Source organism: Apteryx mantelli, unplaced genomic scaffold (genome assembly GCF_036417845.1).
Source record: "Apteryx mantelli isolate bAptMan1 unplaced genomic scaffold, bAptMan1.hap1 HAP1_SCAFFOLD_62, whole genome shotgun sequence".
Taxonomy (NCBI): domain Eukaryota; kingdom Metazoa; phylum Chordata; class Aves; order Apterygiformes; family Apterygidae; genus Apteryx; species Apteryx mantelli.
The window spans coordinates 108,035-178,843 of record NW_027118791.1 but is presented as its reverse complement, the minus strand read 5'-3'; the positions used below and the strand labels follow the sequence as shown (position 1 = coordinate 178,843).

Sequence of the window (70,809 nt, the reverse complement as noted above, 5' to 3'; positions counted from 1 at the left end):
TTTCAGGTAATCTAAACTAACATTGCAGTTTCGCTAGCTCAGTGGAATCACCTTGGGTGGGGGACATGTTCTCGTTACAGGATGTTGTAGTTTAGCCTGTACTTAGCGCCTAGTTTCATCGTACAATCACTTCCCGAGTTGATGAAACAAATTAGCACATATCACAATCCCCCCTTTCTTTTTTGGTCCCTTTTAATTTGTTCATCAAATCGGACAACAGTCTCTTGTGCTAGGGAGAGCATAGGGTTATGCTTACCCTTGTCTTCACCTAGTTGTTCATATTGGCTTCTTATCAATAGCAGGTGTGCGGCTTCAAGTCTGCCCTTTGTTAAGTTAATTATTTTATTTACTATACATGGTCCAAAGGTCAACACAAGTACTAACAAAGCCAATGGACCCGCGATTGTAGACAATAGGGTTGTTAGCCAGGGAGAATGACCGAACCATGATTCATACCACCCTTGCTGGGCTTCTCTTTCCTTTTTACGTCTTTCAAGGCCTTCTCTCAGTTTCACCATAGTATCCCTGACAACTCCTGTATGATCCACGTAAAAACAACATTCTTCTCCTAGGGCTGCACACAGTCCTCCCTGTTGCAAGAATAAGAGGTCCATCCCTCTTCTGTTCTGTAACACCACTTCTGATATCGATGTCAACGACTTTTCTAAGGCTGTAATGGATTTTTCTGTTCATTCCAAGTCCTCATCTACAGCCGCCTGTAGGGTGCTAAGGCTTTGCTGTTGCTTCACTAGGGAGGAAATTCCAGTTCCCGCTCCCACTGCCCCAAGACATAGTAAGGTGGCTATAGTAACTGCGGTAAATGGTTCTCTTTTTACTCGAACCGGGTGAGGGGTGTCCCAATGGTCATACATCACATTTTCTGGATGGTACAAGATTTTTGGAACTATTTCTACTTGTATGCAATACTCTCGGGACTCATTAAGTACCCTTAAGGAGACACAAGGAGTTAGGCCTGTTTTTGAGCATATCCATCTAGTTCCTTTGGTGGGAATAACCCATCCATTTTCAGGGGTGTGGTTTTGCAATGATATAGACCCACACAGCTTTTTCTTTGATTTTGGCACTTTGCCAATACACATTCCTATTCCTGTAACTTGTTCCATAGTCAATCCCTTCTTCTTATCTTCCCATTGGCAAGGTGAGGTGGAATCATCGCTTAAGGTATATGTCATATTTATTCCTATTGCTTCATAAAAAGGGGTCTTATGTCATAGCATAGCCAGCAATGGGCAGTTATATTAGGTTTTGTGGCATTTAGTACTTTGTAGGTTGCTTGCACAACCTTCCACAGGGGATTATCTACATTATCTGTAGTTTCACTTTCTGGGATTATAACAGTGCTATTCAGGGCAGAGTAATTCATGGGAATACTTGTTGAATTGATGATTGTGCCCGTTGGTTTGATTCTTGATTTTACTCCCTTAATAATTAGATTCAGCCCTATTGCTTGAGGAGTAGGTCGCACACTTTCTTTCTTTATGAAAATTAATCCACCTCTATCGGTCCCGGTCTCCCAGTACCGGACTCCCCAGGTCTTTCCCAAAAACCATCCCGGATCTTCCGGACGGGTGATATTTATCATTAAATGTTTACAAGTTCCCGGGGGGGTATAGTGGGGACTTCCCCGATACCCCAGCTGGAAATCCTCTTTAGGGGGGGTATACCCAGAAGGCCCCCATTTTACTGATAAAAACTTATCTGATCCTGCTCCTGGAGTCCAATCAGAGGCTATAGTTTCACATCCCCAATAAGCACAATAATAAGAGTTTGGGTAGTTACAGTATCCTTGCCCAGGATTAGAACTAGGGCAAAAGTAAAACCCTTTTCCGTGCTCCTTTTGACTCAAACATGGCTCAATGGGTACCAATTCACACAAGGTAGGTGTGAATGTAGGGCTCCCGGGTACACTTCGTACTTGGATCACTTTTTGATCTTCCCATCTTATTAATGACCATTTAAAGGGTTGGTGTACATTATGTTCCCCTTTGATTCGTCTTCCTAATAAGCCTAGCACAGTCATCTTCCAGAGGAGTAGTAGACCCATGGTTTGGTTAACGGATATTTTACGAACTCTTAATGCCTTGGAGGGGCGACCCGTGATGCCAAGTGTCTCTGGGACTTTAAAGAGTCTGGGTCTTATAACTTTAGGTATTCCTGCTTAGGAGGTGGCTTGTCGGCCTCGATCCCCACAGTTTCTATACGTCTCTGTCTCCTCTGCCTACTCTTTTGCTCAGAGCAGCAGGGTGTACCGTCTTCTCGACAGCAGCCGTATTCTTCAGGGGAACCTCCTTTATGAGCCTTTCTGATTTTAAAGGCTTCCCAGTTCTCAAGAGTGACACTCAACATATGGCACGGTCCGCCTACAATTGGTGTTTTCAATTTTAGCCTTATGTGATCGGGGTGGTTGGCGTGGGTACCACCTTTCTCTGGTTGTACTCCCTTAGCAAAAGCTTGCCACCATTCTACCGATCTTTTCTTAAGATCTTTTAATGTCCAATAAGTCAATTTGTCGTAACAAGGGCGGCAAATGCCGCTAGGGAAATACCCGTACTAACAATGAGTCCACTACTTCCCTTTACAAACCCTACATGCATAACACACAAAGGGATAACAAATACAATGTGGGGTTTTACAAAATGTGGTCTCACTTATTGAGGTTTCTAGGTTTCTTCTTAAAGGTTACTTTTAAATTGTCCGGATTTCCAAAGGCTTCCCACAATGATTCTGAGATCGGTCCTTTAATTCTGCTGGCATGTGTCCATCCTTGCTCTGCTGTACGAACAGCAGTGTCTGTGGTAAGTAAGACAAGAAAAGGTCCCTCCCAGTGGGGAGTCAAGGACGTGTCTTTCCAGGTTTTAATTAAAACCTTGTCTCCAGGGTTAACTCGGTGAATGGCTACATCTAGTGGAGGTCTCTGTACTATTAGTCCTTTCTTTATCAATTCTTGTCTTCATAAGCTCTGTAATATATTTCTGTAATAATCTCTCTTCTACTTTAGGATGTTCTTTTGGTATTTCTAAATCGTATGGCATCCCATATAACATTTCAAAAGGGGAGACTCCTGTGTCAGTTCTGGGCTGAGTTCGTATATTCAGCAAAGCTAAGGGTAGACACTTGATCCAATTCATCTGGGTTTCCATCATTAGCTTCATTAACTGTTTTTTTATTTCCCCATTCATCCTCTCTACCTTTCCTGAACTTTGAAGATGCCAAGGAGTGTGATACTCCCACTTGATTCCTAAAGGATCTAATGTTTCTTTAATGACTTTGGATGTGAAATGTGGTCCCCTGTCTGAGTCTATGACCAATACATTCCCATACCGGGGTATAATATTTTCTAACAATATCTTGGCTACCGATTTCACAGTTGCTCGGGCTACGGGAAAAGCTTCTACAAAGTAAGTTAAATGATCTACTATAACTAATAGGTATTTATACCTGCCCACTTTTGGGAGTTCTGTAAAGTCAACCTGTATTTTCTCAAACGGCCTCTTGGCTATTGATCGTCCCCCTGGGACTTTTTCTCTGAGGTGCTGCTTGTTAACCTTCTGACAGGTCAAACATTCTCCCACTAGTCTTTTTGCTATGTCATATATTCCAATGCACATATACTTGGTCCCAAACTGGTCTACTAATGCTTGCACTCCCCAATGAGTCTGTTGGTGGAATTCTTTCATGATTCTCCAAGCCACGCCTTTGGATACAATTTCTCTGTCATTGGGCAGCACCTATTTACCTTCTTTTTCTATGGCTCCTATTTGTCGTAACTTATCTATTTCCTGTTTAGTAAAACTCATCCTGGTATCTAGCTTATCTTGGCCCTCTTTCCTTTCAGACAATAGGTGTAAAGCTGCCTTTTTTGCTTCTTTATCTGCTAGATTATTTCCCCTTATGTGGTAAGATGTGCCTTTTTGATGGACTACTGCAATTCTCCGGGGTCCCCGCAAAGCTTCTAAAGTTTTTTTTTTTTTTAATTTCTCTTAAATCTTGTACCAATCTATAAGTACTGTCTGATTTCTTTACCGGTAGTATGGGGGTATTATGCGGAGACATACAAGGCTCCAGTAACTTTTGATTTATTAGCCTCTGGATTACTGGTCAGAGTCCTTGCCTCCCTTCCTGTGACATTGGATATTGCTTGACTCTAACAGGGATTTCTGGATTCTGTATATTCACTTCAAAAGGAGCAATATCTAGTTTCCCTACTGATTCTGGGGTATACCAAACTTCAGGGTTGATTTTGGCCTCATCTTCAATAGTAAGGGTGCATAATTTTATAACTAATTCTTGATTCTCTACTTCTAAATTGACTCCTAATTCAACCATCATATCTTGGCCCAGTATATTATATTCAGCTTCGGGAACTAATAAAAAGGATCCAACACTTAATCGAGAGTCTGATTCTATTTTCACATTTTTAATTACTGGGACCTTAAAGGGTTCTCCCTTAGCTCCTATCACTTGTAATTTCTCTGGGGATGGTTTACACCCCCAGGGTACCGTTTGGACAGTAGATCTTTCTGCCCCAGAATCCACAAGGAATTCTACTTCTTGTCGCTGGGGACCCAATTTCAATTTTATCAAGGGCTCGGTTCCTTTATGAGTCCCCAGCAGATAGAGCCCCTGACCCCCCTAATCTTCTTGGAACATTTGCTCATCCTGCATTCGTTTCCTGCAATTTCTCTTCAGATGCCCTTTCTTCTGGCAATAAAAACACTCAACCTGCCTCAAGTCCCTCGTCACAACTTCTCTGGGTTGTCCTTGGTGAAGTGGCTTTCTTTTAGGTCTATTATACGACCTAGGGGGTTGCGCCTGAATTCCTCTCTGTCCTTCTCGGACTGCTGCCACCAGAATCTTTGCCTGCCGCCGATGGGTTTCCTCTTCCCTTCGCACATGCACCTTCTGAGCTTCCCTCAGCAATTCATCCAGTCCTCTGTCTTGCCAACCATCTAACTTTTCTAGACAAACTGTGTTTTCAATAGAGCCTGTCCCACAGGGGTACTGGGGTCTACCCCAGAATAAAGTTGCAGATTTTTCCTAAGTCTTTTGAGCCATTCTGTTGGTGTCTCGTCCTTCTTCTGTTGTTCCATGAAGGCCTTATTAATATTTTGCCCCCTGGGAACAGATTCCCTGATTCCCTGAACTATTATGGTTCTTAGATCAGACATATGTGTCCAATGTTTGGCATTCTGATTGTCCCAGTCCGACCGTTGGGTGGGCCATTTGATATCTGCTGCGGGACCTTGTTGGTGTTGTTGATCCCAAATCCGCATCCCGGCCCTACGGATCATTTCCCTTTCTTCCACTGTAAATAATATGCTCAGGATGGATTGTAATTCCTCCCATGTATAAAGGCTAGGACCTAAGAACTGATCTAATTTTTCAGCCACCCCTAAAGGGTCTTCTAATAAATTCCCCATCTCTTTCTTAAAATCCCGTACGTCCCCTGAACTCAGGGGCATGGACACAAATCCCATCCCTGGTTGTGGTCCTCCCATGGGGAGTTCTTGCAAGGGGTACAGCTGATCAGGTTGCCCACCTCCCCTCGTTTGACTCCTCGTGACCCTTCGGGTTTCTTCTGGGGAACTAGGAGGGTCTAGATCCCAGTCTGGGGTCGTTGGGGAGGGGCTACGAGAAGGGGCTGGTGTTGGGTTTTGAGCCGGAGCTGAGGGAATATAGGGGGGAGGAGAAACGGGAAGTTCCTCCAGTATTTTGCTTTTCTTCCTCGAACCCTTCTCTTTCAGGGTAAATATCATGGTCCGAGTATCTGGTCTTATCCATAAACTAGCATACTCACTTTCTTCTAAACTAAAGGGCTCCTTTGAATTCACATATATATTTAGGGCCTGACATATCCAATTTTCAAAAGACCCGTATACTGGCCAATAAAGGTGGTCTCTTCTAATCTGCTTCCCACCCCATACTTGCATGCAGTAATGTACCATTTTCTCTCGACTTTTGCCTTTTCTGGAGGGCCAATCGTTCCAATACTTAATCATTAGTCCTAAAGGGCTATCGGGCAGTATATCTGGTAACCATACTGTAAAGCCCTCTATGGGATCAGAAGACTTGCTCTTTTTCTGTCCCATCTTCCGGAGCACACACGCACACACGCTCAACCGCTCCCCTAGGTCGCGGCCCACGCCCTCGCGGGCAATGGGAACCGCACTACTGTAGGGTCCGCACTCGCTTCATCCCCTGGGGACGTCTCACGCAGACGTGCTCCAGGTATCCCACCCCAACCGAACGGAACCACTTACCAATACTTACTCAATCCTGAGTCTTCGTTCGGATCTTCGTGCACAAAGTTTACGGGGTACTGCAGTTCTTTTGCTTACTTGTCCGATTTAGGGTTCGGAAGTACAGGTTGTGGTAGGGGAACTACCCACTCAAGGGCCATCCGAAGATGGGGCGCCTCCCCTGAGTCAGAGTCCCGAAACCAGGGAAACCTGCATCCAAGTCACGGCACCAAAATTGTTATAGGCAAACATGACCACTCTAATTGGTTTGCATAAATTCCAATTTAATAGAATAATTGAGCAAGTTACAATTAAGCAAAACAGCGCTGGGCGGCCGGGGAGTCTCCTGCTCCACCAGCGGCGCGCAAAATTCCCCCGCTCACAGTCTCCTTATATGCGGTTCTAGTTCCGGGTATACGTGGCACTTCCTGTAACTTCTGTGGTTGCGCTGACTGTTGCTAGGGGGTCTTCTGTAGCCCTCTGGTGGTCGCGGGGATGAAGGCCGTAGTCTTCCTCTGCGTTGCGAGTGGTGACCTTTAGGTCGTGCGCACACATTTCACAATGCAGTTTTACAATATTACCATACTAGGCAATCCAAGCTAACATTGCCGTTTCGCTAGCTCAGCGGATCAGTTTGGGTGGGGGACATGTTCTCGTTACAGGATGTTGTAGTTTAGCCCGTACTTAGCGCCTAGTTTCATCGTACAATCACTTCCCGAGTTGATGAAACAAATTAGCACATATCACATGTGCATGCATGTGTGCACTGGGGGTGTGTGGGATGCAAGCAGGCATGTCTATATGTGCACAGGGGTGTGCATGTGTGCACTGGCATGCATGTGTGCACATGCATGTGTGCACGGAGGGGGCCGTGCGCATGCCTGTGCGCGCTGGAGTGTGCATGTGCGCACATAAGCATGTGCATGGGGGTGGGCGCATGCGTGAGCAGGCACATGGATGTGTGTGCACTGGGGTGCAGGACTACGTGCGAACTGGTGTTTGTGCACGTGCATTGGTGTGGGGGGGGGGGCCTGGGCACATGCGTGGGGGGCGGTGCACGGACACACGCGTTGCGCGTGGGGCCGCCAGGGCAGCATGCGGGTCTCAGCGTGCTCCCTGGGTGCACTGGGGGCCCCTGCCTCCCTCCGCTCTTGTGGAGGGGGAGGACGATGTAATCGGGGGTTCTGACATCATCATAGCTGCTCCTGACGGGCGAGTGAAGAATTAACAGGACTGAAGTTTGGCAACTGATATGCAAAAGAACTGATATGCACAAGAACTGATGCGTGCAAAGCTGTTGAACAGAGGAGTTAACAGGACTAAAGAAGTCTACCAACCGATATGCACAAGGATTGATATGCGCAAGGCTGCGGATTGGAAGCATTAACAAGACAGACTGAAGAAGTCTGACACCTGGAATCTGCACAGACCCCCGCAGGGAGGGAAGAAACAATACAGAGGTCCTGTGGTCTTGCCTCGCTAGCAGGGTCCTCCCAAGCAGACAAACAAACAGTCCTGTGATTGTGAAACTCGCAGAGGTCAGCAAAAGCGTTGTTTGCCCAGAGCCCCAGCCGTATAAAAAGAGACTTGGGAGCGAGGAGAGTTTGAGCAGGGACGGGAACGTGACCTGACCATCCTCTCCGCCTGGACCGTGAGTATTCCCCCCCCTCCCCTTTTCCTGGGACACTGGGTTAAGGGAACTCCTCGAGGCTGAGAGTCCTCTCACTGAGAGAGTGAACAAGAAAGCTTTCAAGCAGGGATAAGCAGTCCTTCCAATGAAGAGCACAGTAATCGACGGTTTTGGGTTATCCTTTCTAAATTAGTAACAGATGGGTTTGTGTTATCCTTTCTAAATTAGTAATCGCATTATTTTAATGGATGTTACTAATCCAATAACTTGTGTGAGGAAATAAACATTTTTTTACTATTATTATGCTACTGTCTCAGTCGTTGCTGTGGAACCTTCATAGCGTGACAGTGTAACAGCTCCTTCTGCCATCACCCCAGTTCTGCTCCCGGCTTCCACGCCGGGGTGCACCGCAGGGCGCAGCAGCACCTCGAGGTGCCGGCTGCCAAGCGCTGCCCAGAGCCCCCGGGCTTCCCAGCACGGGCTGGGAGCCCGAAACGCCCGCCGGCACCCGCGACACACCCCGGGGCCAGCCCCCGCAGCTGCCCCAGCCCTCCTGCCACCAGGTACCGGCGCCTGTATATGTACCAAAAGTCCGAGAAGACTCTTCTTCAGAGCCAGGAAAGCACTTCTCAAGATTGTAAACCCCACTGAAGCATGGCTGTAATAGGCATCACATGTCTAGGGCCCATTTGCCACCATGGTTCAGATGGCATTTTCTTTACAACAGAAGCCTCTACAGGGATTTCAGTGAGACACTGAACCCTTGCAACATCAAGAAGTAGCATAACTGTGGTCAAGGACTGATGCCTGTCACTGGTGCATCTCCTTAGGAGGTCCATATGCGCTACTTGTTCCTGTGCAAATTCACTTGGAGCTGACTGTCAGCAAGCCAAGCTGTGATATCATTTGTTGCAGCATTAAAGTGTTGTCCGTACATTGCCACTTTGTAACAAACATAGAGCAGGGAATTTAGTGCCTGAACAGCCTGTAATTGCCTTTACAGGTGACAAGTGGAGAGAAGAAAAAACAAGTGGCTTTCTTTCAAATTCTCCATGCCACTGGATACCATATCTTTGTGATGTCCACCTCCTGGCTGCCAACAGTATCTGACTATAAGAGGCTAACGATATCACAGGAGGAATATAGCAGTGAAAGAAGCCAGATCTGGCATGCCTTATGTGTATAATGTACACTAGATGTGTAAACATTTCTCTCTAAGAAAAGAGATGCAAACCAGTATTTAGGCAGTGAAGATGAAAAGGCAACGATGGCCTAAAAACAGGCATGACGTGAATCAACAACCTGACATGACAGTTGCACCTGCAGGGCCAACCCTAAACAAATGCCTCATCAAACTGGAGTTAAAACAAATTTTTTATCTCTAGCATAAGGGAAATGGCCTTAAAAGGACTGGCATAGCAACTATGCCAGAATTGCCAAATTCACACTGGAGGCTAATACCCGCTCCTCCCACCTCCCCACGAGATATGAAGATTTATTTTTGCTAATGGAGGAGAAGGGAGCCACCCATTATAGCCTGAATCCATAGACTGGACCTACTCAAAGTTCAGTGATGCCCATGAGAAAAGGCCTGGTTTGGATTTACCACTAATCAGAACAGAAACTTTTTTTTTTTTTTTGAGTTGCAAATCTAGCGCTACAGCCCAAGACCAGTCTCTCTGTTAGTGTAAACTGGTGTAGTTTTGCTTATAACTACAGAGCTATCCCAAACTACAGCTGGACACCAGCACAGAGTGGGTTTGTACCAAGGATCTGCACCACGTCAGTCGGCCTTGGGTGACGCTGAGTGTCAGGCTTCCCCGGGGATGCTGCATCCTGCTGAGTGCCTTCAACCAACCAGAAATTATCCTGGACTCACATGTGCTTTGTAGCTGACATCATGTCAGATGAGAGACTCTCGCTGATGTGGAAACATAAGGGTTGCTGCATGGCTGCAACTACTATGACACTTTTTTACCAAAAAAGTAGCGTGTTTCATGTTGCTGCTTCTGTCCAGTGGCAAGGGAAGACTTTGGGTGTCTATTTCACTGCAGTATCCTTGACAAATTAGGAACTGGAGGCAGTGTCATTAATTTTGTTTTCAAGGAGGTTAAATTTCTCCTCAGGTCCAGGAGATACCTTTGATAAGTTTGCATAACTAAAACATATATATAAAAAAATTGTTAACTGTGTACAATATTTGCTTTACATTAAACCTATCCAGAATAAGTATAGCACTATGTGTAATTTATTAAGAAGCAAGGCCATTCTGGCAGATCAAACAAAGGGTATCTGTGTCGAGTAAAAGTATTCCTAACAAAAATCTGGCCTATACATCTCTTAAAAGAACTAATAAGAGAATATTTTTACCATCCAGTGCTTTCTGGGAACTTGACAGTAGTAAGAACATTTGCTTAGCTATGTTACAGTCAATAACTTGTCCATGTTGCCTCTCTCTCTCACGCACAATGCATGTGTATGCATGTGCGTGTACGCACACACTTCTACCTTGGTGTACATCCGTGTAAAGCCCCCCGCACCCATTTGTCGCTTTGCTGGTGAATACCAGGGTGAAAGGAGTAAAACCGTTCTCAGTTTCGCTACCATTCCCAACAGAGAGGGCTACCACAAAAGTAGGAAATTGTGTTAACTGCAGGCTGCTCCTGCTGGAGAGAGATGCAAGGGTCAGGGAATGACACAGGGAAGAGGAGGCGCTGTCCTGTCTTCTTACGAGGCTTTGCGGGGAAGAAGATAGAGAAAGTCTGTATCTGTCCAGCCGCTAGAAGGGGGTGTAGTAGCCTTCAGCCTGTCACTTCCTTCCTCTGACTGACAGGCGTAAATAAACGTTAAACCTCAAAACAGCAACTAGAGACAGTACCCAGTATTTCATCAAGCCTATCACCTCCAAGCTACTTTGGGCAGGTTTTGTAACACGGGACCTCCTTTTGCCACATCCAAGCTCCCCTCTTCTCTGATTTATCTCCCTGCCCACATCCCTTGATTTCACATACACATGTGGTATTAACTATACTGCTCTGACAAGAAGGTGTCTGGTTAGTTTTCAAGCTCTGCTGAAGTGGTAAATAAAATGGTCATAGGTCTTTTTCTTTCTTTCTTTCTTTCTTTCTTTCTTCCTCTCATTCTTTATTGATTATGTTACAAAGGTTTTATGAGAGCTATGGAGGCTTTTCAAGAAGCAGCATTGTGATCATCCGAAAAGTTGCCTGTTGCTAAGTCTGCAGCATTTCCTTGGGCCATGAGTTGACACAGCTTCATCACACATTCCACAAGCTGGCCAATGAATTGCTCATTTACTTGAGCTATACCATTGAACTGATCCATGGATGAATGTGTCTGGCCAGACAAAACTTGTTTCTGGGACTCACTTGCATTGCCGTACTTGTTAGAGCTCGGATGTGTTTCACTGGAGCTATCATCCATATTGGAGCCTGCCTCACATAAGATCTCCTGTATGAGGCTTAAGAGTTTATTTCTTATGTCTCCCTTTACAATAGTCAGTTGTTCTTGGAGATCATTTTTTGTTCCTGAATATGTTGAAAGGGATTTTGAACTTTGGCATGTCCCAGCATTCTCTAAGTGAGAATCTCGATGAACAAACGCAAAGGAAGCGCTGCCAAACTCAGAAGAGTTTTTGTTACCATTTGTCTGCTGCAGTAAATGTTGTTTTATCAGCATTGATGCAGTCATGATGAGGTCTTTCGCATATTTATCAATTGAGCGATTTTTTTCTGAATACTTGTTTGATGATGAGTGAGACGTACTGGCTCCTCTGTCCTTATCCTTACCTAGGTTATGCATTTCACCCTTCATTGCTGCAATTCGCATGCCTTGAGATTTGAAGTCTGATTGGGATCTAGCTTTAAGTGCTGTAAATGCTAGGCTTTGACCTCTGGCATGCCCTTTATCATCTGATAAATCCTTAAGCAGGTGTTTCACCATTGCTTCCAAAATTTCAGTAGCCTTCTGGCTTCCTACATTGAACAGATTCTTCTTCCGTGTGGAAACAAAGTCAGAGTCTGTCATGAGCACTCCAGTGACACTGTGTAGATTTTTCATGGTCGAGTCTATCAGATCTGATATGACTTCCTTGGTGTGTTCCAGAAGAACTTTCTTCAGAAATACACAGGCTGGCATTTTTTTATCTCCTTTCTTTTGTACTTGCATGGTTTCAAGCAAAGAGAATACCATGTCTGAACCAGTGCAGTTTGCAGACACCATTAGAGCCTTGCTTCCAGAAGTACCATCATCTGATTTTTTTCCTTGATGATTCATTTGTTTTTCTCCTCGCTTGCCGCTATTTTGATTAGCCATCTTACCTCAGAAGGGTGAAGTTTCCTTGGAATATGGGTTGTCTTTGCTCTTATTAGCCTTCTCTAGCTATGACTTGGGGATGGTTGCTTAGTATTTGGGTTGTGTTCTTGCTTCAGCAGCTTCACTCACCTTCGGCAATGCGATTTTGCTCACAGAAACTTGATGAATCTTCCCACCGTTAATTGGTGTATGCGCTTGCTGGCTCTACTTGCAGATTTATCTCTGACTTTGCCTGCCACTTGCACAGCCAAAGGATGGACTTTATTTATGCAGTATGAGACTTTATATTGCTGTTATTTCCTGCTTGGCCACTGGAGCACGTTAGTGAAGTCTCTCTGGCATGGCTTAGGGACTGGTCACTACCTTTGTGCTTCCAGTGACCATGTGAACAGGCCAGAACAGGCTGGAAACAACTGCCTGTTTCGGAAGGTCCTTCTTGAACTGGCACACAACGTGAAGTTCACCAGCTGAACCTTGTTTGAAAGGACAGACCACTCCTTCAGCCCTTGAATTACCTCGCCGCCTTTAGTATGGTTATATGTCTGTATCTTATCTTGCCTCCTTTATGGCAATTACCTCTTTGCTCTGCCAGATTCTCCAGGTGAAGTTTGTTTCAAGGTTCAGAGATGCTCCTGCACTGGCTAGCAGCTTTTTTTTTGCTGGTGAATGTTTGGCTTCTTTGCTCAAGCTGGTGACAGTAGCAGAACATCACTTCACGTTCCTCATCCTTCGGCCCAGCTGGGTGGCGGATGTCCCCTTCGCACACGCCTGCCAGGCTGGGACCACCCAGCTGCCTCAGACTCCTTCTCAGACTCAAAGCAGAGTCTTTAACAGGACCATGAAGAATCAGTTTCCTTCTGCTGGTTGAGCTGCTGCCAGCGCCGATGTTGCTTCTTCTCTCATCTGTCCATGCTCCCTGAGTGGCAGGTGTTGCTCCCCTGCGTTGGTTGGCAGTTCCTATAGCAGCGGTGACATCACAGAGCTATAGCCAGCAATGTCACCTATAGTCAGCAATGCATCACAAAGCCTTAACCCGGCTCAGCTCCCTATATGCTGATAAATGTGTCCCGAGGTTTCAATCAGCTGGTCCTGGCGAAAGAGGAATGTCTTTGTCTCCCGCATAAGCAAACGTGAGCATGGGGGCAATGCCGTGTGCTCTGCCCCCCTCACTGGGACCAGCCTGTCAGGGAGGCCCCTGTCTGGTGGCCTCACTGCCACACAGCAGCAGCCCTGCCTGCGCCCTTATACGTAGCTGCAGTGGAAACTGGTGGTATTTCCATCCAGCTGAGCTTCATGCCACCTGCTATTCATTTGGTTGAATGGTGCTCCAGTTACAGGTCCTGAGAAATTTCATCTCCTGTAGCTATTATATTCCTGGTGCGGCTAAAACTGGTCTAACAGGACAAGTCAGAATATTGTATAGAGCATAATTTTCTGTCAGCCATGTCATGCTTTGGAGCCGCTCATTGTGCAGCTCTTCAATAAAACTGTCAATTTTCTGAATGGTCTCCAAGTAACTCATTCCCAGCACAAATTTCTGTTCTTGTCTTTCCCACTTCCTTTCCCAGCTTAACCTAAGTTTGTCCATGAATTGTTCATTCAGCTCTGAGTGTAATTCTTGTAATTCTTCTGTGTCAACATGCTAAGGGAGTTTATTTTCCTTTTTCATTTGTATCATCTAAGTATACTGATATTTCAAAAATACTGCTTAATTGCTGTACTGTTGTTATATTCTCTTCCTCTCTCCATGTATAACAGTACCTGAAGTTGCACTGTGAAGCTGAGAATAAACAGAATAAAAATAAACTAACTGGACATATTTTTTTTTTAAATAGAATTCAAAGTGTCAAAAATCTACTGAGTTAAATTTTGCTGATATGCACATATTATATATGTTTTGCACAAACTATTTTTTTCTAGCTAAAATACCTAATTTTGACCCTTTTTCCTAAAGACAACTTATTAGTATTAACACTGCATCCCAAATTAATAGTAATTCTTGAGATGTACACCAGTCATGAAAGCAAATTCTTTTAAGTCATTTGAAATTACAAGGGACAGAGGGGAAGAAAAGTTTGGGTTCTTGAAATGGAAAAAATCATTTCCCTTAGTGTACAGGTTAATGAAATGAGGTTAAGGTCAAAAGGTGTGCCACATTCTTACTGTCTAAGTGTAAAATATTGTTGATATCCCCTTGTATTCCAAACAGGAATATTTTACAAAAGTGAGAGAAAGCTAACAAGCAATTTTTAGGAAAATAACCAGTGCTAGCGTTAGTGTTTGATTCCTATATTTTGAATTTAATCTTTCAAGCTGAAAACTTGAAAAGCTAGAACATCTAAAATTTTATGACTGTCCCCCTTTTTGAAACATTTCTCTTGCCCACGTCAGTCGTTGCTTACTTAAATCCTTTAAGCAGCCCATACTTGCAGTAGATAAAAGAAGAGATATCACAGAGTCATCTTCCTTCACCAGTTTATTTTAAGACTGAGATGCTTCCCACCTATTTGGGAAGAACTCAAGGGTACTGGAAGAGATGGCTGTAGAGGAAACTGAGGTGACTTAGTTACTGGTTCCATGAGGAAGAAATTTGTGTTTTTAATTTTGAACAAAACCCAATCCTTTATAAATAACATGCTTTCTCACTGAAAGCTTTCTCTATATTCCATGCCATTTGCCGTCATACAATGTCTGTCTTCTTACTTTTTAACTCTGCAAACTGTGGTGCTAGAAACATAACTTCTGTAATTAAAAAGTATCCCACGCATTTTGGGTGCTAATTTAGAATATGAACATTTTAAGTTGTATTGCGTAGCTTCATCCATATTATCAATTACAAAAACATTCAGAAAGGCTTGCGGTCACTTTCTTAGAAAAGATAGAAGCAAAATGTATTTACCAGCCTTATCCAACTGGATTCTTATTGAATGATCGCCATAGCATAAGGGTTTTTTTTAATCTCATCCTAAGAAAATGTTAACATGATATAGAGAAAAACAAATGGGATTTCCACAAGCAATCATCAGTTAGACTATTGCTATAGGACTAGTTCTTAGAAACTAGATAAGAACTGTATTTAGATTACCAGTCAGAAGAACTAAAAAAACATACATATACTACATGTAGAAATTATACAGTGTTTTAAAGGTAATGTCTCATCATGAAGTCTCTGAAGACTTATATTAAGCATTTTGCCGTATGCTATCATATCTCCCTTTCTTCCAAGACTCTTAGGGATACTGAAACTCAATTTTAATGATGTTTACAATGTGCACTTTTAACTGAAGCAAAGCTCTCTAAAATTTCCCAGTGTGATCAGGAAGCTTACTCTGAATGTATCTATTTAACTTAATTTCCCCAGGATGTATGCTTTCTTTTTTCAAATAATTAACTTCTAACTCTCCCTCTCTCTCAGGAAAAAGACCTAAAACAGATGAGTGATATTTAGGGGTACTTACTAGTAATTCCAAATATTTTGAAATGATCGTGTTAGTTTTAATTATATCAAAAACTCCCAATAAAACAACTGGTTTGTCTTCCAACTGCACATACAAACGTAATTTGACTTATGGTGCTCTTATGAAAGCAACGCACAGCTGTCATTCTGGGCCCAAAGAGTAGAAGCAAAAGAAAAACTAAACACTCAGAAAAGGCTTTTTTGATCTAATGATATGGGGAGCTAATGGTCACTGGAAGCTGGGGCAGATCAAGAGGTCTCCTTTGTCTTTCCTATCCACTCGCAGCCAAATGCACTTGGCCCTGCTTGTGTCCAGCTAAACTCTGAAGAAGCGGGTTACATGCTGCCTCCCCGAGACGGGTGTGCACGACAATGGCATAGCTGTCCTGGGCGGCGGTGTGCTCTGCAACACCAGCCCCTGGTGCACACCATGCTCCCAGGCCACCCGTCCAGTGCCTGCCTCAGGATCACACCAGCGCATGCTAGAGAAGGTGCCAAGTGCAGTGCACACCATTAGGCATGCATTTACAGCTCCTGCTTAGTCACTACTGCTGCCACTGAGAGTGAGATCAGGACCCCAGAGGACCCCAGAGACAAATTAAGTTTGATGCTATCTCCAAGCTTCAGTCAGGCTGTATAGAGACAGAATCACAGAATCAGAGAATGGTTGAGGTTGGAAGGGGCCTCTGCAGATCATCTAGTCCAACCCCCTTGCTCAAGCAGGGTCACCTAGAGCATGTTGCCCAGGATTGTGTCCAGACAGCTTCTGAACATCTCTAAGGAAGGAGACTCCACAGCCTCTCTGGGCAACCTGTGCCAGTGCTCTGTCACCCTCACAGTAAAGAAGTTTTTTCTCATGTTCAGATGGAACTGTCTATGTTTCATTTTGTGCCTGTTGCCTCTTGTCCTATTGCTGGGCACCACTGAGAAGAACCTGGCCTCATCCTCTTCATACCGCTCCTTTATTTATAAACATAGGTAAGATCCCCTCTCAGTCTTCTCTTCTCCAGGCTGAAAAGTCGCAGCTCTACTCAGCCTTTCCTCATAAGAGAGATGCTCCAGTCCCTTCATCATCTTAGTAGCCCATTGCTGGACTTGTTACAGTAGCTCCACGTCTCTCTTGTACTGGGGAGCCCAGAACTGGACACAGTGCTCCAGATGTGGCCTCACCAGGGCTGAGTAGAGGGGGAGGATCACCTCCCTCCACCTGCTGGCAATGCTCTGCCTAATGCATCTCAGGATACCATTGGCCTTCTTGGCCACAAGGGCACATTGCTGGCTCATGCTTAACTTGTTGTCCACCAGCACTCCCAGGTCCTTCTCCGCAGAGCTGCTTTCCAGCAGGTCAGCCCTCAACCTGTACTGGTGCATGGGGTTATTCCTCCCTAGGTGCAGGACCCTGCACTTGCCTTTGTTGAACTTCAGGAGGTTTCTCTCCGCCCACCTCTCCAGCCTGTCCAGGTCTCTCTGAATGGCAGCACAGCCCTCTGGTGTATCAGCCACTCCTCCCAGTTTTGTATCATCTGTGAACTTGCTGAGGGTGCACTCTGTCCCTTCATCCAGGTCATTGATGAAGAAGTTGAACAAGACTGGACCCAGTCCTGACCCCTGGGGGACACCGCTAGCTACAGGCCTCCAACTAGACTTTGTATCACTGATCACAATGTTCTGAGCACTGCCGTCCAGCCAGTTTTCAGTCCAACTCACTGTCCACTCATCTAGCCCACACTTCCTGAGCTTACCTATGAGGATGTTATGGGACACAAGTCTTTTCTACATCTCATATATAAATTGCATTTGTTAGCTATACATGCCATGTATGTTCTTATATAAACTATACTTGCAAAACTGTTTTGTTACAGACATCAAAACAAATTTTCTTCCCACAGAGAGAATCACATGAATATTTTGCACTTGTGTTACTACAGGAAAAAGCTGGAAAATCCTTAGAACCCAAAGGAAATTCTACATACAAAAGGTCAGTCCCCGCAAAAGAAAATTCCAGATGGAGATCCTATAGCTCCTACCAGACTAGCTGACCTTGATAGGGAAATAAAGAGAAAAAAGAACATGTCAACTTCAGACACTGGACAAAATATGAGAAATACCTATAGGTGCATGGAGCACAGCTAGGAAACAGGAGAAACAGCAGAATACATATAGGACACATATAGGACATCACCCCAGGAAAATGCTTCAAGGAAGGTGTGATGAATTTGGACTTTGGAGGCTTCTTTGAGGTTTCTATGCCTGTGAGACTGAGTATTTGAATGAATGAATACAAAAACAGTTGTGAAATTCTTGGCTATGTTATCATTTATGTTAACATAATGACCCAAGATGTGATCATACTGTGTCTTACAGTGACCAATACAGAGTCCCTGATCTCAGCTGGGTCACCAGGCAGCAAATATGATAAGTTTCTAAGATTCCTTTCCATCACAGTTACTAAACTTTCTCCACCACACACAGAGACATTTTTATTTGACCTTACACTGGAGGCCAACCTGTCTCTGAGTATTTTGGCCTGTTGAACAGCCAGCATCTGTAGTCTTCTGGCCTTGCTTAACCTCGAAGACCGCGGATGTTTTTAGCTGGACTGGGCCCAAATTTTCACCTTCCAGTTTTTAAGGTTTTCTGCCAAAACGTCTACTTTGTTCATGCACCAGTATCATCAGTGAGATTGGCATGGCCCTAGGAATGTGTTACTTAACTAACACAGAAGATTTAATAGAAGGGAGATAAAACATACCTTGTATGCTTCTGCAGAACCTAGATATTAAGAGTTTGATTTTACTTCTGTTTACGTGGTTGAAAATTGGGAACAAGTCCACTAAAGTCAACAGTTATAGAGGATACAGGTGGTGTTAAGTGAGATCAGAAACAGGCTCTTAATTTCCTCTGGTCTTTCATAGTCTCATTATACCTTTAACATACAGCTTTAGGGTTATAAAGCCATGCGGGTTCTATTAGAGCTAAGTGTTGTCCTGTCAGCATCACATCTGGCAGAACATTTCTGAAATCTGCTGGGGTTACAAGCACTACCAAAGTTCCTTATTACTTAGAGAAGCCTACTTCTAATTACTGTTTTTTTTAACTCTCTCTGTTCACTTTGAGAGTCTGTGAGCACTCTAGATAGAATCAGTTTTATTATTTAACTGTGTAGCTACTCCTCTTCCTTCTATTCTGCCTATCCCAGTAACTGTTAAAAGAAATATCTTTAAAACAGGCCTTATTAGAAAAACAGAAAAGCTGGCAGGGAATTTGAGAATAGTTCATATCCCTAGCATTATTTTACCTGTTTTTTAAAGTCTAAACTTCAAATTGTTCGTGTCCTACTGGCAACTTGATTTTGAATGAGAAAATTGAAGAATATGAGATGACACAGTCATCTAGCCCTGGTGGAAGTTAATGAGAAGACTGGCACTGGTTTTGAAGGCAACTGATCAGATCTTTATGATAAATGGTTCATTTGAGGAGGTCTAGAATTTAAACAAGGAACTTCACCATGAAATTATCTTACTTACATGTGCTGAGAAATGTCTTGGCCTGTCAAAGTTGATAGATACACTCCACAGAATCTACATTCTGGCTATGTCCTATCACTGAAAGCCCCAAGACTTGTTTCAGAGGGGTATCACAGTATGAGCCAACCAAAGTTTGTGGGTAAAGTATGCACCTGCCTCTGTTGGTGTCTGCCTCTTTATATGGCCTATTTGCATTCTTCACTGGCACTCCCCCAGTATGCCAATCCGTATCTCTCAGCCCTTTTGCATATCTGACAATAGCTATAACTCCTTGTTTAGTGTTTTTTTCTCTTTAGTTAGTCCTTACTCTGTCAGCCTCATGGTCCTGAAATGAAGCTATCTATCTGTTTAAAAAAACATACTGTCTTTAGTCAAACAATGGAGTCAATACTGGCTGTAGCAGGAGTGCAGTTTAAAGCCATCGTACTTAACTGAGAAGAGGACAGGATAGAACTGCAGTACAGCGATAGAACAAATGCCTCAAACAAAAAATACAAGCCAGAAGTCTGGAAACATCTCTCACTACTTGGCCCCACTATACAGAAATCACAATAGTACTTCAGGTCCCAATCCCATTCCCTCCTTCTTCAGAAGCACTGGGCAAAAAGAGGTAAAGGAAAGCCATACCTTACTGATCTCTATTTAGAACAAGTAAGAGAGTGAGAGCTTATCCCATCCCTAAGCTTATGCCATCCTTACGTTTATCCCATCCTTCTCACTGCCCTCAGCTGGCTTTTGGGGAGGATCAACTTGCAGCAAATTCAAGAGCTTTTTTTCCTGATATTCTTTCAGGAGTTTAATAAAAACTGTGTTTTTTAAAAATAGTTGTTATTTTCCATTTACATTCAATTATTAGTAAGGAAATGGGAAGCTGCAGCTATGTCAAAAGGTTTTATTTAAATATTAAGAAAAGCCAGCAAGCAAGCTACATCAGGCAATAAAATAGCACCCCTTGCAAGCACTCTAGCATGTACTGAAACTTACAGTTAAATAGATATTTAATTCAAAAAGTAAATCAACCTTATCCAATGCAATTCATAACATTAATCAGGCTCTAAATACCTCATATAGATTAGCATTCTTCTTAAATCAGAACTAAAACAAATAGCAGCCATGAGCAAAGCAGGCATTTTAAATCTCTAGTACCTATCAGTGCAAGGTGTTCCATGGCAGTTCACCGTCTGCAAAACAGCAGTTAAGCATGCAAGCTATACCATTAAAGGCCCAATGTGGCAAGGCTATAAGCACATGTGCTATTCTTAATCTGCTTTTTGTATTCTGTAATATTATCTTGCAGTGGCTTTACGCACCCCAGGGATATATATTATAGCGTTCAGGGTCATACAGCCGAACCACTGCACTGTTTCAGGGAAACGAAATGAGCAGCGTACACTGATCAGTGGTATATATTCATTTTCCAAAGTAAGTCCAAAACTCTGCTGGGAGCAGGATTATCAGGGTCCAGGCCCCTTTGGAAAAGCTGCATTCCTTGGAATGGATCTATTCCGTGTTAAGATATTAATATGTAGATTTTATAGCTTGCCCAGATGCAGCTCCAATTTCTTGTCTTACCTCCAGTATAAACACTTTGATGCGGTAAAAACCCAGGACCCATAACCATCACCCCCAGTCATGCCATCTCCTTAGTGAAAGGCGGAGGGGGAGGGGTAGAGGACGGAATCGTATTTTTTTATGAACAAATTTATATTGTGTGTCAGGAAGGTATTATAACCAAGTGATGAGTAATTGGCATAATTTGTAACTTTTATAACAAGGGAACTTCTGGACACTACCGTAAATGAGATAATTTGTCATTGCAGTAAGTCTGTCCCATATAAACATTACTGTTAATAATGCTGACACTGGTCGGCTGAAGGGAATAAACTTTTCGATAAGTTCAGAAATAAATTTTATTGATGAAAACTGCAATACAAAAATCATGATTTTGTCCTTTTATATTAGAATTTTTTAAAGATGTTTCTAGCTCTTTATAACTCTGCTGGGCCTTGTCTTATACTAAAACATGAAAAAGACTACTTTTCCATCTAGACAGGTGCAGAACTCAGATTAACATTACTGGAATTTTCGTACTTGCATTAAAAGAAAATAGGCCTTAAATTCAAAAGCTGGATTCAACATTCATATTTTAGAGATAGTCCATGTAGAGAAGGTCTTATGCATACTTCATCTTCTTTTCAGTATGATTAGCAGAAACAGAGGACCAGAAAAAGAAACAAAGAAAAAAAATTTTCCATTTCTACAGGGTCACCTGCAGGTGATTTAATTGTCAATTGTTTAATTGTTATTACATCTTCCACGTCAGGAAATAATCCTGTCACGCTGTCATGCTATGAAGGTTCAATAGCAACGACTGAGACAGTAATGTAATAATAATAAAAAAGATGTTTATTTCCTCACACAAGTTCTTGGATTAGTAACATCCATTAAAATAATGCGATTACTAATTTAGAAAGGATAACACAAACCCATCTGTTACTAATTTAGAAAGGATAACCCAAAACTGTCGATTACTGCGCTCTTCATTGGAAGGACTGCTTATCCCTGCTTGAAAGCTTTCTTGTTCACTCTCTCAGTGAGAGGACTCTCAGCCTCGAGGAGTTCCCTTAACCCAGTGTCCCAGGAAAAGGGGAGGAGGGGGAATACTCACGGTCCAGGCGGAGAGGATGGTCAGGTCACGTTCCCGTCCCTGCTCAAACTCTCCTCGCTCCCAAGTCTCTTTTTATACGGCTGGGGCTCTGGGCAAACAACGCTTTTGCTGACTTTTAGCAAGTTTCACGATCCCAGGACTGTTTGTTTGTCTGCTTGGGAGGACCCTGCTAGCGAGGCAAGACCACAGGACCTCCGTATTGTTTCTTCCCTCCCCGGGGGTCCGTGCAGATTCCAGGTGGCAAACTTCTTCAGTCTTGTTAATGCTTCCAATCCTCAGCCTTGCGCATATCAATCCTTGCGCATATCGGTTGGTAGACGACTTTAGTCCTGTTAAGTCCTCTGTTCAACAGCTTTGTGCACCTCAGCTCTTGTGCTATCAGTTCTTCTGCATATCAATTGACAAACTTCAGTCCTGTTAACTCTTCACTCGCCCGTCAAATCCTATCACAGTAAATGGAGAGAAAAAACTGTATTTGGAAACATTTAAATGTTTGAAATGTACCTTTCTTTCAGTGGTACTGCCTATGAAAAATTCCTTTAGCCATGCTTTTCATTACTGCAAATAAACTAAAACTGAGGATAAGCAGAACTAAATTCTGCTTTCAGAGACAGCAGTGTAAATTCAGAGCAAATCTGGTGAGAATGTCATTTTTCTCGATTTATTTCTACTCACTGCGAGTAGAATATAGCTATCTGTTATGGTCAAATCCTGTTTCAGCTTTGATAGTGGGAAAGCTCCTTTGACATCAGCTGAAATAGGTTGTGCTTTTAAATGCATGGGTAGTACTATATGGCTGCTTCTGTTTAGTCCCCTGTGCTAATACAACATCAGACCCATTTATATGGTGAAAAGACAAGCTTACTAGAGAATTGGTGCCAAACAAAGACAAATGACACCCTGACATAATCTGAAAATGCATGAACCTCTCAATAGTTTTTAAATTGGTATGGAGAGTATGAAACCTCTGTTATCTCACTTCCATTTACTTTATTTCCTGGACTTCTTGAGCCACTGAGTGAAAGGCATGGATAAGAGGTATATTATTATTCTGTGGGGTACTTCTCAAACCAGCTTTCCTAAGGTATCATGAAATTAGACTCGTTAGTAACTCAGTAGTCTGTAGTGCTTGTTTAGGTTCTTAAACCACATGCTCGATGTATCTGTGTACTGAATTAATCAGCAGAACTAACATCTGTCTTGTGTTTGCCCTCTTGTCTTCCCTTTTGGGGAAACGAGCAGCGTGGCGTGGTTTGGCTTGAAGGATGCACAGAGGAACAATAGGTTTGGGCGAGTGCAGGCGAGGAAGCAGAGCACAGCTTGCATTTCGAAGGGAAGGTTGTGCAGTATTTGATGGTCCTTAATTTCCTGGGAGACCATTCTGCAATATTAGGCCAAGCTCACAGATGTCTGCACTGATATACTTTTTAATACAGAAGATTTCTTAGCACCAAAGGAACAGGGTGATTATGTGTTGTCTTTCTCACAGTGCTTTAATCTGTGCTTTGGTCCCCTGGGTACGGGCAACTGAGATCTTGAGGGTGAGGGTTGTGGCACTGCATTTGTTTCTTTGGGTGGGCAGGGGCAGGACCTGTGGTTTGTTCATAGTGCCTGTGTCTGGGAAGATGCACTGCTGATTTTGCACTGATGGGAATATGTGAAGTGCTGAAGACCAAAAGCCCAGGTATACAGCTCTGCTCTAGCTCAACCGAAAGGTGATAAAACTTGAGCAACAAACAGAAGGTCACTGCTTGCTGGTGTGAGGAATAGAGAGTGTAGAAAAAATGCTCAGGGATGGTGGTCTCAGGGACTTTATCATCAATAAGAAACTGAGGAACAATTCTAGAGTATAGACTGACCTGACAATTTTAAGATGTGTACTTTTCACTGAAAAAGATTCTAAGCATGGCTGCAGATTCTCAGGCCGTTTTCTGTCATCAACATAATTCAAATCTTGCTTGTGTTCAGGTTCAACTGGTATTCTTCATCAGGAGCTGATCCTCTCCGAGTGTTTTGCTGATAGCGACAGAGTCATTTGTGGTGAAAGTTAGGTGGAACATGTCTGTCCTATCTCTGTGTTGTTCTTTTACAATAGAAAACCTCAAGAAAAGCTAACCTCAGTAAAATCAGCTCCATGACCTAGGTTTTGAAGAATGAAAAACTATTTAATGTTCAATATTTTAGTTTGGTAGAACAGCAAATATGACAGTTAATAACACTGAGAATGTACTGAGATGTTCTTCTGTCTGTTACTTGGAGACTAAACTATCCTTTTTGCTGTATTGTGGCAGGATTAATTACACTGATTTCACTCTTTCATTGCAGTTTATTTTTATCAAGAGGTCATCAAAATACTTGACTATCTGAACAGTCATATCTAACCAGGTGCCTGATTCCACAAACTACATTTAAACACATATGAACTTCCATTTAAATGTAATGAGATAACTTGCCTCCTGAGGATATGTACGTGCTTAAACACCTTGCTGAAGCAGAGCACAAATCAACACAACTTGCAAATACCAACTATTGATATGGAATATCAAATACTTATGGAGAACTTTAGGGAATACCTTAGATTAGTCCCAAAATAATTATATCAAATGATACATTTTCAGTAATCATGATTGCTCTCATATTCCCTAAGCACAAGAAGCTAAATCTGTCAGATTCATAATTAGTTGTGAATATATTCACTAAGCTTTTTTTTTTTTTTTTTAATCAAACCTAGTTAGTTTCCTAGTAAGAAATACCAAGTCATATGAATAATGTACACTAGACAGCCCACGGTCTAGAGGCTACTTCCCTCTCTACAAATAGCACCTGGAAGAAAGGGTCAGGAACGAGATAATCATGGGTCTTCTAGTGATACCAGTGCCTTGGGGCACAGCCTGGGCAATGAATAGACACCTTACATATGTGGAACAGTGTAAGAAACCAAGATGCAGTGCAAGCAAATAGCACGCCTTTCCCAAGGTCAAGTCAGGGCCAAAAGAGAGCACCTCCTGAGCTGAAGTGAGTAGAGTGAGGAGGACAAAAAGCAATCTGGTGAGCAAGCTTGGACCCTGTGGTTCCCAGCAGTGACAGCCAGAGGCACTACTCCCACCGTAGTTGTGGTCTGAAGGAGCACTTTGGTTTTAGATTTCTCTTTTGTATGGATAAGCCACAATTTCCTTTTTTCTTTTCATTTTTTCCCTAACATCACAATAGTGAGCATGAACTGGGTGGGTATATAACTCATAGCCACACACACAGAAGTGTGTGTATTTTAGGAGAGCTGCCACTGGTAAGAAAACCCACAGAGCATTTCAATTCTTAAAGGTCACACATATGATGGCTGTTAGATACCTTGAGGCATCTAAGTGATTGGAATTGGTTTTGGTCACTTGGGGTCAAAGTTACATTTTTCTATTTATTAGGCTCCTGTGAATATGTCTGAGAGGTGGAATAAAATTACAGAAAGGTTAATCGAGATGTGATCACTGTTTTTTAATGTATAAGAAAGGGGGAAAGTAATATGCAGTAGTTTTACAAGTACAAAATCAACTTTTCTGATAAGACTCAGTATTCAGTTGCTGAACTACTGTTAGCAAATTAAAGAATTTTTGCTTCTCAGTGTTAAATACAGCTCTATATTATATCACACAGAGGGCAAGGCAAGTTTTAAATAATTTCTACTTTGTAATGAAAGTCAGCTCTTTAAAATATTAAAGTAACCTCTCCCATTTAATGAAGCATATTCCTTTAAGTAAAGTAGAAATTGAATTATGTTTCTTTCAATACAAAAGTAAATAAAACTAGCTGGAACAATTTTCTGTATTATTTAAAAAGTATATTCAAAGAATATAGCTTTTCCACTTAATATAATCAGGGCAGAATCAACTGCATAGATGGCAAATGAAGGTAGTAGAAACGGATGTAATTCAAACTACTTTATCTGTGTATAATAACTAGATATTGACTTGTTAGGAGACCAACATAGAGATTTATTTGTTGAAAGTAAGAAATTATTATTGAGGGAGCCAAAGCCTTTGTAAATATTAGACCATTATGGTCAATAAATCTCAGTAACAGTGGCCAATACTTCAAATTATGTATTAGTTCAGCACACTACTTCTGGAATGAATAATATTAAAACTGTAAAGCAAACTGGTTGAGAGACTGTTGAATGTTCACCCTTTCAGTCCAGTCCTGTGCAGTTCGTATGAAGTGAGAACCTGAGCATCTCTTTTTTTTTTTTTTTTTTCCCCTCCCATGCATAAAGTCCTTCTCATACCATAGTTTCTGGATGCACTAACTTTAGGGAAAGCAGAATCTTACTCTTGAACAAGAGCCTAAGGGAACTTCAGGAGCTGAAGAACTCCAGTGTTGGTTGGCCAAGAACATAAGGATATCTGCTCAAAAAGCTTCACTAAACCATTTCTGATCTAAACTAATACTAGAATGAATGGAATGGATGAACAGATACCTAAGATCACCTTAAATCACATCTGAATTTGTTTACTTACTGTTTCCCATTAATTCCATCCAGGTTTTCAGAGATGTTAACCAGACGAGTTACCAATGTTTGACTTAGATTAACCTCAGTGGAATTTAGGCCACCTGTTCATGGCTTCTGAGTCCCAATTTCAGTGTATGATGTAAGTTGAATTCTCTCAAAGGTATTTCTGTCAGCTACAATAGTTTGTCTTCTAAAACATTGATGTGTTTTAGTTTCAAATATTCCATATATCTAGGGCAAATTGAAAACGCTGAACATTTATTCAGCAGGAAAATTTTGCAATTTTTTTTTTCCTCAACAGTATTCCCCCCACCCCCACCCCCCAGACAAACTTCCCATGTTTCCATTATAGATCTGAGTGACTTAACTGCATTTTGTTTATGAGAAATATTATCTGGGCAAGATCTGCACCCATACAGTCATGAAGGAACTGGAAATGCATTTAATTGGGAAAAACATCGTGTCAGAAATTAAAGGTAACTTGAAATGAGATTTTTCATTTCAGGCCCACAACATAAAAGTCAGTCTTTCTATTTTGGGAATACTACAAGTTTTATGTTAGTATTTTCTAAAAATTTTGTTTTGTTTCTTTGCAGAAAATTTCAATATTTTTACTTCTTTTTAGCGTGAAATAAAGGAAAATGTGATAGATAACGGAAGAAAAGTAAAATGCGACTTTGTCAGATAAAGAAGTCTATTTTTCAGTCTGCTATAGGTATTTGTAACATTATTTGCTTTCTATGGCTCTGTTTATTTATGCCCTTCTACTTATCTATGACATCTCAGACAACATATGCATAACAAAATCAGGGAACATTAGATTTCCAATGCATGAGTTAAAATAGTAAACTTCCGGGGCTATTTGGAACAGAAGGGGTCCAAATCAGCTTTTCTCCACCAGAAAGATCAATAATTGATAGTAACTGAAGAGTAGATAAATTTGCATCCATTACATATTATTTGCAAGTGTTTAATAATCACATTAAAGGATTTTTTTGAGGAATTAAAAATGTTGCTGGTTTCTATGAATTTGTAAAAAAAAATTTATGTTCCCATTCAAACCACACTGGTTTGAGATGGGAATGTGTTTGGAACCTTGGTTTGAATTACGTAAGTTTTACTGAGCTTCAGCTTTTCTGCAAGGATGTTTCAACCATTGAGAGCACTGTTTTTTTTAAATGCTGAAAAAATGAACTGACAGCACAGCACTTTTTAAAAACTTGTATATGTATGAATAAACTTAGCTTACAAAGTAACTGCAGACAATTTATTTATATGGACAGCCTTACACAGTGTCATGGTATTTATGGGGCAAGTATCATATCATTACAGAGTGAACACTGCAAATTATTGGTTTGGCCTTCTAACCCAGAGTTCAAGATAAATAATAATTTATTTTCTTCTCTGCAGTTGATTTTTTTTTTTTCTGAAGAAAAACTCATCTTAGGTGCAGAAGCTGATTTTCAGCGAGGTGATGTTTTCACCCAATTTTCCAGCTGGCTTGACTGATTTGCAGGAAGGTCAAGTGATTAGCCCAAGGTCACAGACTGAGTCACTGACTCAGGCAGATTAGAAACAAGGATTCTGCCTACTGGAGAACTTTGTTCAGGGAGATAAAGATTGTAATAAGACAGAGACATATTTCAGCACAGAATGGGATTTTTTTTTTCTCCTGGTTAATATAAGTTTCACTGTCTACTGCAAAACATTTTTATAAATCCAGGATCTTCAAGCCTCTGGGCATCCTACTCTTGCTGTGGCTACTGACACCTTCCAAAAGTTCTGGTGGCTTCTGCTGAGCAATAATTAAATACATTTGGATGGCTCTGTGCTCTGATTCAGATTACAGTTGGCTTCATTTCCTGGGCCCCCATTTGCTCCAGCAAACAGGATTTTTGGTACCTTATCTTCATTAGGGCCAGTTGCAGAGCTAGATTAATTACGCTGATTGGCCAGAGCAGACAGCGACATGAATTATCTGCCCTTTTAAACTGCTCTGCATCCTACCCCTCTTCTGTGTGGAGGCCTGGTGACAGGATGTGTTTCTGTAACTGTAGCTGGCTCTGCATAGGGTGAGATAATGTCCAGAAATACATCCCATATTCATCCTGCTTTTGCTTGTTTTAATTGCCTTTTTTTAGCCTTCTTACTCTGTTTTAGCTTAAGTGCAGTCACCTGTTGTGTTTTTATGTACCTGATGTGATTTGACTGACTTCTTGGCTTGTAAACTGCAGTGTAAGAGAGTTGCACTGAATGTTACTGTGATGTCTCCCAAATTAAGTGGCATCTGCCTTTGTGGCCTGCAGACTGTTTCCCCATTTGGGAACAAGGCACTCTTCTAATTTGCTGCGTGTCCTGGTCTCTGGCTTCCCTGAGGTGTGGGGCTCTGCGGCAGGAGATGGTGCCCTTGCCCAAAGGCAGGGGGTGGTGCCCCAGAAGATACCCCACACCTGCAATGTTCACATCTGTGACACTTCTGTGGGGTGTTTTTCTTTTTTAATAAGGGATGGAAGTGCCCCACCAGATAATACTAAACCTAACTGAAATAAAGGACAAAGAGGCTGGAGTGTCTCTGGGTTTTGACTGGCAAGAGCAGACCAAAGCTTGCTTTAGATAAGCATGTTAGCTGCAGCCTTTTGGTGTTAAAGCTTACGGAAAACAAGATCCTCATCGTTTTTACAAGCCCTTTTTGCAGTGGTCCATAGTACAATTCAACCTTTCTTTAAAGTTGCAGATGTGTAGTTAAACAGCATACTGCATGCTTCTGAGAGGAGTCTTTTCATAGATATAAGAAGAAATTCTCTGATGTATGAAAGAAAAAAATTACACTTACCTTGATATATGTGATTGCGCAAAAACAGACATGTATACAAGCTCTGGGCAAGACTAGCTCAGGCACGAAACAGTGCTGGGTATTTGGTTTCAGCATACTGATAAGAATTTGTGTATCTAAAATGCAATATAAATGCCTGTGCTGTTAGTGCATGTGTTAACTTAAAAGAGGGAAATTTTAATGAGAATTTTGCTCCTGAATGGTGTGGATACAGGATATATTAAAAAATATATATTTGTGATATAGGAGATTAAGCTTTTAAAAAGATACTCATTCTTTTATAACAGTTGAAAGATTAGAGACATGGAATAAATAATCCTTTTTTTCTATTACCTCTCTAAATACATGTGAGCCATAGCTAATGTCTGAAAAGTCTTGCTGTAATTTAAATAATATTGAATATGCATGTTTTGCGTACGGAATTCAGATGTCATGAATATTTTCCGGTATTATGTAAATGCTGTAGTATGCAGTAATATCTATATGTAATATGTGCAGGGTAGTATCTATTGTGCTTTTGATGCATTCAGTAAACAGATATTTTGCAAGTGTAAATTTTAAAATGTCTGAAGATACCTGACCACTTTTGCCTTGAACAGTTTTTAAACAATAATGGACAAGCTGTATGGGACCTGCACTATAGGTCAACGTATTAACTTGGCTGCAGACATGAAATAGCAGACTTTGTAAGCATGGGTTCTATTTTGCACATTAAATGCTGTTGATCACAGAAATTAAGGCTTGCTGAATAGAAGAGAATTTTAGGGTTTAATTTTTGATATATGTTTGGATATTTAAATGCTGAATAGATATTTAGAAAGTACATTTAGGGTTGGCGTGTTAGTTGACTTGCCGTTTTTACCGGAGAACTGATAATGTTTTTTCGGTTTTGGTCATTTTATCTAAATTACATGCAATAGTAATCTACTTCATTACATTTTCTACTGTTGCACATTGCATAACTTTACCTGCATGGTAGGTGTATTTTGAGGTACACTGGATGTAGGAATTACCTTCTGGTTAATTCAGTAGACTAGGGGATATTAATTAGCTACTTTGCCACAGACTTGCTTTGCAACCATAAGATAATTATTTAAAATCTGTGCTTCAATTGATCTCTAAATTAAGGATAACCCTCTTTTTCTACCTTCATGTTTTGTCCACTTAGATTGCAAATTCTTTGCACATGAAGTGAAATTGTATCACTTATCATATATTCTTTGCTTTCCTAACAAATATACCTGAGTATATATCTTAATATATATCCAAGGACACCAGATGGTTGTGTTACCATTTAGAGGAACCTTGACAGGCTGGAGAATGGGCTGACATGAAGTTCAGCAAAAGGAAATGCAAAGTCCTGCATCGAGATGAATGCACCATGCACCAATACAGGCTAGGGGCCGATCAGCTGGAAAGCAGCTTTGCAGAGAAGGCCCTGGGGGTCCTGGTGGTCAACAGGTTGACCATGAGCAACCAGTGTGGCTCAGCATCCTGGGATGCATTGGGAAGAGTGTCGCCAGTGGGTCGAGGGATGTGTTTCTTCCCTCCTACTCAGCACTGGTGAGGCCAAACCTGGAGTGCTATATCCAGTACAAGACAGACATGGACATACTGGAGCGAGTCCAGCAAAGGGCCACAAGGATGATGAAGGGACTGGAGCATCTCTCATATGAGGAGAGGCTGAGAGATCTGGGATTTTTCATCCTGGAGAGGAGAAGGCCCTGGGGGGATCTCATCAACGCTTATAAATAACTGATGGGGGGATGTTTCTCAGTGGTATCCAGTAACAGGACAAGAGACAATGGGCACGAATGGAAATACAGGAAATTCCACTTAAGCAGAAGAAAAAACCTTTTTTTCCAGGGAGGGTGGTCAGTCATTGGAACGGGTTTCCCAGAGAGCTTGTGGAATCTCCATCCTTGGAGATATTCAAAACCTGATTGGACATAGTCCTGGGCAACCCGCTGTAGTGGACCCTACTTTGAGCAGTGGATTGGACTAGAGGATATCCAGAGGTCCCTTCCAACCTAAGCAATTCTGTGATTCTGTGATTTATATTCTGATAATAGCAAGGCTGTCTATGCATAACTGTAATATCACCCACAGAAGAAGAATCAGGATAAAAACCCATGCTGCATATCAGTAGTAGGCAGTATAGACATTGGTTGTATGGTACACTTCAGTATTTTCATTTGTCAACATTGCTGTTTCAGATACTTCAGATACACAATCTTGCCATATTTTTTTAAGGTCTAGGGTTAAAAGCTTTGACAGGACCGCGTGAATCTGGTCATTATAGCATGGAGCTGACTTCAAAAATAAGGCCTGGCCAAACCTCCTGCAGCAGAACAGGGCTGACCTCTCAGCGATGCCTGGTTTGGCCTGGACCCACCAATGAGCTGTAGAAATGAGTGGGTTTCTTGTTCTGGTGGCTTTGGTTGGGAGGAAGCTTCCTTATTCTTAATATTTTTGCTTAACACAGCACTTTAATTATTCCAGTGCATTTGAAGCCTTAAGCAGAACTCTTAGCTCAAAATACAGTGTCAGCAAAGCCAGGTAGCTTTGCACTGCATTTTTATTAACACATATAAGTGATTGCCTCTCTTCTAAGACAGTGGTAATGAAAATAGGCTGCAAAGAATAAGTATTTCCAGCTCATTTTTTTTCAAAGGACTGCACACATGGGCTCAAACTATATGTGCTGACTTCAGTGGAAGCACCATTTCATCCACTTTTCTAATAATTTCTTGCATGAGGTCAGGATTTCAGTTCACTGTATTGCTTCAAAATGCCAACATAAAATCATGCAACAATGGTTACACTTAGTGTTTCAGCAAAATCCCATGTTCCCCAGCATGCTTATTTGGGTGATTTGTCTAAGATTAAGTTCTGTCAAACCTGCTTTTATTTCAACCAAGTCAGTAAGTCAGTTAATTTTGATGGCTGAAGTAATTTCCTAGTGGGGAAAAGCAAAGTCCCAGGTAAGAGTGTTAGGTACCAATTGCTCACAGGGCTTCTACTCCGAGATTCTACATTTTCACCCCAAATTCAATTGCTGCTTGTGAATACTTCCTCACCGTGCAAGTCCCCTGAAAGGTCACTTTCCTTGCAGGTATCATGTATTGGTACTTAGGACAGGTTGACTAAAATTCAGGCCAGTGAGGATAAAGCAGCTCACATTGGCGGCCTCCTGTTACTAAGGACTAGAAACTCTACCCAAAGCAAGAAGGCTGAGTTCTGCTAGGTGTGGGGGCAGCATGCTGCACTTTGGGATTCCACCCATTTGTTATAATCAAAATGAGGATGAAAACAAAGAATGTAAAAATTGAGCTTATGATACGAAATCCCTGGTCATTCTGAGTCTGCTCCCAGTCTCCTCAGATGAGGGAAGGTTTGCATTGCAGAGCTCTGTGTGCCACCTTGGTGGCAAAAAAAAAACAAAACCAAAAACCTCTTACACTCACACTGTGAGGGATCTTGGGAAACTGAGTAGGCAAAGATATTTGCATGAGAAGCGGTAGAGTAGGCGTAGCGGAAGATCATGCGGTGTGACGCGCAGACTAGGGGTGGGGGCGAAATGCAACCGTATATAAGCTTGAGCGCAGCTCACAATAAACGCCATTTTAGCATCTCTCACATTGAGGTCTGTGCTTTGTGGCCCTGCGGCGGGAAGCTGCAGTGCACTCCCGGTGGCACCATGAGACCGAGCTAGAGCGTGGCGACACTCACACCATGTTTACCTTGCTGTGGTGGAAGAACCTAACATGTGGACACATCTTTGCTGGCAGATGCGAACATATGTCAGCTTAGGTAATGTCATTCAGGTTTGTGCTATAATTATGGCAGCAGGAGAACCTTCTGTAGGCATCTGAGTAGCTGAGGAATCCTGCTTCTGGGACTCGAACACATTGAGCAAAATTAAAGTATAAGTGGTAATATAAAAAAGAACACATTGCTTACAAATAGTTCTCAAAATATTTAGTCTTCCAGAAAATCCAAAATATTGAACCCAAGTATAGACTTTTGACCAGTATGTCATTTTTCATGAAAATGTTGCTTTTTTTTCCTGAAAAGCAAAGTTGTTTAAGAAGTAACAGCTTTTCCTCACCATCTCCTCAAAAATCCAGCTGAATTCTATTTCTGAACAATAATACTTAATTATACTGAAAATTTGTCTTTAATACAGAAATCAACAGGCCTGCATAAGGAGTAAGTTTTTCTTCTTCTGCAGCTGAATGCCCTGGAAGACTATTCCTTAACTACTTTTCTACTGGTTACAATTTCAGATACTATGAAGAAAATCATATTTTGAAATCTTTTTTTTTTTTTAATAATTCTTCTTCAGTTTCTCCGTAGGTGTTGCTGTTACTTGATAGATAAACTAATTGCACACATGACATGACATAGGTAGCAATTTGGGTTTCTAGTCCACCTTTGTGTCATTCTTGTATGTGGGCTGTTTAATTTTGAATAACATGCATCTTCGCAAACATAGGAAGGTACAAAACTGCATCCTAGTTACATAAATAACATGATACAGTGGTAAATTGATTATGAATGATCCTGCCTGGGCTGGGTTTGATGTGGTTTGTCTGGGAGTTACTGCAATGTTTCAAAACTTGTCGGACAATTCAGTTTTTTTAATATAGCCAGTCATTTTCCATAGTGATTCTTTTCTTTTTTTCCAGATTTGTTTCCTCAGGATTTAATCCTTCAGCTGAAACTGTTGCAGTTAACTTTGCTTTTCAAGGAACTGAAAATTTGGCTGCAAATGTTAAAGAAAATGGGTCAATTTTTGCCTGGAATGTTTTTTCGCCTTTCATTAATGTGAAACCTTTCGTGTGTTTTACCTGCTCCTTAATTAAAATTGTTTTCAAAATCATTACTAAAGGTTTTGCTTTACTAAAATGTATAGTCTTTTCCTGAAAATCATGCCTATTACACATGAAAAATGCAAAATGTAGTTTTTATAGCAGCTTTGATCAACATTTCAATAATATGAAGTGATGTGTTACACAGAAAGAAAGAATGTTTTTTAACTAGTGTTGGCATTTTAAACAGGATGTTGCCCTTCAGGTGAAAAAAAAACATTTATTGGGGATAATATACTTTTTTCAGAAGCATTTCAATTATCTTCCAGATGGTGTTTTGGAAATTACTTCTCAACATTTTTTTTTAAATGGCCTCTATATATCATTATTCAAAAGCTCACTTCTATTTACCTATTTGTGGTATTGCTTTTGTCCTGGCCAATGAAAATAATTATGTACTTACAGTATTCTGTGTATTTGCAAATGGCTAAAAGAAGTCTCAGAGTCTAAAGGAAACTAATAAACTATTTTTGTTGATTGTGGCATTAACAAGACATATAATTTGATGTATAGCATTTGAGAAATACACCTTCATGCAGAAGTGTCTTCAATTAAATTCATCCAGAGTGAAGCTTTTATGTTCATTTAGATTATTGCAACTCATATTTTCACCTTTGACTACTGAGGTGTCCATCACTAGAATACTGTTTGCATGTTTCACTGCTTGCTCACTTATAATATCAAGGCTTTAAACATTACTGAAGTTTTAAATTCAACCAGTATTTGTAGTAATTGTTTTATTTTAGATTTATTCTGAACTTTTCACCAAAAAAATTGTTCCAATAGACTAGAAGCCACAACTCCTTTGTGCAAGAAACTTGGACAAAAGAGCTCAAAGATTGTAAAATGAGCTAAATTGATGTTCTGTTTGTTTTTACCTTCCAAAATCGAAAACATACTGCAATAATGACCTTTCCGACAGGAGAGGTCATTCTTCACTGCACTGCATCTGTGTTAATTTAAGGTAATCGTCACCAAGCATAACCACCCTAGGGGAAAAAAAAAGAAACACCAAACTAAAATACCAACCAGCCAACCAAACCTGGCACAGGGAAGGCTCCTGGAGCAAGGAGAGCATCCTAGAGGCAATGTTAGGGCAGTTTCTGTGCTTAAGCCAGAAACTTTACCTCTAAGTCAGGTCAAGCAGCTGGTGCTGTATTACTTGCAGTTCTGGTCTTACACTGGAGAGTTTTTCCCTGATCTCCATTACATGTAAAGATAACTGTGAACAACATGAATAGATGTGTTTTAGTACATCAGAGTGAAAGACACTTTGTCTGCATTATAAGCTGTGCAAGAAGGTTTGAGAATTTTGCATGCAAAATGAGCTTTTTCAGAAGTGTTCAGTATCTGGCTCCTCTTATGGAATCAGATTTTAAAACCAGTCAGGGGTATACCAAAAAATATATTATGCACACTTGAATATCTGAACTTGTTGGGCTCTCCTGAATTACATACCAAAACAGCCTACCAAGATAGAGTATTTCACATTTCCTGATAGTAGTAGAAGTGCAAAATGAAACAATAGCTATTTACGTGGCACATCTAAAAGACCAGCTGAGTATTGTTTACTTGGAGGTGTTGTAGGTGATATGCTATGGGGCAGAGAGGTTTGTGGTCTTAGAGCTGAGTGAACACAAACACAATTTCAGCAAAAGGAAATTAAACTTTTTTTTTTTTTGAACGATAGAATTAACAGTGACAGAAGCGACAGTAAAGACTTTACAGATTTTGCACACATAGCACAAGCACTAAACCTGATTCAAATAAAATGCCAAGGCAGTTTACTCAAGAAGATGTTTCTGCTTTAGAGAAGTTCATTTTTTACCTGTTTGTAAATTAATAATGATGGAGTGTCATAAATGCTTTGAAATTGGTGACTGCAAAGCTAGAGAATATTAAGGGGCATTTGCAGCCCCTCAAACTCAGCAGTGTGAACCAAAAAAGGGTAGGAAAAGGAAGAAACAAAGAGATCTTCTTATTGTCAGAGAAAAGAATGTAAAGGAGGATAATGTAAATATCAGATTTGGTCTGGAGAAAAGTGGAACCTTGCAAGTAGTAATATAAGGTCAAAATGAGTGCAGAGCAGGGCCTTTGGTGGCTGTGATCAATGACTGTAACTACCAGCAGTGCAAAGTCCCTAATGAATGCAAGAGTGACCCTGTTTACAGAGGCTGTGGCTCAGTTTTCTAGATTAGTTATCCCTTTCTACATAGGAGGTTTTGCAGGGTTGTGTGAGATGGTTGTAAAACCTGTAGTAAGCTAAAGGTGTGTTAACCACTGAGCCTGGAGCAGGAATTCAAGAAATTTGCCACTTATGCCAGCTCAGTATATTGCCATATGGGATACTGTCAGTGCTAGCAAATTTTCAGAGGTCCATGAAATTTGTTGAAAGGTATCCTCATGCTGTAGGAAGGACTGACAATGTTCTCAGCACAAGCAGAGGTTATGCTGAGTGTCTGTCAACACTAAGGAAGGTATTTCAAAAAATGGAAGCAAAAGAGCCTTGGGGGAAACAAAACCTTTTTTTTTTTTTTCCCCCAAATGAGACAAAGAATTGTGTAGCTGGACTACAGAGTAAGTCAGGAGAATATTTACCCTATGGCAAAAGTGTCAGTTCTCTGGATTGAATACACCTGAGTAAAAAGAATTCCCTCCTGTGTTGAATTATTATAACATATTCTTCTTAAATTTGTCAGTATCTTTAGAGCTTGAACATCACCTCCTGAGGAAGCAGAGCCTCTGGTATTTCAAAAGAGATGAGACAGAGATTTCTATAGGTCTGAAGAGCTACTCAAACCCTTCGACTCTTTATTTTGAACAAACAATTATATCTGTCATGTAACACTGCTTCTATAAAGAAGTTTACAGACTGATAACGTGCTAGATGTCACCTAAGAAAAGCTGAATATGCTATGTTCCCAAGTAATGATAAAAGCATTCCATAAAAAATATTATTTCCCAAATCAATTTGGGAAGTTGTAGCAGGATAAGGTTTGCTGCTGCTGTAAACTGGCTTTCTAGCACATAGATAAAGCCTTAAATATTACTAAAACCAGAATGTCTAACCTTCTGGACAACAGATACAGGCTCCACCTTGGCCTGGGAATCTCCAGTTACCCTGTTTGTGTGTAGTGGCACAGCTTCTGCGAGAGGCTGGAGAGTGGTGCTTTTCCTGTATCAAAGTAGTCATAGGGGTGGGGGGTAGAAGGTCCTTTCTTAAGCTGAAGAATGCCTCAAACACTGGTTTCCCTCTGCTAGAAAGTGTGGTCTTATCAGCAGGCTTCAAGGTGAAAGGAGGGTGCGTTGCCCCTTCCTCACATTTTGTTTTTGTATGACTGTCATCCTTTTTCTTCTGATGTTCCTCAAGGAATGGGGTCGGGGTTGGAGCTAATAGGGACATGGCTGCCAGGAAACTCGAGTTCTTGCCCAGGCTGGGGGCCTGTTGGTTTAGGCACAAAGGTGTAAGGATAATGTGTTAATTCCCTGGGCTGCTGTGTACTTCAGGAATTGAAATCTTGCTTGCTTCCATGTAGAAAATGGGTCATCAAAGAACAGTACAAATGGGAACTCAGCAAGTAAGAGGATACCTTTCACAGGCCTGTAGGCAGAAAAATTCTGCATGGGTCGATATGCTTAAAATACATGTCTTAAAGTATTTTCTGTTCCCCAGATGAAATGTGCTATGTGAGTTCAAGATATTATTGTTATGTTACATTAGAGCTCTATATAATGTACCTGATGGTAACTGTGTGCTTTACACAGACTTTTGGCAGAGGATGTTGGGGATTATTGAAGCCTTTCATCCTCTTTGAAAGCCTTAGTCTAAATGCTGAATGTCTAGCTGTGTTATGGAGAGCTTGACAAAGCACTATCATATAATAGTATTCTCTCTGTTTTAAATAATGTCATAGTTGTTGTATCTCTGCCTTGAATTTCTATATACTGTAGAATGGATTTATGGGATTCAGAGGGGTAACTGAATGATAATAACAGACTGTCTAACGTAGAAAACAGCTTTACCTGTGTCCTTCTTTCTGGTTTGATTTCAGATGTTTAGGTATTGGCCTGCCTTTTTGCAGTCGATTATAGACTTATTACATGATTTTGATAGACTATCAGACCCTGTGGCAGGGAAAAAGTTCTAAGGTTCTAGGGTGAAAAGTTCCTCTGCTAAGAGGCTGTTACATGTGCTCTGGCTTTGAGCCACAGTTATTCTTCAAAACCAGTAGTCAGGTGTTCAGTTCAGGATGACTGACCTTGTAGGATGGCACACAGTTTCTGAAGTCTAACTTTTCTGCCAGAAATTGTATGCCTTCTTAGTGGATTGTTGTTTTTAACAGAATAGTGGAGAGAACTTAATGAGGTGCCATATGTCAGGTCTGGAGTCAGATTAAAAACAAATAATTAAACTATATCCCTTCCCTATCAAAACAGATTGTGATATGTTTATGGAAGGAAACTAAATCTGACATATCATGTTTTGACAGTTTTTCAGGACAATCAGTCATACTTCAGCAGTATCATATTTAAAAGTTGCAGTTCTATTCATATGAAATACAAGTTTCAAACCATAACTAATTCATTTTTCCATAACTATATTCTATACTGGCAATAAAATCAGAGCCACGTACTTCTGGGCACATGACAGGGTTTGAAATACTTTTGTTTGTATATTGGTTTCACGTATGAAATATGATCACTCTGCTTTTGCAGGTAGCTTACAATCCACTGAATCCAGGTGAGAATGTTCTACAAAATATTTCTTGCCAAAAAATAATCACTTCCAAGTGTCCTATGTCAGTGAACGACATGCAAAGCCATCGGAAAATATAGTTTTTAATAACGAATTTTTTGACGATGTACCATATGTTGATTAACTAGCAGCTATGCTTTTAACACAATATATCAGGAAATACATGTTCAGGTAGTAAATAATGAGTTTCTGCCTATTCCCAGGTGATGACAATGGAAATTTACCTTTGTGTATCATCTCTGTTTACCTCTCCTGATGCTAGAATAGTTGTCACTTGAGGGCAGGATCATATTACTTCACCAAAATAGAAAGGGTACATACAAATGACTCAATAGATAGTTTGGTAAGCATAGATACCATCAGGAAAAACAGGGAAGTCTTTAACTAACAGACTTTGTGACCACAACACTTAAAAAAAATCTAAAAATCTCAACCAAACAACAAGAACAAACCCCAGAACAAGTACAGCCTAGTTCCTGCAAATGTGTAAACATGCCTTAGGTCTGTTTGGATGGCAGCTTGAATAACAGAACTTTTACAAGATTATCATTTCAACAGGCACATTCTTTCATTCAGATGGAACCCAGTTTATCTAAAACATTACCAATTTTTTGAGCGCTGTTATTAATCATTGGTTTGAATGTGCATGCAATTCAGTGTGAATTTTCTGAGTTTTTCAAGATATGAGCTGGCAATTGCTAAATTTAACTCCTGTACCTCTCACATCTCCCTCTAGCCAATAACTTTCTATCACTTAAAAAAATCAATTTTAACTGGCACTTCTTGTCTTCATGATCTTAGGCAGCTTGTTTTTTTGTAACAAATTATTCTTGTTTGTTTATTAAAAGTTATTCTTGGTTGTTTTATGGTTTTTTTCTTCTCATTTTTTGTCCTGTTACTTCATACAGAACTGAGGTTAGATTGTTTCCTGTTGTTATCTCCAGTCAGGACTTCCAATAGGAGCCATTCAGATTCTAAAGAAATGAGACTATACCATCTGATAAAGCAGAAGTTTTTCTAACAGAGCACATGAAATATCTGGGCCACCAATATGATAATTCCCCAAATGATTGCCATACCATAAAGTGTCTCCCTAGGTCGGATGTCTGATCTAGTCCTGGGCAGCAGGATCCTTCCATTTGCAATTAGGGCAAATACATCTTTTTATATTGTCTTAATTTATATCCACTGTTCAATAAGGATTTTGTGGTGTACATGCTGGTCCCCTTTAGCTACTTAATGGTTTACCTAGTGGTTAAGTATGAGACTAAACATAAGTTTTAGCAGCCAACATAATCCGAACAATACCAAAGAAAAAATCTGAATTCAATACCTTATTACCTTCAATACCTCATTTTACATTCTAATAGACAAAATCTATGAAATCATGTACACCACATGTACCTGTCTAATTTTTTTACATTGGACATTGCATGCCATAAGACCATGGTTTGGGTCTGTGATGAAGTGAATTCACTGAATAAGTTCTCCAGAAGTCAAATCTTCCAGCTTCACAAGCAGAGCTACCTTGAGGGAACCACAGGCTGTGAGTGCAAATGTGGATAGATGTAACAAATTGAGATGGCTTTAGGGAACACTTATACTGGACATACAGAAGTCAGTGGGCCCTGACGGGATGCTCCTGCGAGTTCTGAGGGAGCTGGCCAGTGTCATTGTGAAGCCACTCTCAATTATCTTTGAAAGGTCATGGCAATTAGGATAATTTCCTGAGGACTAGAAGAAAGCAAATGCCACCCCTCTCTTTAAAAAGGGCAAGGAGGAGGATCTGGGGAACTACAGGCCACTCAACCTTACCTCGATCCCTGGGAAGGTGATGGAGCAACTAATCTGGGATACTATTTCCAGAAACTTGAAGGACAAGAAAGTGATCGGGAGTAGTCAGCAAGGATTTATGAAGGGGAAATCATGCTTAGCCAACCAGATAACATGGTAGGATGAGATGACTGGCTTGGTGGTTGAGGAAAGAGCAGTGGCTGTTGTTTATCTTGACTTTAGCAAGTCTTGACACTCTTCCATAACATCTTCATAGATGAGCTGATGAAGTACGAGCTAGAGAAGTGGTCCATGAGGTGGATTGAAAACTTGCTTAACTGCCAGGCTCAGAGGGTTGTGATCAAAGTCCAGCTGGAGGCCAGTCACTAGTGGTGTTCCCCAAGGGTTCACAGTGGGGCCAATACTGTTTAAAATCTTCATTAATGACCTAGATGAAGGGACAGAGTGCACCCTCAGCAAGTTTGCTGACGATACAAAACTGGGAGGAGTGGCTGACACACCACAGGGCTGTGCTGCCATTCAGAGGGACCTCGACAGGCTGGAGAGATGGGAAGAGAGGAACCTCATGAAGTTCAATAAAGGGATGTGCAGAATGCACCTAGGGAAAAATAAGCCCAGGCACCAGTACACGCTGGGGGCTGACCTGCCGGAAAGCAGCTCTGCAGAGAAGGACCTGGGAGTCCTGGTGGACAACAAACTGACTGTAAGCCAGCACTGTGCCCTTGTGGCAGAGAAGGATAATAGTATCCTGGGCTGCATTAGGAAGGGTGTTGCCAGCACACTGAGGCAGGTGGTTCTTCCCCTCTCCTCAGCCCGCGCGAGGCCACACTTGGAGTACTGTGTCCAGCTCTGGGCTCCCCAGTATAAGAGAGAGATGGAGCTACTGGAGCGAGTCCAGTGAAGGGCCACTAAGACGATGAAGGGCCTGGAGCAGCTCTCATATGAGCAAAGGCTGAGAGAGCTGTGCCTGCTGAGCCGGGAGAAGACAAGACTGATGGGGCCTTCTATCAACATGCACAAATAGCTGAAGGGAGGGTGCAAAGAGGATGGGGCCAGACTCTCTTCAGTGGTGCCCAGCGATAGGACGAGAGGCAACGGGCACAAACCGAAACACAACAAGTTCTGCCTGGACATAAGGAAAAACCTTTTTTTTTACTGTGAGGGTGACTGAGCACTGGAACAGGTTGCCCAGAGAGGCTGCGGAGTCTCCAAAAAGCCGTCTGGATAGGCTCCTGGGCAATGTGCTCTAGGTGACCCTGCTTGAGTACGGGCGTTGCGCTAGATAATCTTTAATGGTCCTTTCCAAACTCAACTGTTCTGTGATTCTGTGATGTGGCGGTTGTTGGGGGCTTTGGGGCAGGATTTCTGGGTGCTTTAGGGGTTTTGGGGGGCTGGCTGGGGGAAGGGGGGCATCTGCAGGGCCCTCAGTGCGGGAGTGGGTTTGCAGGGTGGATGGGGTGCGGGGGGGGGGGGGGGGTCCCATTCCAGGACTGAGTGCTGCACATGGCTATCGGTGTTGCAGGAGGTGCCACAGAGGAGGAGGAGAAGGTGTCAAGGAACTTGTAGGGAACCCCACAGAAGACATCACAGAACTCCCCAAGGGCCCCGTGTCTCACAAGACCTGCGAGCAATGCCACGTCTCAAAGAAGGAGAAGACATCAGATTGCTGGGCCAATGCTAGAGACATCCAGACCTCCGTGTGGTGCATGGGGGACCCAGGGAGATGTCAAAGGCCATGTAGGACCCACTAACACAGAAAGGATTGGCGAGCCCCATGGCTTTGAGGCAATTGTACGCGGGGAACAGCACTTGGGGAGGACTGGTGTGGCTTTGAATCAGGTGGTACCCAGCTTGGCTGACACCCACAATCTCTGCCTGGGAGTGGAGGAAGCCTCAGGGTGCCCAGCTGTGCCTTACTGCTATCCCTCTTCTTCTTTCCCTCAGCACAATTCTCAAGTAACTTGCCATTACACTAACTGGGCCTTACTCACAGTGACCTTAAATCACTGCTCGGTCCAGTGGTTTTAAACTTCCTCGTGAGTAACTAGCACTCTGGGGCACACCTGCCACAACAGGAACCGCCCTTGTGGGATGCCCTGCCACAGCCCTGCTCCAGGGCCGGCCTGCCTCCGCGCTCCTCCAGGCTGCAGCCACAGGGGCGAGCGCACCCTGGGGAGGAACCGGGGCCTAAAGGCAACACACAGAAAAGGGAAGCTCAGCTCCGCGCCCCAGCACACCCTGCCCCGCACAGACCTTGTCCCGCCTCCCCACCCCTCGCCCCGCACCGCCGCCTCCACGCAGCGACGGCCCCAGCGCACACGACACAGCTTCATGCCTGCGGCCACCCCAAGAGAAGCGCTTGCCTCACCGGCGCCCCGCCTCCTCGGCGCCAGGCAGCCCCGGCCCTCACCCGCCACGGCCCAGGGGAACCCACACCCCGAGCTGCCGCCATGCTGCTCCACGCAGCGCGCATGCGCCGATCGCCAAGGCAACGGAACGGCGGCGCCGGCAGCTGCTGCCGAGCACCACGCATGCGCCCGCCACGACCTGAGCGGGAGGGGCCAGGGGAGCGGGGCGGTGGAGGAAGGGCAGGAAATGGCGCCCTCGAGTGCTCACAGCGCGCTACTGCAGCCGGGGCTTGCTGCTGCCGACGGCTGCTCTCAGAGCACTACCGCAGCCCACAACACGACATGAAGCCAGCTCATCAGCTTTGCCAGGAGAGGATGGGGAAGAGTTCTTCGGGCGAGAAGCGGCACCCTAAAAGCTGCATCTTCCCACAAGGCACTGCAGAGAGTGGCAGTTCCTCGCTGGCCTGAGACAGAGGCAAGTGAGGAAAAACAGGGCCGAGAGCTGGTGCCTTAAACCCCTGTCAGAGGGGCTGTCCCCCAAAGTCAGCATCCTTCCTGCTCCCCGAGCTGAGGAGGGCAACCACCTTGTCACCACTCAGGCGTTGCCTTTCGTTACGGTCGTTATGCCATCTTGGCGTACAGAAATGAGAGACCACAGAAACAATCTGACAGGGCGATTTACACACGCCTTAGAACAAGCTGCTTACAAGCCAGCTATAGCACAAGCTTTCCTCTGCTGTGGCAAATGGGGAACTCGAAGACCTGAAGGCCTGCTCCAACTCTGGAGTCTAACGTAAAGGCAGAAGCTGTCAAAGAAAGGCAGAGCACCGTGTTTACGCTACTGTGGCTCAATGAGGCTCGAACAGGCTATGGAGAATTCACACAAGCACTTCATTTGGCACATGTAAGGATGCAGTGCCTGCAGCAGAGGGGCAATAGGCGACGTGGGGACGTCCTGCCGCGCGCTCGCTCGCCGGCTGTCTCGCTCGCTGACGCAGGCGGAGCTGCTGGGAATGAGCCAGGCTCTCCGGCACTCTCGAGGGCCCCAGTGGGCAGAGCACCCTGGGATGGGAAGTGCTGCTCTTGCTCTGCTCAGAGAGCACTGTCTCGCGGAGGCGGGTGCCACCTCCTCCATGCTCTCCGGAGCCGGTAGCACAGCGTTCGAAGGGTGAATCCCGACGGTGCCTTTTCCCGTGGCGCTCTCAGGATCAGGATGGTCTGAACTGCCAGAGACCAGACGTAGGGGCTGGTGTCACTCACCACGCTTTGAAGGGCTGACATAGAAAGGAAGAGAGAAGAGATAAAACCCCTGTGTCTGCAGAGACCCCAGGCATGCCCCCTGGGCAGGGCCAAGCCCAAGCAGCCCTTGCCCTTGCCAGCAGGCAGAAGGGAGGACTAATGGGTCAGCTGGAGAAAGAGGCAGTTCACAAATGCCCCAAATGCCCCGGAAATAGTCTCCCTCTCCCGGTGCAGGGCAGCAGATTGGAGCTCGCTACCCAGGCTCTGCCCTCCTCCGTGCTGGAGCTAACACCACACTGGCCCCACTCACCCTTGCAGATGTCCTGCAGCTTCTCCTCACCCTGCTCGCTCATGTGCCGTCCGACGAGCCCTAGGTGCACACAGCCCGTCGCAACCCCCGCTGTGGGCACGCAGCCCCCGGGGCAGCCAGGCCCTGCATGAGGCAGCCGGGGCTCCGGCAGCCCCGCAGCTGCTTCTCGCTGCCAGCGCAGCAGCCAGGGCTGGGGCCAAGCTGCCCTGCGACAGAGAGGGAGCCCAGCAGGGGCTGTAGCTCACCGAGGAACCTCACGGCCACCTCCTGCAAGCACTCCTGTGGGCTCTCCAAGTAGGGCAGGCTCTGCCACAGGTATTCCTCTGCTCTGCTCCTGTCCCTCACCAGCTGCACAGAGCACAGGGGCCAGGGCTTGGTACACACCTTCACCACCCAGCCAGGCCAGTCCCTCCTGCCAGGGCCACCTGCCCTTACTTGCCGTGCCAGGACATTCGTGGCTCCTGGCCAGGAGCCATGTGGCACCAAGGTTCGGAGGGAGCAGAGGGCAGAGCGCTCCCCAGGCAGGCTGAGGTGCCATCCTGCTAGCAAGGCCCAGCTGGGCCAGGGGCTCTTTCTGCATCCTGGGGGCAGTGAGGGGACAGGGCCCTGGAGAAGAGCCTGCCGGGGCAGTGTGCTGGAGGAAGGGCAGTGCACGTGCAGCTCCAGAGCCTGCAGCAATGGGTTGGCAGGGGGGCAAGGGTGGCAGGCCTTGTGTGGGCCAGGTCTTGGGGACTTTGGGGCTGTCCTTACCAGGCACTTGCCAATCTGCCATGTCTGTGCTGTCTCGAGCAGGTGCCTGAGCTGCTCCCACTTCAGGAGCTTAGCAGCGCTGAGGAGGGCTTCCCGAGAGGCCTGCAGAGCAGCAGAGACTGGGAGATGCCACTGCAGCCCAGGCGGGAGATCCTGCATCCCCCGCACCTTGGCAAGGCTCAGAGCCTTTGCCAGCCCGTTATGGGAAGCTGCATCTGAGCAGCGAGTTGGGCTCTGACACCCTGGGCAGAGGCGTGGGGCAACCACCATCTCAGGGCAGCAGAAGCCAGCTCGCCAAGGCCCTGGCCTAGCATGCCTGCAAGGACAGCTGGGAAGCCCCTAGGGACGCCAGTGTTGGGGCCTTGCTGGGCATACCTGGCCAACAGAAAAAACAATCCGGGCCCCACACAACCAACCAATGTGGCCACACACCTGCGCCACGCTTGGGATCTCCTCATGCGCATGGATGAGCAGTGGGAGCAGGCTGCTGTGCACGTGCTTCCTCATCTGCTCTTGCTGGCTGCCCACCACAATCGCCATCACATGCTGGAAGAGCTGGATGGAGAGCTCTCGCACACGAGCAGCCTCCTGTGGGGAAGGAAGATGGGAGGACCTCAGCAACGGCTGCTCCAAGCCCATGGTGAGCAAGGGGGGGGGTCAGCGTGGCTGCTGTGCAGATGCCTGCTTCTGCCTCTGCCTCTGCCTCTGCCCCGAGGAGCTGCGGGCCAGATCGGCCACCAGCACAAAATGGCCCCCGCCCCAAGACGTGCAACACGGCGGGTTTCTCTAACAACTTGCAGCCAGAGAGAGCCCAGCCGTGGAGGTGCCTGTGCCCAGAAGGGCTGCTCTGGCCCTGGCCGCACTCCCACCAGACACCTCCTGGCCGACTTGCAGAGGAGCTCCCCTGGCAGACGTGTGGAAGAGGAGATGGGGGCCAGCCCTCGGCATCGGCTCCTGGGCTCATCCTACCTGCTCAAGGTCCCAGAAACGGGCTGCTGCAGCGTGAGGCCCCATCCCTGGGCCACGCGCCTATGCCCCCAGAGCCACACCAACAGAGCCCCTGCCTTTCCCGCCAGCCTTACGTCATCAAAGAGTGGCCGGAGCTCCTCAGCAAGCTGCAGGCCGATGGCGCTGGCCCTCTTCCTGTCCACGAGATGGAGCACGTGGCTGAGGATGGTGAGGGCCTTGGTGCAGAAGTTGCTGTCAGCACCCTGCAGTCGCTCCATGAGTGCGGGCAGCAGGTCTTGCAGACTTCTTGCCTACATGAAACACAGAAGGCCCCTTCTGTGAAGCAAGGGATGACTGCATTGGCACGAATGCTCTGGCTGTAACACTCTGCAGCTACGGGCCGGCAGGGCAGGTGGAAGCAGCTCCCCCAGCTCTCAATTCCTGCCGCTGCCTTTCCCTCCCACTGCCTTTCCCTCCACCTCCAGCCCCAGGCCGCTGGCCTGACTTTGCCCGGCTGCCCCCTGCTCACTGTTTGCCGTCTCTCAGAGAGCGTGACAAGGCCTGCAATCACCATCTCACGCATCGCCAAGCTCTGGTTGCACAGATGCAATTGCAGGAAGCCCAGGACATCCTCGTCAATCTCCTGCTCAAAGTCCGTGCAGTTCAGCAGCTGAAAGACACGCAGCTGCAGAGTGAGCGAGCAGCAGAGCCAGCAGCACTGCCCGTGTCCTCTGAACCATCTGCAGCCTCTCGCTGTTGGGCCTTTGTGAAGCGGTTGAATGTAGAGAGCTGGCGCAAAGGGTGCATGGCCTGCAAGTGGTTATGAGCATTACACCAGCAGAAATGGCCTCTTGGCGGGAATGAGCCCAGGCTGGGGTGGCTGAGGGGAGCCCAGCTGCCGCGGGAGAGCTGCCCAGCTCCACTGACCAGCAACCTGCCCCCTGGCCCATGGGGCAGGGAGCCCAGTGTTTGCAGGCACCGCCCAGAGGCACCGCTTGCCACCAGGCCCACCTCGGTGAAGACAGCCATGGCGGCGATCTCCCGCTGTTTGTCTCTGCAGCTGAGTACCGCAACCACGTGGTCAAACACCCAGGCACACTCGTCGGCCGCGTTCATCCACAGCTCCCTGGCCGGGGAAGGGAGAAGGCGCTGTGGGCATGGAGCTGGGCAGGCAAACCTCTTTGGGCCTGTGCTGCCAACTCGAGCCGTCGTCCCGCAGGCCAGGCCCCGCGGGGCAAGGCCGCCTTTGTGCTCAGCTCCAGCAGCCGGTGGCGTTGGCTCGAGCAGCGGCGGCCTTTCCCCACCACACCTTGCGCTCAGAAACCTGCTGTCTCACCCAGTCACCCTTGTTTCGGTGAGAGAGCGGAAAAGCACCCTTGCTACACCAAAGTCGTGGCCTTCCGGCACTCTGTCTCCAGGGCAGAAACGCTGGGGCAGACGAGGATGAAGGTGGCTCTCACCTAGTCAGCAAAGTGACTCCTGTGTGGTAGGTCTCCATGCTCATAAGCATGTCCCAGCCCCCCTGCCTCTCGACGGAGTCGGCCAGATGGGCATAGTCAGCACGGCAGAGCAGAGCTTTCATGGCCTGCACTGCGCTCCTGCATGTAGAGCAAAGGCGGGTCGCACACAGAAGCCAAGCCTGGGCTCTGCGCCCACGGCAGAGACCGGGGGAGAGGGACGGAGCACCTGACGGGGCTGACTGGAGGACACTCGTCTTCCTGGCTGCACATCTGGCTGTAGTCTTGGAGGTCCTGCAGCGTGTACTCCATGCTGAAGAAGATCTGGAAGAGCACCGCTAGGTAGAGCTGGGGGAAAATTAACTGCACCGGCACTTTGCTGGAGGGCAGCCGGAGAATCTCGTTCAGGGCCCTGATTGCCTGCAGAAAACACCCAGAGACAGCTCTTGCTGCAGAGAGATCACCTAAGCCAAGGCAAGCCACGCCAAGGCAAGCCAAGGCTCCCGTTTGTAACGCCAGCAAACGAGCCTTCCTGGGCCAGAAGGAAGGCCCCCCGGCAGGCCTCCTGGACCCTGCAGGTGGTCCTGGGCTCCCGGCCCCAGGCCGGGCAGCCTGCTCTGGCCAGGCTGTGCAGCCCTGCGCAAGGCTGAGTGAGGCCTCGCCTGGAAACTCACAGTCAGCGGAAGGATGTAGCTGTCGTTCGGCATGAAGCTGGCCCGCCTGAGCAGTGGCTGGTCCCACAGCCAAAAGAGCAGCTCCTTCAGCACCTCCTCTGCAGGGCAGTGCTCGGAGACCAGCATCCTCCACATGGCCCCGGCAACCCTGCAGGCCCAGAGCACGCCGTCAGGGGGGCTGCCTCGACCTGCAAGAGCCCCGGAGCTCCGGAGCTGTCCTCCAGGCTGGCAGGCCCCGTACCCGTCACACAGCAGGGAGGTGTTCAGCAGGCCCTCAACCACCTGATCAGGGTCCAAGCAGGCCATCTGGAAAAGGGTCCTGTTCAAGATGGCCTGGAGCGACGCCTCACTGATGCCCCTCAGCTTCTTGTGGATGCTGCTCACCACCTGTGGCACCTGGAGGGGGCACGGGTGAGAGCGGGACCGCCATGGGAGTGTAGCAATTACCCCAGGTGCCACTGAGAACTGCTTCCTTCCCATCGCTCTTTGCAGGCCTCAAAGGCTGTCGGGTGCCTGAGAGCCCTGGCCTTCACTCAGGGGGCTCAGAGCCCAGAGGACACGAGCACAGGACAATGCGGCTGCAAGCTGCTTACCCTGTCCAGCTCAGAGTCGGGGTCTCTCAAGACCACCTCCATCATGCGGGCAACCACCTCGGTGTCCGAGACCCTTGGGTCTGTCATGCCCTCGATGGTTGTCAGGAGGAAGTGTGTCCTCTCGGAGGGGAAGAGAAAGCTCCCAAACACCTGTGGGAGGAAAGACCCGTGGCACTGAGCACACACGCTGAGGAGCTGAGAGAGTGGCTTGCGAGAGAGCGAGCGGAGCAGCGCTGGCACAGTGCCCCCGGGAGAGCCGGGTGCGGGGCCTGTGCTAGGATGCGCTGACTGCAGCCTGGGGGCAGTGGGCAGCGAGCTGCTGGGGTGCAGGTGGATGGCTGGGGTCAGGGTGACGGTGTGCTGGCCCTACAGGGAAGCAGAGCATGCTGGTGGCCAGGACAGCTGGAGCTGCTGCTCTGCCACTGGCACAGCGCCTTTGGCTATGCCAGGCTCAGGGAGAGTGGGACACCCCTGCGCCCAAGGCCTGGGAGGCTGCCATGCCAGCCCCACTGATCAGGGATCCATTTGTTCCTGCAGGCCTCCTGCCAGCCCTGTGGCCAAGAATGCCAGCAAGGGAGGAGCTTCTCACCGTGCTCTTGTCAGTGGCGTTGCTGGGCCAGAAGGTGTTTGGGACTTCCCACTGCCACTTCATCTCTGGAGGCACTGGATTGTCAGCCGCCATCTTTCTACCTGCGCAGGAGGGGAAACAGAGCAGTCAGGAGGAATGATGGCGAGTTGGAGATGGCAGACCGAAGGCATCCAAGAGAGCTCTGTGGCTTGCAGAGAGGGGCTCTCACTACTGTGTGGGCAGCAGAGAGCCTCCTAGGGAGGACGTGGGCTTATTTCCAGGTGGCAAAGGGGAAATTGCCTATTAGGATGCAGAAAGGCAGAAGAGTTTGCTCTCTCTTCCTGCTCTGAAGCAGAACAGCAGCCCTGGGAGGCTGCTGCCACAGGCTCTCCAGTCTGCTGGTTTTCAGCACAGTTCCTAAACCACTGCTGCAAGGGACATAACAGCTCTGGGTCCCGTCAGCGAGGTGCCTGCCGTTTTTGTTTTTCACATGGCCGAGGCAACGTGGCGCGCCTTGCCTAGCCTTGCTTGGGCTGCGGTGTCTGGAAGGCGCCAGCCCGCCCCAGCTTCTCTTACTCCATCGCAGCAGAATGACCCTGTAGAAATCGTGAAGTGCCTCTGCCGCCCCATGGCTGATCTCCTGGTCTTCCTCGGCGCAGCACAGCGTGAGGTGCCCCATCAGCTGCCCCAGGAAGTCCAAAGGCCTCTTTTGGGAGAGGAAAGGGCTGGCACTGCTTCCTCCACAGCTGGGCGAGTCCTGGGGGGAGGCAGGAAGGCCTGGTAGCAAGGCTAAGCTGCGGCAGCGGGCACCAAAGGCCTGTGCCCTACACAAGAGCGGGCCCAGGCCTGAGTGCCACATGAGCCAAAGCTTTGGAGGCCTCTGGCCAGCCCTGCTCCCAACAGTGACCAGTGGGGTGCAGAGCTGTGTGTCCCAGCCTGCCCGCCCCGGCACGCTGCCAGGTCTGTTGCCCAGCCAAGGGCAACCTGCCCTCCCTTTGGGCAGCCCCCAGAGCTGGCATGTGGCAGCCATGACAAGGCGAGGAGCACGCTGCCTCCCTGCCTTGCCTTGCAAGGCTTTTGACTGCCGTCCCTGCGAGCCCATGCCACTGAGGGGCCTAAAGAACGAGTCAGAGCTTGGGTCTTCCCCCAGCCCGCGGCTCCTGCACATGCACACTCATCCTTCCCACGGCTGACGGAGTGCCTCCTTCTGCTCCCGCTGGCCTCCCCGTCCCCAAGAGCACATCAAGCCAGGTGCCCTCTCCTCCTGCCTGAGCCTGCCTGAGCCTGCCTGAGAGGAGGGTCGCCCACGGCCTGGAGCCACCCGCTTACCTCCAGCAGAGAAGAGCTGCCCAGGAGCCGACTCAGCCGCACAATCCTCCCCACAGCCCTCTGGCGCTCAGCCACTTTCTGGGACGCCGTGAAGGGCAGCAGCACCTGAGGAGACCAAAGCCGCCGGTCAGCGCTGGTGCCTGACGGCCACTCCGGGAGCGACAGCTCTGCTGAGCGCCCAGCAGGGTCGACGCCTCTGCTGCCTTCCAAGCACTCCTCCAGAAAGGGCCCTGCGTCCCCTCCTCGCGCCAAGCTCCTTCCACTGCTTTGGTGCAAGGGAAGGCTTTTGGGGGCGAGGATCTGAGGGGCAGAGGGCAAGGCTTTCCTGTGATGCTGGCAGAGGAAAGGACTCTGACTGCTGCCAGCAGAGACAGCCGGCTCAGCCGAGAGCACAGTGGGGCCCCTCCCTGCCTCCCCCCCACAGAGGTGGGCCCCTCCCCACAGCATGCTCTCTGCGCCTGCTCCCAGGCAGGGCTGGCCCCTCGACTCGAGAGGGTTGCTTCCCCTTGGGGTGAGGAAGAAGCCCTGCCACTGCCCCTCTAACTCTTTGCAAACAGCAGACCTGCACGATGTTCTGCAGCTGCCGGAGACCGGAGGCCTGCGACTCGAACACCAGCACCTTCAGCATCTCATCCAGAGCATTCAGGGTCTGCAAGGGGGGCAGAGGGTGGGCACCCCTTTGCCGGCCCCTCTTGCTTACAGGAGGCTGGCTCAAACCCCTTCTGCCCACGGCAGGCACCTACCTGAGGGTAGAGTGAAGCATCCAGGCTTTGCATCTGCTCTTGGGGAGGAAGAGAGAAGATGCTGGCAATGCAGGTGCAGAGCAGCCTGTTGTCCTGGGTGTCCTTCAGGAATGGCCACTCTTTGCTGACAGGAGAGAGAGGTGCCTGGCTGTGGAGTGCTGGGGCAGGGAGCAGTGCCCAGATGCCCCGGGAAGGTGGACGCAGCCACGGAGGGTGGCAGTGCCCGGGCTGGTAGCCATAGGAGGTGGGGAAGCCCTGCAGGGAGGCACCTCCTCCCTCTCCCATGACGCAGGCCCAGGTGCCGAGGCCAGTGCTGGCAGGTGGGGCGCCACACCCGCTCCATCTCCTGCCTCTCCCCTCAGGGGAAAAGCCCAGAGACACCCCTCTGCTCTCCCGCCTGCCCCACTGAGGGTGAGTGCAGCGGCCCGACAGACTGCACCGTCCAACGGGGCTCAGATGGCGTCATCAGGGCCATGCCTGCTACGGCTACACCGGTGGCTGGGGCAGGTACCTCATTGCGGCGATGGCCAGCATGGCTTGCTGCCGCACCACAGAGTCCAGGCGGTCAGGGCACTCTTCTTCCAGCAGCCCCTGGGGAGCACAGGCAGCATGGGGCACGGGAGCTGCCAGCCCCCAGCGAGCAGTTGGCAGCACCCAGCAGGCACCCCCACCCCACAACTGGCACCCTGGCTCCGCAGCCCCCCAGCAAGGAGGGCTGTGCCCACGGGGGCCTGCTCACCCCTCCCTGTGTCTGGCTGCCCGAGTCCTGTGCTCGCTCGGCTGGCTTTCCCCCTCCCACAGCCCCTCTGTCTGCCCCCTCACCTCCATCTTCTCCACCAGCATGCAGAAACCAGCCAGGTACCTGCCCATCACCTTGGCTCTGCAGAGGGTGCGGATGGAGGCCAGAAACCTCAGCTTCTGGGCCTCGTCCTGACAGCCGGGCACAAGAGAGACAAACAGGGCAGGTGAGACGGCAGAGGCACTGCCAGCAGCACCGCAGCATCGAGGGGGACGCAGTGACGGCATAGGACGCCCAGAGGCAGCAGCTGGGCACAGCCAAGAGCCCTCCCAGAGCCTCGCAGCAGGCAGCGGACACGGAGGCAGCCAGCTGGCAGCTGCAGGCACCGCCGGGCTGACAAGGTCTCTAGTCACCTGTTCAGGGCCTGTGGGAAAGGCCTGGAGATACTCCAGGGCTTCCTGCTCCTCTCCCTCCAACTCCAGGCAGGAGACAGAAGAGTCTGAATCTGAAGAAGGAAGAGAGCGGGGAGAGCTGTAGGCGCTGGCAGGAGGCAGAGGAATGAGCTGTGGCCTCTCTTCAGCAGCAGGCCTGCTCCCGTGGACACAGCAAGCCCCGGCTCGGGGCGCTGATGCCCCGTCTCACCCAGCGACACCCGGCAGAGGGGCAGCGAAGGTCCCAGCCCTGCAGCACACCGCTGCCTGCTGCCCGCTGCACTGCCTCTCCTGGCCTGTGCCACGGCGCAAGAGCCGGCAACCCCCTCTGCTGCTCTCGCTGCCTGGGGGTTGCCGGCTCCCAAGCCCGGAGCAGGCCCAGGCATTCAGGCAGCGCCACCTCGGGCCCTCCGACACCAGCGTGCGGGGGCAATGGGAGCTGGGGGCGGAGCAGAGCCGGCTCCTGACTCCCGACTCCTTGCTCCTGGCTCCTGGCTCCCGGCCCCTGGCTGCCAGCCCCGCGCTGCCGCTCACTCACCTGCCTGGAAGGTGTGCACCTTGCACAGCTCGCGCATTTCGCCTTGGCACCTGCTGTCGGTGAAGCCACCATCATCGTCATTGTCATCGTCGTCCCAGGCCAAGAAGGGAGAGCTGGGGCGCCCGTCCTCCTCCAGCACCAGCACGGGCTTGCTGGGGTCTGTGTCATCCAGGCGCAGGAGGAGGTTGCTGGTGGCTCCCGACTGCTCCCAAGCCGCAATGAGCGCCCTGAACTTCTCATCCTCCTCTGCCCAGGGGATGGGGTTGCTGCTGGGGCCTGCCTTCGCCATGCTGCAGAGCTGAGGAGAGGCGCAAGGCTGGGCAGGGGGTGCCCGCAGCCCGGGCTGGCCCTAGCTCTCCTCGAAGACTTCGGGCAAACGCCTCGGCACCGCAAGACCGCCCAGGGGAGGTGCGGGGAAAGACGTGGCAGCGCTCAGGGGGCTCCTCGGCCAGCCCAGCGTGCTCCTGCCCTGTCCCGTCACTGTCCTCCCGGACACTGCAGGAGCGAGGCCATGCCGGTGCCTGGCAGCACTGTGGGGGTGTCACAAAGGGAGGTCACAAAGGGCCGCGCTGTCACCCACTGTCCTGGGGAGGGGCAGGGCACTTCCCCCCGGGTGGCCCAGGGCCTACATTTGTTTGCCCTCTGCTTCCCTCTGAACCCATCCATTTCCCTTCCCGAGCACCCCAGGGCCCCCCCCCCCGGGGTGACTTTCCATGTCCCCCAGAGCCCTCCGAGTGCCTCCGGGTGCTTTCCAGCCACTGGACAAATCATGGCTGAAACGCAGAAAGCCTGCATGAGAAAACACTGCCAAAGTTCTAGTTTGGGTCGAAGGGCAGTTCCGGCTGCTGGGCACAAGGCTGCGGTAGCTCCTGGGCTTGCTGCACACGGCCACCCCCAGCCCAGAGAGACCATCGCGCCTCGGAGGAAATGAGCCTCATTGCACAGCGCCAAACTCTCCTACAGGACAGGCCGGGCTCCGGGACACTCAACAGCAGGCTCTCAAGCAGCTCCTGTCTGTAGGAGAGCTCAAAGCTTTGGAAGTCACCCGCTGCCTGGATGTCACAGCTGACCTCAGCAGTGCTTTGGATCAGGGGGAGCTTGAGCTCCAAGTGCTGAGTCCCAAGAGAGCAAAACACAGCAGAATCGATGAGGAACTGTTCAGAGGGCCAAGAGGGCTGGGAGGGGAGGATCTAACCTCAAAGCACATCACAAGGAGGCTGCAGTCTCCAGCAGCCCACCTTACCTCACCTCGGCATCTGTTTCAGAGCAAAGAAATCTCTTCTCCCCTCCTTAGGGTCAGAAGAGTTTCAAGAGAAAAAAACAAAAAACAAAAAACAACCCCCCCAAAACAGAAAACACCAGCGATGACAACAACAAGTCCCCAGGGCTATGCAGAAGGGATACAGGCATGGGTTTGGAAATGGAGATTCAAAACCAACCGTTCCTCAGGGGATCTTGAGAAAGAGGCAAGGCTTGTCGGGAAGCTCTAACTCTGAGCAGGCTGTGGAGCTGCTGGTACACGGCCATCTCTGACCTTTTGCACCCAGAACCGCCCCCTGGCAGCTGGTTTTGTAGTGCAACAGCATGCTCCTCACAAAGTCCCCCTCCCCGTGGACCAGCAGCTACTCCTCAGGGGCACAGAGCACAGTCTTGCTGTAGGGTAGTGTGTGTCCTCCATGTTTTTCCTGGCTCGTATTCCTGCATCATTTGAGGAGTCGTGAGATGCCTGTCCAACATTCCCAGTGTGCCCCTGAACTCCAGTTTGCTGCAGAGGAAGGAGCTGCAGCTGCACCAGCACCAGCTTCTCGTGTCACCCCAGCATCTCTCAGCAGTTCCCCAAGCCATGCCTTAAGCGCTCTGTGAGGTCTGGAGCTGCGAGCGGTTGTCCATCCCACAGGCTGGGCCTCTCAGGCAGGGAAGGGCTCAAAGGCAAAGCCTCCCTCACTAACCTTGCTGCCACTCTTACCACTGATTCAAGGGCTTAGGGATGAGGGCCGATGAGGAGCTAGAAAGGACGGTGCAGGGCCATGGAAAGAGATCTGAAGCGGCCCTTCATGGTCCTTCTCAGGGACTATTTGCTCGTCAGCTGTGTAGCCTAGCTTGCTCGCCTTCCCAGGTCAGGCTGCTGCCTTCTCTCTGCAGGCCCCTGTCCTGGGCCACAAAGGCTTCTCTGCGTCCCTGAAGGAAGTGCAACAGCCAAGAAGGTTGCACCAGTTTCCTGCCCTTCTCTCTAGAACCCCTCTAGGGAAGGGGGTAGTCCCTCACACACTGCCCGTCTCCTCGTTGCTAGCTCCCTACTGAATTTAGCTAATGGGCAACATGGCTGCCATGCAAACAGCCACCCTAGCTGCCCCGGTTGGGGAGCTCTGACCTGTGAAACATTAACACCCAGTCCTTCCTGAGAAAGCCTTAAGGGCCCAAACTCCAGCATGTCCCCTTTGAAGTGCAGGTCTCGGGAAGTTCTCATAAGAGGTCCCCAGTGCCTGCTTTCACCTCTTGTAGACTTCCTGTTTATGCTGGACTTTTGCCTGGAGCTCCTCGTTCCTCCCTGCAGGCCACCTTGGCTTGACTGCCTGCTTTTGGGGGTGGACCACTACTGAACGTGGAGGAGGGGAATCCTTGAACATCAGCCAACTCTCTGGAGCCCTCTTCCCTCCAGGGCCGTACCTCATGGGAGTCTCCCAAGCAGTTGCTGGCACAGGCACAAGGCTGCTCTCCTGAAGCCCGGCCTTGGGATTCAGCTTTTTGCTTTTTCCTCGCAGCATCTCTGTGTAGACCCACAACGTTAGCAAAGGCTGCGTTGGCAGGAGACTTCACCAGAGGCTTTCCTGAAGGCACGTGAAGGGCTGCGGCTGTGTTGCATAGTTTTCAAGATATTCTAAGCCAGCTCTCAGATCTGCCACCTTTCAAGAAGGACGCACGGTGGTGTTTCCCCAGTCCCGATTTCACAGCCTGCTCAAGTGCAGGCTTGCTGCCCGTGCCTGATCTACACCAGCGCAACAACCCTTGCTAAGATACTGCAGCCTCCCTCCTCATCTTACAAGACTTGCTTTGTGGAGCAATCTCAAATGCCTTAAGAAGGCATTCTTCTGACTAGAGAAAGGCTTTTCTGTGCCACCTTCCCTCTAAAACCAAGCCCGCAGCACCAATAGCGAGCTGACAAAACCAATGGTTTTTACATGAGACTGTCAATTTGCAGGGAAGTCCCAGGCCTCTGGCAGCCACTCCCTAACAGTGGGATTGCTTGCAAAACTTCATCATCTTCTTCCTCTCCCCCTCCCACTACCTGCCCACTGTCCTTCCATCCGCCTCCCCATCCTTCTGCCGCTCTCGTCTGTCTCTCTGGACCTCTCTTTGCCTTTCCAGCCCTCTGCCCTCCTCTCCAGCCTTCTCTTTCTATTTCCGTCCCTCTGTTCAGCTCCCCATCCATCCATTTGCCTCCCTATCGCTCTTTTCCGCTGTTCTATCCTATCTCTCTGCCTGACTTTCCCTCCCTCTTTTTCTCTCTCCACCTTTCTGGCCGGCTCTTCAACCTTCTCATTCCCTTCCCATCACTCTGACTGGCTCCCTGTCCCTCTCTTCCAGTCCCCGTTCCTCTCTCTGGTTCTCCCCCCTTCTCTTTTGCTGCCTGTCCCTCTGTCTGCCTCCCCGTCCCTCCTTTCCTCTCTTTATTCTTCTGTCCACCTCTGTATCCCTCTTTTTCCCTCTTCTGCTCCCCCGTCCTTTGTGCAGCCCTCCATCCATCTGTCTGGCCCTCTGTCCCTCTCTGCCTAGTCCTTTGTCCAGCACCCCTAAACCTGGGGCCAGGTCTCTAGTCTTCTCTTTCTTTCTCCATCCATCTGCCAAGTTCTCTATCCCTCTTTTCTTCTGTTCTGCTCCCTGTCCCTGTGCCCAGCTGAAGGTCTGTCATTCCTTTGTGTTTTGTCTGGCGTGGCAAGCGCCAAGAGGCTGTTGGTGCTCAGCGGAGATGATCGGCAGCGCCCAGAGGGTCCCATCGATCTGTCTGGCTCGGGTCACGTGAGACACCTCTGCAGGGACTCTGTGTGCAGAGGGCTGTGGATGTGCAGTGGGGGACGTAGTAGGCAGTGAAGAGGCTCCTGGGGAAGGAAGGTGTCACAGCGGCAGAGAGCAGCAGAGGCTCTGAGTACTTGGCTGTTAGGACAGGTGCTCGTGGTAGGGCGGTCTGGAGCTGCTGTCGTCGTCTGTCCTACTCGTCAGCGCGGCCTGCAGTTACTGCCTCTTGTCTGCCTGTGCGCAGACAGGGCTGCCGCGCGGTGCAGCTCGAGTCGCGGTTGCGGCGCTGGCATCGAGCCCACTTTTCTGTCAGGTCTGCCTTTATGCAAGCTGGTGTCTTCCCTACATCAGCCTTGCTCTGCTCCTCTTCCAGGAGCCTGCGCTCGACTCTGCTTTCTGGCACGCTGTCGTGTCATAGGGCTTTCCAGCAGGGTCTGTCTGACTTGGGCCACTTGTGTTGTCTGCTAGGCAGCCTGAGCGAGTGAAGCAAAATCCTCCTCCTGTCACTGTCCCGGCCAGAGTCAGTTTCCCATCAGCTCAGTCTCTCCAGAGTTTGGAGTTTTTGGAGGCTTTAGTTTTTATCCTGCCTTGGCTGGACAGTGCTTTCTGAGAGCGTCTGTCAGCGGCATAGTTTCCCTGAGGAGGATGATCTACTGAAGGCTGGAGGTGGCCAGGTGACTGAGCGAGCCTGACTGTACGTGAGGGTTGCTGTGACATCCCTGCGATGAAATGGAGCCAGAGAGGGTGAGTGAAGCAGCACAGAGGGTCAGTCATAATTGCGGAAACAATTCCGGGCCTTGGACTAGTGAGTAGTTCTAGGAGGGCTGTGCAGTTGCCAGGCCTCTCAGTAAGCGTTCTGGCCGCTTTGCAGGTGGCTGAAGCATAGTCTGGCAGGCGAAGGAGCGTTGTCACAGCTGGGAGCTCTGTGGAGATCTGCGGCTGGCCATGGAGGATGAGCTCTGACTTGCAGCATGGACACAGCTAAGTCCTGCGGCTGCACTGCGTGTGAGCAGGGCTGGGAGGTGGAAGGTGGTTTTGCCCTAGGTGGTTACTGGTGTCATTGGCTGTGGATGTTTGCCCATGGAGCTGAGCAGACCAAAAATATTAATTGTCTGTAGTGGTGATGAATTCATGCTTGCGGTGTTTCAGGTAGGTTCAGTGGAAGCGCAGCTTAGTGCAATCCAGTGGCATGATTCTTGCACATGCCCGTGTTTGAATGGTGGCTAAAACCAAGCCTATAAACAGCAGCTGTAACGTGATTCTGATGCGTGTCTTTCTGTTCTGCTGCCCTTCTAAAGGAAGGGGAAACTTCTTAAGCTGTGGGCAAAACCCCATGGCTTCTCTGTACTGTTCTCATGCTCATGGGTGCTTTGGTGTTTCTTGCTTAAAGCTGAGGGTTTGAAGTTTTTCACTTAAGGTTTATTGTTTAGTTTGTTATTGAGGGTCTGTCACTCAGCGGTTATGGTGTATGACTTCATTTTGTGGGGCTCAGTCTTTATCAGTCAGAGTTTACAGTTTGCTCATTTAGCGATCAGGGCGCAGAATTTAAAATCCAACCTCATCCATAAATTTGAAAGACTTGGCAACCATTTGCATTCCAAGATTTGCAGTTTGTCACTTAGGGTGCGGGGTTTACAGCTTACTGATCAACGAAAAGGGCTAAATCCTTGGATAATAAACTGGAAGCCCTGAAGCCTAAGCAGCAGGCTGTGAACCCTCCTTTGGGGTTTGTAACCTTCCCCTGTACCCAGCGTTCAGCTCTGTGCGCTGACCTGAGGTCTGGGTTTCATGTGGCGCAGGCCCATCACACCGAGACTGGCGATGCGATGGGTGAGCTGAGCACTGTGAGTGTGTCCTGCAGGGCTCTAGTCTGAGGTAGGGCAGAAGGGCAGGCAGGTGAGATCAGGCCTTTTGCTCTCAACTCTCAGAGCTGGATCCTATCCCTGAAGGAAAAAGCAGAGGGGGTAGGCTGTCGGCTACGCAGACACCTGCCACGTCAAGGGCAGCAGCAGGAGCTGACCCTTCCCCGACGGATGGATGAACCCTGGTGTGGTCATGACTCTTCAGGTGTCACAGGGTAAGGGGAAGCATGCTGGCACTGAGCCCCGTGGCAGACTCATGCCCAGGTGTTGTTTCTGTGCAGTAAAACAAGAAACAGTTGCTTTATTCTTTGCACTCATGTCTGTGGTTCCTGCCGTCGCTTTGCCTGAAGATGATGCCCAGGGGAGGAGGTTACACATTGTGTGTGGTGCTGGGAGCTGGTCCCCAAGTCCCTCGTGCTTTGGCATCCCTGCGGTTCCCAGGGAACCCAGTACCGTTCGCAGGGCTGTGGGGAATTTCCCTTGCATTGCCTGAAGCTTGGGGTGGTGTCGGTGGCATTTCCAATCATCCTGGGGGCAGCCAGGGCCCCTCCAGGGCTGCCTGAGGTCCCCAGACTGCTGCTGGATTTGCTTTCAGCACTTCACAATGTCCCTCGTGTGTCTGGGGATGGGGCCTGCGTGCCTGGAGCTGGGAGATAGTTTCCATGGGGATTGGAGGGGAGCTTGCAGGCACCGTCCCGTCAGCCGCATCGAGCCCTGTGATGTGCCTTATGGCCCCTTTGGTGTGCACCAAGGCCATTCATTTGTAGTTTGGTTTGCCCTCTGATGCCCTCAGGACTCCCCAGTTCACATTTTGGGTTGCCCCCAGGGCCCTTCCTTTGCCTTTTGGTGCCCCCAGAGTCACACTGTTTGCTCTGTCATTGCCTTTTCTGTACTTTTATTGCACCCACAGCTCTGGATTTGTTCTCTTGTCCCCTGAATGCTGCCTTGTCCTCTCTGTACACCCCAGGGGTCTCCCTTCAGCTCTCAGCAAGCTACTCTCAAGAGTGGGAGTTCCTCTGCTGGCCTGGCAGCCCCAGCTGTCTGTGATGGGGCTGATGGCCTTTCCCCTTCCCTGGTTCCTGATGGGCTGCAGCTGTGGGCCCTAGGGCTGGGACCAGCCCTAGGTGGGGCTGGGGGTGGCTGGGACAAGCCACAGGAGGGGGCAGGATGAGCCCCAGGTGGGGCTGATGGCAACAGTGGGCACGCACCAGGGTTGGGGCTAGCCTGCACTGAGGCCGGTCCAGAACAATGGAGCTGCCGCCGAGCAGCGCCCGCTAGGACCGGCACGGCAGCTGCACCGCGGAGGAGGTGAGCAGGGCAAGGGTGTCCGCGCTCGGGGCTGCGGGTCCCCCACGTACCGGGGGTCCCGGCAGACGGGAGCGTCCCGGGCAACGCAGCACAACCAGGGTGCACCAGGCCGGGAGAAACTGCACCGGGGCCGGGGCCAGCGGTGCACTGGGGGCCGGGCGAGGACGTGGTGGGGAAGAGCAGTGCGCTGGGGCCATGGAGAGTGGGGAGGAAGGGGCAGCGCCGGTGCTGTGGTGGTGCGGGGCGGGGAAAGGGGTGTGTTTGCGTTGGGGGGAGAGGAAGGGTGTGAGCCGGCGCTGCTGCTGTGCAGCGGGGCTGTGGTGGGATTTATTGCGCGGTCGGAGTAGAGCGGGGGGGGCCTGGGTCAGATTGGGTGCGTGTCGGGGAAGGGGAGGAGGGGTCCCAAGGGAATCCCTGGGGAGGATCGCGGGTTGGAGCAGGCGCAGTGTCCGAGCTGACCCAGGCCTGGTCGCGGCGGTGTCGTGGGAGTCCGGGGCCGGTGCTGGGGATCGCGGGGCCGCGCTCCCGGTTTTGCGGCGGTATCCGGGTCCCGAGGGGGGGAATAGGGGCGCGACGGAACGGAATCGCCAGAGGGTCAAACCTCACGAAGCGCTGCACAACCCCCCTCCATGGCATGCCGGGAGCAGTAGTCTTCCGACACTGGACTTCCGGGCGGCCATGTTGCTTTGCGCGGCATGCCGGGAGCAATAGTCTTCCGGCACGGGGCTTCCGGGAGGCCATTTTAGCCTGCACGGCATTCTGGGAGGTATAGTCTTTTGGCAATGGTTTTCCCGGTGGCCATTTTGCTCTGCAGGGCTTGCCGGGAGGTGTAGTCTTCCTATATTGGCCTTCTGGGAGACCATGTTGCGCCTCTCGAGGTGGCAGGAGGTGCAGGTCTCCGTCAGCGGGATTCCCAGCAGCCGTTTGCGTTGTGCTCTGTGGCAGGCCTGGAGCTGTAGTTCCAGGTGCCTGTGCCTTTTCTGCCCTGCAGCAGTGGCCTGCTGTGTCTGGTCCTTACTGGACATGTGCCGCTCATGCAAGAGTCCCCATAGGTCATCGGGGACAGTGGAATTTCCCAGTTTTTCCCTCGTACAGGTCAGGAAGTGTTTTGCATCTCTGGTGTGACCAGGCAGGGTTGTCCCCAGGGGCTGGGGCCGTTCCTCTCAGCAACGGGGAGGGCAAGGAGAGTGTGAGGGGCTGTGTGGACTGGTAGTCATAGCTTTGCTCGGGACTGGGGCTAGTTAGGCATCAGCTATGAGGAGCAGCGGTGCTGGGAGGGCTTGGTGCAGAGCTGTCCTGTTATGCAGCACAAGGGAAAGTCCTCAAGGAAACGTGATCAGCACTGTTTCTGTCCAAGGAGCCTAGAACAGCCTGAGAGACCCTGGAACAGCCACAGGTACCTCACAGCAGCCCCAGGGACACTGTGTCACTGCCTCCCAAGGTCATTGCATTCAGGTACCTTTAACTGTGTGGAAAGAGCCTGTAGGAGGCCTGGGCATGCATACAGAGAATCCCCAGTTGCCTCTAAGGACCTGGAACTATAAGTATTTTCTTTACAAAGATGCAATCTCTTTGATGCCTTGCTGCTGCTTCTGTGTTGCTTGGTACCCAGGTCTACTGTGTTCAGAGCCACCCTTCTTGCTGCCCTCTGCTCTGTCTCAGCTGCTGGCCAGAGCAAAAGGGGTGTGCGGCTAAACACGAGGCCAGGGTGTCTCAGCTGCCTGCTATAGGACAAACAGGAAGGGGAATCGGTGACAGGAAATGAAAGTACATGTGGATGAGAAACAGCTGCTTTAGAGGACTAAGATGCAACTGAGATACAACAGGGGCAACTGAGAGGAGTAGAAGTAATGGGGGAAAATGGTGATGAGGAAGGTGTGTTGTTAGACGCAGTACAGTGGAGAAGAGAGGGAAAAATTGCTCCTATGATGAAATAAAAACTGTTCTCAAGAGATATTTGCTTTTTGCCCTTCAGGTTATGAATCTGCATGACTTCCTGAGAGCTTTTCTGAGCATGTGGTGTTGTGGGTCACGACTGCCTGGGCAGCGGTCCCTAACTTGTCTGCCAAGACTATGCAACAGCTGACAGCTGCCTGTGGAATGAAAGCAAAGGCCAACTTCTCAGAGGTAAGAGATAGGGTCCAAGCAGGAAGATTATGGCGGGTGAGTTAATGCCCCAGAATCTTCAGTTTTCCCCCTTGTCTTCCCAGGACTCACACATTTGCTCCCTAGTTCCCTCAGGACCTATCTATTTGCCTTTAGGTGTGCTCCAAGGCACTACATTTGTTCTCCTGTCCGTTAAGAAGTCTTTGTTTCTCTCTAGATCCTGCAAGATTACAAGGATCGCTCTGGAGCCCTTCTTCATGCGCTGGAGCCCTCTGTCGGCCCTCCAGTCCCTTTAGCAGCCGTCCGTTCTGCTTTGGCCCCCTCCTTTGGCCTTTTAGTTTCCACCCGCAGACCTCTGTTGGCCCTCTAGACCCCTTAGCGCCCCCTCTAGTGCACTCTGGACTACTCTTTCAGCCTTCTTTTGTGCCCCAGAGCCATCTTCTGGCCTTCCAGCCCCTTTCACACCCCTCAAGTCCCTTCTGAACCCCTCTGGAGGCCTTTGTTGTGCCCCAGAGCCCTGCTTTGGTCACCCGGCCCTCTCAGCAACCCTCTAGTCTGCCCTGGACCCGTCTTTTGGCCAAAATTGTGCTCCAGAGCTGTCTTCTGGCCCCCCAGCCCTCTGTGGAACCCTGTAGTCTCCTCAGAGTCCTTCCGGAGCCCTCTGTTGGCCCTCCAGCCCCTTTAGCAGCCCTCTATTCTGCTTTGGCCCCCTCCTTTGGCCTTTTGGTTTACACCCACAGACCTCTGTTGGCCCTCTAGACCCCTTAGCACCACTCTAGTCCCCTCGGAACCCTTCCAAAGGCCTTTGTCATGCCCCAAAGCTGTCTTGTGACCCTAGAGTCCCCTTAGGACCCGTCTAGTCCACTCAGAACCCTTCCCAACATCTTTGTTGTGCCCCAGAGCCCTCTTTTGGCCCTCCGCTTCCCATAGGACATCTCCTGTCCCCTCAGAGCACCTCCAGAGATCTTTCTTGTTGCCCTGTTTTTATGTCTTGGCCATGTAGTCTCCTTAGGAGCCCTCTGGTCTGCTCAGAACCCCCCGTGCGGTGCTTGTTGTGCCCCAGAGCTGTCTGCTGCCCCCCCCCCCAGCCCCCTTTGGAACCCTCTAGTCTCCTCAGAAGCCTTCCAGGTTTCTTCCTTGTTCCCCAGAGTCATGTTTTGGCCGTGTAGAGCACTTAGCACCCTTCCAGTGCATTCTGGACTACTCTTCCAGCTTCCTTCTGCCCTAGAGCTGTATCTTGGCCCTCTAGACCCCTTAGGACCCCTCTCGTTCCCCCAGAACACCTCCAGAGACCTTGGTTGTGCCCCAGAGCTGTCTTCTGGCCCTCCACACCCTGCAGAACCTCTCTTGTCCCCTCAGACCACCTCTGGAGGTCTTCCTTGCTCCCCAGTTTTTACTTCTTTGGCCATCTAGTCCCCCTAGGACCCCTCTAGGGTGTTCCGGACTACTCTTTTTGCCTTTCTTGTTCCCTAGAGTTGTCTTTTGGTTTCTAGCTCCTTTAGGACTTCTGTAGTGTTCTCAGAATTGTTCCTGAGGCCTTTTTTATGCCCTAGAGTGCTCTTTTCATCATTCAGTTGCCTGAGCACCCCTGTTTTCCTCTGGGCCCCTTGGGAGGCCTTGGTTGTCTTCTTCTGGCTTCTTTTAGTTGCTCTCTAGTCTCCGTAAGAGATGTCTAATCTGTTCTGGATTCCTTTTCAGAGTTTTGTTGTTCTGCATGGATCTCTGTTTGTCCTGTAGAGCCCTGAGGAAGCCCTTTATTTTACTTTGAACTATTCTTTCAGCCTTTCTTTTGTTCCCAAGCTCTGTTTTGGCCCTTTAGACCTTGTAGGACCCCTCTAGTGCCTTCAGAACCTCTTTTGGAAGCCTTTTTTGTGCCCTAGAGCCCCGTGTTGGTTCTCCAGTCCTCTTAGCACCCCTCTTGTCTCCTTGTGTGTCTCATTCATCTAGAGAAACAGAGCTCGTGTTCCCCTGGAGATCTACCCATTCTGCCCACTGATCCTTTTTTCTAATTACTCTAGGTACTATATAGGAAACATCTCTCTTTGGAAGTACTCACATTACAGAAGCATACATGTTCCAGGAGTTTATTTTGATCTCTTGCTTTACCCTACAGGAAATGCCGCCCTGCTAGAACAGCTGTACTACATGCAGGCCTGAACCAATCACAGGACTGTGGTATAGTGTGCCCTTTATAGGTTATGTGGACTGTTGTAGCTTTCTTCCTAAGCATAAGCAGAAGTGATTTCTAGTTTTTAATGCAAAGGCTAGTGCTAGTTAGGGTAAAAAATAACATACCTCCTGATATTATGGATACAGTATATGAAGTCTCAGTAACCAAGCAGATGGTCTGCTTCATCAAAGAGGTCTGTTTATCCTTTCTGTGCTCTCCATTCTAGATATTGAGTGGAAGAAAAAGCCTTGTTTCTACCTAGCCCTATGTATTTATGGCTGCTGTTGGTTTGCCCCTCCTCTTCCAAGGGCTTGTGGGTGGGTCAGTGGGTGGGGCCAGGGTTACATAAACCCAGGGTCTGGGGCTAGGGAGTTCATTCTGCTTTTGTTCTGCTGTGGGAGCAGTACTCTGGAATTGCCTTGGCAAAGAATGGAATTTGAGGAAGTGAAGCTACCCAGGAAGATTTATTGCTGCCTTTGGAGAAGCAAAGACCTATCTTTAGTGTAAGAGGAAGGGGGCGACTCAAGCTGGAGTTGTGAGCATGCCAAAAAACTGCTTGTAGCAGGCAGTTTTTTTTCTTGGGTCAGTATCTCAGTGTGGGGTGTGCAGGGGTGGAAGAGGGCTTGTGAATGTCCAGTTGTATCTTCTGTTACTTGTCAGTATTGTTATCTGGTGTTTTTGTGTTTACTGCAGAAGGGACACAGCTTCATCACTGGACTCTTTGAAGATGATCAGACTTGAAGAATTGTTTGTCCCTGTCGCAGACTGCAGACAAGAGGACGCAGCAGAGGTTCTGGGAAGACATTTCCTCCTACATTTATACCCTTGTGGGGTATGTGTGTGTGTGTGTGGTGTCTTTTTTTTAAGTATCTCCAGTAATTGGGATGTGTGTGAGGTATCGCTCTCATCAGCTAGTCTGATTTCTGGCTCACTTGGTAGATGTTTTGCTGCTCCTCAGAAATATTGTCAGCCCTGTTCAGGGAGAAACTGTGTGGGATTTTTGTGGTATGTAGACTTGCAGAAGAGTCCTGACTTTGTCTGAAGAGGGAAGGAAGCACCCTTCCACCCTGCAAGTGCAGTATGATGAGAAAAGAAGTCATGTCATTGGACTCCAAACGCAACTGTGAGTAAGAGCATGTGCCCCAAGGGCTCAGAAACTAACCTACAAACAGGTAACAAGCTCACCTCTTTTCCTGGCCAAGCCTCAGCACTGAGAGGGAATAAACTGCTGGACTTCTCTGGACCGTGAGGAACCATCGGCAGTCTTGCCTGCCAGCTCCTTTGTTATGTCCATGCCCCTGAACCCACTGCCGCATGGTCTTTGGTGGCTCTGCTTCTGACCTCTACCCTGGCTTTTGGGGCTGTATGCTTTGCTTTTTCAGGTAGTGTGTGGGCCTTTTGCAGGAATGGTTGAGGATTTCAGGTGAGGTAGAATGGGTGATGAGAATGGTGTTTCAGTTGTTCTAGGGCTGGTCAGTGCTGCCTGGCAGCACAGAAACTTTGTTTTGTTTTTCCAGGTGCCATGGGCATCCCCCCAGGCACAATGTTGGAGTTTGGAATTGGCACAGCACAGGTGAGCAGAGTGCCCATGGGGCTTTGATGTAGGGTGCTCTTGCAGACGAGGCTGGAGCTGACTGGCCTGGGGGGTGACTGCTTGCGTTCTGGTTTGGCAGGTGATGACGGCAAATGAGGTGACCAGAGGAAGATGAGAGAGGATGCAGCTGCCATTGAGGATGCGTCTTGAGGATGGATGTTGACCCAGAGCACTGCAGAAGCTAAGTTGAGGGGCCATGGGTATTGATGTGTCTCGGCTGTGTGTGTGCTGACAGTGTAGTATGGGCTCTTCTGGATGAGTGCTGTGTGTGAGGCAGAGACAGTGGGTGTGCGTGGCAGAAGGTGAGGGTGTGCTAGGCAGGGCAGCTCCAACGTGCGTCTGTGTTGTGTAGTCTATGTGGTGTGTGTTGTAGCTGGGGTATCTTTTGCTCAGGTCTTGTTCCTTGTGCTCAAGGAGCACAGCCCACACTGTGCAGCACTAGCGCGGTAGGCATCCGTTGACTTTTGCTTGGTCTGACTCATCAGCTTTGTGCCAATGGATTGTGTCCCTTTCTGTGTGGTCAGCTAAAAGCAGCGGTCTGTCCCACTGGCTTTGCATTGTAGCTATTTGTTGCCAGTCATCTTTGCAGCCATCTTTGAGATCCTCTTGGCCATTCTTCTTCCATGTGTTTCTGGTGTTCTTTCAGGGTTTTCTTCCCTGTGTTGTCATGAACTCAGGTCTTTCTTGCTGGCCTCTTGTGCATCAATATTCCTGGCTTTGCCAGGCCCTTTCCATCATGGGTGGTGGCGTTTGACTCTCTTCTGGGCTTGCCCAGAGCATCAGAGCCATGTGGTTGTGGCATTGTAGGGCTTTCTGGCTGGCAGCGTCTTATGTGTAGGAATAGTAGTTTTTGTGTAGGGTTTTCCTTTGTGTCTGTGTCTGATATTCGTGTGTGTGTGTGTCTGTCTGGGGCTGGAGCTGCCTTGCTTGTGGGTGTTAGCTATGGTAGTGTGCAGGGGAGAGTAGTGATGGAATGGTGATTAGTCAGCATCTGTGCGCTCCACTTTATGGTGTGTGTTTTGTTTTATTTTATTTTATTTTTTGTACATGTGGCGCAGCAGTTGGAGTGCCTGAGGGAGATGGAGGAAGAAAGGGTCATGCCCTAGGAAGGTGAGCTAGAGAGTTGTTGCTGGAAGCAGAGTATTGTGGTCAGCGGTTCTCTGGTTAATTTTTGCTTTGTGCTTGTAGGTGTGGAGAGTGGGTCGTTCGCCTGCGGGAGGAGCACAGCAAGGTGAGTGTCAGTCTGAGAGTGGTGGCAGAGCCTAGCACAGGGCTGTTGTCTCATTGGTGCTGTCCCCATTGCCCACTGCTGTTCTGGTTTTACAGGTGCATGACAGGCCTCGGTGTGGCAGCCGGTTGCATGGTAGTTGGGATGGGCAAGCAGAGCAGGTGAAGGTGTGGGAGCAAATGCTTGATGTGGGTGGGCTGTGGTTTTGCAGGTGTGACCCGAGCGCTTGCTTTCTGTTTGTGTTTGCAGGTTTTGCAGGAAGTTGTGGAGTGGCAAAGTTGAGCGTTGACAAGAGCCTGAGCAGGTGAGAGGGGGCACTTGTTGGGTCAGGGGTTTCTTGTGCGGTGGGTAGTGCTGGGCTGCCTGTCGGCGATGTCTCTTGCTCTGCTTTTTCAGGTCCTGTGTGGGCCTTTCCCAGGCATGGTTGAGGATGTCAGGTGAGCAGACTGGTGTTGGGCATTGTAGGGCTGGTAAGCGCTGCCTAGCAGAAGAGTCACTTTGTTTTGTTTTTTGCAGGTGCTGCAGGCTCCCTCCAGGCACAATGTTGGAGTTTGGAATTGGCACGGCACAGGTGAGCGGAGCGCCCATGGCTCTTTGGTGGAGGGCGCTCTTGCAGATGAGGCTGGAGCTGACTGGCCTGGGGGTGACCGCTTGTGCTCTGTTTTGGCAGGTGATGAAGGTGAATGTGGTGACCGGAGGAAGATCAGAGAGGATGCGGCTGCCATTGAGGATGCCTCTTGAAGACATATGGTGACCCAGAGCACTGCAGAAGCTAAGTTGAGGGGCCACGGGTGTTGGTGTGTCTTGACTCTGTGTGTGTGTGTGTGTGTGCGCGCACATGTGTGCTGACAGTGAGTGTAGAGTGGAGGGATCTTCTGGATGAGTGCTGTGTGTGAGGCAGAGGCAGTGGGTGTGCATGGCAGAAGGTGAGGGTGTGCTAGGCAGGGCAGCTGCAGCATGTGTCTGTGTTGTTGTGTAGTCTATGTGGTGCGCGTTGTAGCTGTGCTATCTTTTGCTCAGGTCTTGATGTTGCTCTTGTTCCTTGTGCTCAAGGAGTACAGCCCACACTGTACAGCACTAGTGCGGTAGGCATCTGTTGTCTTTTGCTTGACCTGACTCATCAGCTTTGTGCCAATGGATGGCGTCTTGTTCTGTGCAGCCTGCTAAAAGGGGTGGTCTGTCACTTTGGCTTTGCATTGTGGCTGTTTGTGGCCGGTCATCTCCGTGGCCCTCATCGAGGCCTCGTCGGCCGCTCTTCTTCTGAGGCCGCCCTCGTTTTGCGTCTTCCTGGCCTCCTTTCAGGGTTTTCTTCCCTGTGTTGTCACGTCGTTAGGTCTTTCTTGCCAGCCTCTTCTGCATCGATCTGCCTGGCTTTGCCGGGCCCTTTCCATCACAGGTGGTGGCGTTTGACTCTCTTCTGGGCTTGCCCAGAGCATCAGAGCCATGTGGTTGTGGCCTCATAGGGCTTTCTGGCTGGCAGCATCTTATGCGTAGGAATAGTTCTTTTCATGTAGGGCTTTCCTTTCATGTCTGTGTCTGATGTTTGTGTGTGTCTGTCTGTTTGGGGCTGGAGCTGCCTTGGCTGTGGGTGTTAGCTATGGTAGTGTGCAGGGGAGAGTAGTGCTGGCCTGGAATGTTGACTGGTGTTGGGTGTTGTGGGGTTGGTGAGTGTTGACTGGCAGAGGAGAAATGTTGTTTTGTTTTTGCAAGTGCCGTGGGTGTCCCGCCAGCCACAATGTTGGAGTTTAGGATTGGCGCAGTGCAGGTGAGTGCAGTGCTGGTGGGGCTTTGGTGTGGAGGGTGCTCTTGCGGATGAGGCTGGAGCTGACTGGTGTGGGGGTGACCGCTTGCGTTCTGTTTTGGCAGGTGATGAAGGTGAATGTGGTGACTGGAGGAAGATCAGAGAGGATGCGGCTGCCATTGAGAATGTGTCTTGAAGACAGATGTTGACCCAGAGCACTGCAGAAGCTAATCTGAGAGGCCACAGGTGTTGGTGTGTCCTGACTCTGTGTGTGTGTGTGTGTGTGTGTGTGTGTGTGTGTGTGTGTGCTGACAGTGAGTGTAGTGTGGAGGGCTCTGTGACAGTGTGCTCCTTTCCCCCCCCCCCCCGATGTGCTCTGTCCCCCTCAACCTGATTTCCCTGTAAACAGCACATATGTAGGGGCTAATTGAGCATGTGCCAACTAAGGCCGGTCTAGTATGCAAATATGACTATGAGTCAATCTTTCCCCCCCCCCCCCATAAATAGGGGGCAGGGTTAGGGTTATTTGGGGTTAGGGGGTTAGGGTTGTGTTAGGGTTGGGGTTTGGGGGGCGGTGTGCTGGGCTACGTGTGTGCAAGTGCATGTGTGTGCTGGGGTGTGCATGTGTGTGCTTGTGCATGAAGGGGTGTGCACTGGGGTCTGCATGCTTGTGCATGACGGGGTGTGCATGTGTGTGCATATGTGCAGTGGAGGTGTGTGTGCGTGTGCATGGTGGGGTGTGCATGTGTGTGCATGTACATGTGTGCACTGGGAGTGTGTGTGCATCTGCATGTTGGAGTGTGCATGTGTGCACATGTGCACGTGTGTGCTGGTGTGTGTGTTCATGTGCATGAAGGGGAGTGTGTGTGTGCTGTGTTCTATGGAGGCATGTGCATGTGTGCACTAGAGTGTGTGCAAGTGCATGATGGGGTGTGCATGTGTGTGTGCGTGTGCACTGGGGTGTCTGTGCATGCCTGCATGTGTATATGTGTGCTGGGGGGGAACATGTGTGTTTCTTATGTGCCTGTGTCCGCTGGGATGTGCAAGTTCATGTGTGTGTGCGCACTGGCATGTGTGTTTGCTGCATGTGTGTGCTGGGCTGTGTATGTGCTTGTTCATAGTGGGTGCCCTTCATGTGCATGTGCATGTGTGTGCTAGGGTGCACATGTGCTTGTACATGTGTGCATTGCAGCGTATGCTTTCATGTGCACGTGTGTGTCACCAAAATCGGGAGAAAATGCTACACCAATGTAGCATTAAGAAGCAGACATTCTCTTTATTATGGCGCCAGGTGCACGGGGGATAGCTCCAACCCACGTGCACCCCGTGTGCCTCATCATCTAAAGTTTCTATTGCTCTATCATATACATATGCATTAAATTTCCAGGAATTATTATACATATTCATTCTATTTCCTAGAACTAATTATTATATTTACATAATCCTTATGCATGTGGTCTGACTCTCTGGGGGTCTTCTGTGGGGGT

At 48.3% G+C, this 70,809-nt stretch overlaps 1 protein-coding gene across 1 annotated transcript; it reads right to left on the bottom strand.

Annotated features, from left to right (window-relative positions):
- Window positions 1-44,072: 44,072 nt before the first annotated feature.
- LOC136996624 (maestro heat-like repeat-containing protein family member 7) lies at window positions 44,073-49,633 on the bottom strand. Its single transcript, XM_067317512.1, has 14 exons — window positions 49,541-49,633; window positions 48,952-49,101; window positions 48,600-48,754; window positions 48,359-48,506; window positions 47,914-48,104; window positions 47,688-47,825; window positions 47,239-47,353; window positions 46,757-46,897; window positions 46,362-46,538; window positions 45,712-45,867; window positions 45,280-45,381; window positions 44,775-44,877; window positions 44,530-44,589; window positions 44,073-44,254 (listed from the first exon to the last, which is right to left on the bottom strand). Exons 1-14 carry the CDS (start codon window positions 49,631-49,633, stop codon window positions 44,073-44,075), a joined length of 1,911 nt encoding a protein of 636 aa, XP_067173613.1.
- Between the last annotated feature and the right edge of the window lie 21,176 nt (window positions 49,634-70,809).

What these genes read in the sequence shown, in the direction of transcription:
- LOC136996624 (XM_067317512.1), bottom strand. Translation starts at nt 49,633, where the DNA reads ATGGCGGCTGACAATCCAGTGCCTCCAGAGATGAAGTGGCAGTGGGAA. An exon ending in GCTACATCCTTCCGCTGACT is followed by an intron (nt 48,105 to 48,358) that starts GTGAGTTTCCAG and finishes TGTTTTCTGCAG; the next exon opens with GCAATCAGGGCCCTGAACGA. An exon ending in CCATGGCTGTCTTCACCGAG is followed by an intron (nt 46,898 to 47,238) that starts GTGGGCCTGGTG and finishes CGTGTCTTTCAG; the next exon opens with CTGCTGAACTGCACGGACTT.